The sequence below is a fragment of the Ostrea edulis genome, chromosome 7 (genome assembly GCF_947568905.1).
Source record: "Ostrea edulis chromosome 7, xbOstEdul1.1, whole genome shotgun sequence".
NCBI lineage: Eukaryota > Metazoa > Mollusca > Bivalvia > Ostreida > Ostreidae > Ostrea > Ostrea edulis.
Window position 1 is genome coordinate 79666049 of NC_079170.1, and position 72089 is coordinate 79738137.

Sequence of the window (72089 nt, forward strand, 5' to 3'; positions counted from 1 at the left end):
ACCTTTCGGTTTTTCCAAGTTAATTTTTGTCAAATAATTAATTTTCTACAATATCAATATATCCCTAATATTGTCAGATATTGACCACAAAATATTTTACATTGCATTCTCTTGTGAGCATTGAATGTTATGTATGACGTAGGCTGCTGAATTGTAAATCGCGGGTTCAAATCCAGCAGCGGTTTTTAATTTTTTTCTTCAGATTGCGTTCTACTAAAACCGCATTTTTTAACTACATAAAGTCAGTATGAAAGTTTTCAATTTCAAACTATTGTTGTACATATCCTCCACTTTTCATCCATATCAAATTTCTCTGGTGTAGTATGCCTTCTTCAGAAATACATTTCATTTTAGACAATACATGAGGTATAAAGTGCGCCGCTACACGCCGACATACTTTTCACGAAGTTAAAGTGAACGCGTCACAGTATAGTTCATACACTCATGTATTTATCCAAACTGAACTGTATTTCTTATATTTGCATTTTACTTTCATTTCTGCGGAAAGAGTCAATCGTTAAGACAGACATACTATTTTTATCAAGATTCATCAAAATAGTTGTATTCAAAGCACAATCATTTTATGGTTGACGTATTATGTTTAAACTGCAAGATGCACTGAAAAACCTCTGCAATATCACAAATAATATGTTTTTATCAAAATCAGAAACAAAATATAATAAGGAATATTATAATACTATATGTCGCATAAATATACATGCAATTTACTCTCTCTCTCTCTCTCTCTCTCTCTCTCTCTCTCATGGTACTAGATGGTATTCATGCGCTGTATTACATATACAAAAACATAAATAATCAAAACGTAAAGAATGTTCATATGCGCATTCTTTACAATTCCAACGCATCCATACGGTATGTCTATCATTACAATTTGGTAATGATGTAAAAGTTAAAAAAATAATAATGGAAAACTCAATGTATGTATATATATATATATATATATATATATATATATATATATATATATATCTCTCCAAATTGTGTTTTTAAAAAAAATCACAGTGTCCGGTATAAAATATTAAAAGAAATAGAATAAACAGTACACAAAGTTAAAAATTTAACGCAAGCGCTTTCATTTTATAATCCTCAGGCGTTACATTTTAAAATAGTTTTGAAATGGTTTGACGTCAAAACTATTTTAAAATGTAACGCCTGAGGATTATAAAATGAAAGCGCTTGCGTTAAATTTTTAACTTTGTGTACTGTTTATTCTATTTCTTTTAATATATATATATATATATATATATATATATATATATATATGTTGTATACCCATGATACTGTCAGCTCTACCTGTTATTTCCTAAGTCTTTCAAAGGTGTTATTCAAGGAATATTTGACATAACCGTTTTACCAGTGACCACATTTTACCAGTGTTTGATGATGAAAGGTTAGTGGGGATATTGCTGAAAAATTCAGTAAGAAGGGTCAGTTGATTGACCAGTCGAACTATACAAAAAAGGACCCTAGGTCAGTATACATTCTGGGGTCAGTATTACACAAGGGACGATTTACATCGTTACACGAGTCTAAGACTGGATTCTTTCACATCATGTGATACGTCTATAAATCATTGACAGAAAGGAAAAAAATAATGTACTGAAAATCGGTGTCGCGTGTAGATAATTGAAATGAAAAACTGAAGTTTTCGAAATTACTTTAATGTGAGTTTAGAATCTTTAAAAACAGATATACAGTGTGTAAAATTTGATCATGGGATCAAAAGTTTATTATCACAAATACCAAATAGAATTTCTGTTTTTCATCGATTTTGACAATTTGCGAACGACTTTAATCAGAAAGCTACCATTATGTTTTAATTAATTACGTTACCGAATGATATGAATAAGGGATTTTCTGAATTGTTTTTAATAAAACTGAAATCTGGCATTGGGAGTCAAAGAAATGTATTTCAAAATCGATTTGCAAAAGAATGAAGATTATTAATATGTGTGAGATAGTGCGTGTTATGGATGTAAGAATTTTTCGTTTCAACGAGTTTCTCATTTTAAGGAGGAATAATTTGATATTGATGAAAAACGAAGGATGTGTACAACAATAATTTCAAATCAAAAACTTTAAAATTTACTTTAGTTAGACAAACAAGCAGTGTTAGTGGGAAGTAATCTGAAACAAGTTTCAATAATCCTGCTGGACTTGAACCACGAAATACGATTACCGACTGAGCTACCTAGCTAGGCTGTTATATTTTAAAGAAATATAGAATTATTGCTGATATTTATATTTTCATTCATATTTTGATATGAAAGGAACTCAGCCTAAAACTAGAGTCAAAACATGACATGTTATCAGATAATGAACTTAGCTCTTCAGTTTTGGAGCACAACAGCAAGATATGCTATAAATATGTATCTATGTACTTATACCAAATATACACTTTCTATACTTCAAATTTTAACTTTTATTCATTCACTCCGTTTTCCTCTAAAAATGAATGTTGTTTTACCGGTTGTGCATGTGACGTTAAATCTGTGGTCGGGGTTCAGAATATACGGTGTAGTTGGTTTTTGTTCAAACTATATTTTGTAGAATACCATACCGGTAACTAAAATTCTGAAAATATGACAGGTGAACACTGGGAGAAAAATGACAACATTCCCTCCGTTTTGAAACCTCTCATTTACGCTGAAGCATGTAAGTAAGGAAAAGTAATTTATTTTCATTGCCCTGAACTTCAAATTTCACACATGTTCTTTTCGGGGTAGATTTCAAAACAAAACTACTAACCTCAAATAATTCAAATACCCATGTCACATATATACACATTATTTAATGAATACATATGCATAAGTTGGGAGTTTTTATCAGGCTGGACTCAACTCCACTTATTCAGCCTAAGACCACTATCATATATTGCTAGTTGTATGAATCTGCAAAATCCTACACAACAGTTTTTGCATTTCATGAATGAATAAATAGATATAAAGTAATAAATGAAATAAATTGAATCCGAAACAAACGCAGTAGAAATTATTACATTTACTTTGTTGATGCTTTTGTTATTCTAGAGATTATACAACTCGGAGGTTGATATTACATTGTAACGATCCGCAAGTAAGTATGGATTACATTAAGGTAGTGATTGCATGGGTCATTGAAAATTAATGAATCTATGAATTTTTTTATTTTAACATATTTTGTAGTTAACAGTATCTGTAACTCATTATGAAAGTATCATATATGGTTTTCACGGAAATTGTGACGCTACGGTTGTCATAGTAACCCCTCTTGTCTACTTTACTTAATAAATGGTACAGGTATTTGAGGCGATGTTTAAAAATGATACAAAAGGGGTAAGGGATACAAATTTTATATCAAATTGAAGTTCAAGCCTTAAATGATATATAATTTGTATTAATAGGTCCATTTATTTTCATATGAAGTAGAAGCAGGGCTGCTGATGAGCAATTTCGCAATTTCTAGAAGGCAATTATTCACCAAAGCAGACATAATTTCACCCCCTGAGGAATAAATAACCAATTGATTTTTTTTATTTTTAAATATGTTTTAACATATGTTAGGAGGAATTTTTGCTGAAAATATCAATATTGGTTTTCAGGTTTACTATTGCGCTATGATCACTATAGTTACCCCTCCCCTCCTTACATAAATGCTGCAAGTGATAATTACAATGGATATGCATCTTACATGCATTTATTTCAACTCATATTAAAACTATGAAAATGTTTTGATGTTTATTATTGAATTTATTCTACATAGAATGATAGTACTGTTGCTTTGGAGATATTTTTATCACTTTCTATTTGAAATTACTTGTATATTCATGCTCTGTAAGCGTATGTTAAAAACGCGGAAAATATAACACGGCCGATGTAAGCTGTGCATTGTGACGTCGTATTACCTGCGACGTTTTTTTTTTTCTCTTTTCAAACCAAGCGATTATCAAAAACAACAAAACTTTCATTATTTTTTAAATTATAAGAAATAACTGAACTAATTGAGAAAAACATAATAACAGCAAGTGTTGTTTTCGAAATTCACACTTTTTGATTTCTGTTAACATCCACATTACATAGTAGATTTCTCGATTCCCGACTCGGAGGCTCTTAGCTGACGATCTCAAAGTGGAGGATGGGAATATTTGTAGCAAAATAAAGGTTTTAAATCTATGTATAATGTACTTAGGAAAGATATGATTAAAATTATTGATATTTTTTGCTCAAAATGACGCGTTTACATAACCCGTACGTGATTCCTTGGCCTAACAGTTTCCCTTGGATATTACATCCAGCATTTTAGATTTATGTGCATGTTATGAAATTTATAGCATTATATATCATAATTTTAATAGGCCTAGTGGTTTGTGAATTAAATTTACGTTTTGTAAGACTAAAAATTAACCGGGGAGCAGGGGGGGGGGGTATATAAATCATGGAGACGTAAACTATGACTATTATTTATAAGATAGGCCTTATTCAATAATTAAAACACAAGGGATTTGTCATTGGTATTTTATTTTACTTGTATATTTCTAAACATATTTTCACTTTATCTTGTGTCTGGTTATATCTGACAAGTCTTTGCTTCGATTGTCTCTCATTATTACTGATGCTTAGCGTTTGACGTATTCAGGAATCGGAAACGAAAATAATCTCTTTTTAGATAATACATGAATTAAACCACGTGATGCCATGCAATCACTACCTTAATTTTGGAAATATTTTTAAAAATGTATTCACATCTATCTCACCGAAACAAAGCCATTAAGTCCATAGAAAAGAATTTGTACTTTGATATTCGTATCTAAACAAACCGAGGTCTTGCGTGACCTGTGTTCATTAAGTCGGGGTTTAACCTCTCTAAAATCTTACAAGAACCTACGGTTTGGACACGCACTTCCTTTCATTAAGCCCCCTTTGTCTAATGTTCCAAACTAAGAATGAATATCTCGTCAAAGTTCGTGGATTCTACGTCTATTTTATCTAATTTTCATTTCACAATGCCAATTGCGTTTTAACTAAACCCTTGAATCATACAGTTTTGCTATACTTAATAGAGATGTAACAGAAGGAGAAATACATTCATATAAACAATAAAGGGATCCTCACGTTGAACTGGATTTTGATCGAAATGAACCGATTTACAGCTTTCTAATCAAGGCCAAAGGTGGTTCAGGTTCCTGTACACGATTATCAATCTGTATTTTTCAAATTGTATACATGTTGTCGTTGATATAATCTTATTTGCAAATACAGTTTTGTTTAGGTTGAATACTATCTGACGTGTTTCACGCCGAATGTTAGACCATTCTGTACTTACTAGTACAGATCTTGACTATAGAAAATTCAGTTTACGGTGGGTGTGATCGGTCAGCAAAGGATGCTTACTTCTCCTGGGAACCTGATCCTACCTGCTGTGTTTCAAATGGTCCGTATTTACGCTAATCCAATTCTGAATTCGTCATAGGATTTATGAGATGGATCACTTTCCGCCACCTTCACTTTTTATGTGACAATGTTGGAGATACAACCCTCCTAGTTCTGAGCAGTGGATTAACCTTCCATACATGTACCTCGATCATTAGAGCACTGCACTGATGAGTGAGAGGTTCCAGGTCCGATCCTCCACAGAGACAACACAGTATGTGTCTTAGATTAAGGACAGCAATTGTAATATCACGGAGTTGAGCAACAGATCGCACACATGTATATATCTATCATAAAAGCACACTTTGAATGAAAAGTAGTAGTTGAGATAAAAGACAGGGCATTCTTGTATTTTAATGAAATACATTTAAATTTAGTACATATAGAATTTCTACTAAAGAAATGATACAGTATTGCGTCAGAGCGATTTATCTTTACATTTATGTAGCAATATTCCATCATCACCTGCATATGGTGTTTTTATATCTCAACGTATTCGATACGCCAGAGCTTGTTCTGCGTATAGTCAATTCTTAAATGGAGGCAAACTACTGACAAACAAGATGATGCCACAGGGGTTTCAACAGTCTCGATTGAAGTCAGCATTTCGCAAATTCTATGGTCGTTATAATGATCTAGTTCGTCAACCTATCATTGGGTCAAATGCTATCTGACGCTTTTCATACCGAGTGTTAGGCCGTTCTTCGCACACTGAATTTCAATACGGATAACTCCGTTTACCTGATCAGATTATAGGGCTCACGGCGGGTGTGACCGGTCAACAGGGGATGCTTACTCCTCTTAAGCACCTCATCCCACCTCTGGTGTGTCCATAGGTTCGTGTTTGCCCAACTATCTACTTTGTATTACTTATAGGAGTTATGAGATTGATCACTGTTCGTCTTCACCTTTCATCTATTGATTTATTACTGATACGTATACATGACACCGATATCTATACCTGTTATCACTTTTCCCTGATCTAGAATGTCTCCCACTCGCTTTGCTCCTATGTGATTCCAATATAGAATGTTTTGCTACAAAGAATTGGATTCAAAATTCTTAATGCAATTTGATTAACAACAAACATGTAAAATAATCTGATTTTTGTTGTTGTTGGAAATTTGGTTTTGATCCTCAGGTCCAAAGTTTGGAAATGCAACTCCAGTAAATAATCAATGTTCCTTCATTCTCTGTGTACGTCTGATTGAATATTGTTGCCGTCCCATTTTAAGAGAACTGTTCATTCATATAGAGACCTCACAAGTTCTAAGTGAGGTGTCACATATTCACTGAATTACTGCAACATATATACCTGTTCAGTATTAGCTTTATCATTTGTTTTGGATACAACATATTTTATTGAAATACAATTCGACATTGAACACAATAGAACGTTCTCAAAACGTTAGATTGTCCCCTGTTCATGTTAAAACCGTTACATTAGTATTGGAAAATATTATCTATCATAGCTATATGAGATTAATGAACTTTAATTAAATATCGATCTCAGATTGTTTCATCGCCAGATCTAAAGACGTACGACTGTTATTGGGACAACGTTCAGTTTCATGAACAGTTGTGTATCTCTACCAGCAAACCGATCTCCATGGAACGTGTGAGTTACGGTCTTGTAATGCTTCTGTTGTCTCAATACGTACACTGTCAAATGACAGGTAACTACTTGTTGTCCTCCTTAAGCGGGGGCATCAGTAATCACTCTAAGATGTTTGAGGACTCGGTATTCGGATTCTCGTACATAGAGACGCTGAGTAAATGTTTATTTGTGTACTTCCGCTATCAGAATGTGTATGTTTTGCTGGGAGCCGAGATATGCAAAACTGGCTCTCCATCGGGTTATCAATGTCGGCTTCTAATGAACTACAAGAAACAGGGCTATGTGGCTACTGATCCCAGCAACCAAGACTGTCAGTTTCTGGAAATGGTAAGTAAGAGACTAGTCACGTGATACTAGTGCTAGAGTATACAAGTGCTCGGAACCCTTTGGTGTTTATATCGTCTTTGTTTTATCTTGAAAGGTTTATATTCACCTCCTAGTTTTGATGTATGCATTTCCATTTTGGGCGGAAAGTGTTCTAGCTTGAATAACCATGTCCCCTTTGAAAACTTTCTGGATCTATCATTAGGTTTATGAAGTGCTACAGAAAAATAATATTACCGGCAGTCAACATAGATACACTATTAGTTTGTAAAGTCATCAAAGATATTCCAACCATATGCTCTAAGAGATATGTCGCTGAAATCGGAAACCATTTCATAAGTATACTTCTTGATCTATTAGAGATTCCAGTGTTGTGACTAGGTTTTAAATATTTGTAAGCAGGGGTCTGGGGCGGCAGTCCCTCCCCCCACCGAAGCTGAGGACATTTTTCGTAATATGTAATAAAAATTTAACGAAAATATTTGTAAGCACGTGCTTACAGTGCTACAATGCTGCTACACCACTGGATCATTCCATATGATGACAGCCAATCTCTTCATTTTGCATTTTCGCTATATTTTCTAACATCATGAATCTAACGTTGTGCAAGACCGTAAATAGTAATAAAGTTTGAGTGAGGTAAGGAGTGGGAGGGGTTCACGGGAAACAGTCGGTCACTGTGTTGTGTACCATGAGAAGATGCAACGCACATCCTTTAACTACAAACGAATTGTGGGTGACGCGTTTTAATTAAAGATGAACTTAAGGTAGACACAGGAACATGGAGATTATGTAATATCTTATACAATGACTTGTGTGATGATTCGTGTGTTAGTGATTTTAAATTTCCCCCGTTCTAACGAATCCTTTATCCATATAGAGGAATATAATGTAATAATAATGCGAAGTACACCTAAAAACAATACATTGAAGTTACTAGTATATGAATTGATAATGAAGCATCAAACTTTGATATTCTCTATTTCGTTCGTCAGTTTAAGAATAGTTGCCCTACTCACCGTCATTGCTCCCAATGGATGTCCTAATCTCCTCAACCGTCATCACTTGTCAATTGTCGCTACGTAGAACTTTGTCGCGCACACTCTCATTTGCCTCGATTGTCGCTACACTGTACGAAGTTGTTGAGCTCAGACACGGTCTTACTTGCATCAATAGTTGTTATCGTGTTAATGCACTCGAATGAAGCCTTGCTCGCCTCAAAGAGCGTTTCGGCGCTATTGTACATGTAGCATATTTTATTGGTGATCATTGAAACTAGACTACATGGCAAAACACAAATTTTATAAAATGTTCAAATGAATTACACTTTGGAAGTTTCTTCATCTACATTATCAGGATTTCAACTCATGCATGACGTAGAAAACATATAGACTGCCAGGTTGTCGAATTGTCGTTTTGAAATATCCAAATAGCAAGAAATGAAGGAGAAATTTGAAATTTACACTTTTGTATTTGTAGGAGGAGAAGGATGTCATCAATGGTATGTAGTAGAATGTTTCATTGTGTGTCGTTATTAGACAAAATACATGTGATAGACAGTTTTTAAAATGATCATTGAATAATCCAACCCATATTCTTTATTCACTCAAATAAACATATACAGTTCTTTTAGTACCTAACAATCAATAAGAGCATGCAATACATATAGCGAAAGAACGCTTGATTCTGGACGCTGCATAAGACATTTCACTTGTTATAATGTAGTTGCTGCCAAAAGACCTACAAGTGTTAGTTCTATCCGTCTTGGGCAGTCGCAGTTTGGGCCATCTAACGTAGTGGATGGGGTTACGGATTGCCCTTTGCTTGGCGGGTACCTTGCCATGACCAGGTTTCAAATAAGCCCATGGATCCAGGTTGATTTCGAGAGTCCAGTGGATGTGTTGAAAGTTTTGATTTTCGGAAGACAGGACTGCTGTTGTAAGTATCAATCATCTAGTGTCTGCCCGAATTCAGTGTCGCGTTTTCCGGTCGCTTTAATGTACAGTCAACCATGCCAAGATTGAATTTGACAAGTTCACCGGTATCCTGAAATGAAGCTAACTGGTAGTTGCTACAATAACAATTTCAATCATTTAATGCTAAGGTTAAAAGCTAAGATCAGGAAAAATAACACTGACTCCAGACAAATAATCTGCTCAGTGAGGCAACACTCAAACTCACGGATAAGTCTAATGGCAAAAGAGATGGCGGACAGATTTCCAATTTTTACACACAAGACGAAATTTCATAGCATTATTACATATGTATAATCATTTGAAATATGATTGGTAAAAAAGAAGCTGAAATATTTAAAAGAAAAACAAATACAGACTGCGTCCGAAACAGCGATATGTACATTGAGATTAATATGAAAAGACACTCCTACTTAACATACTGTAATACCAACACAACTCCTAATCAACGATATACTCCCAGCAAGGTGTCAGAAAAATGAAAAATTCCATATTTCTTGATCAAGGATTTTAAATTCGGATTTCAGGTGCCTGCTAACGCTTATTCGAGTTTTTTGTTGGGATGACAAATCGATAAGCAATATGCGTTCCTAAAGATTTGAGTGATGTAAAAAAAAAAACCTGACAAACAAGTTGATGGTGCAAAGGTTCCAACAGTCTCGTTTAAAATCAGCATTGCGCAAATTATATGGTCGTTATAACGATATACTTTGTCAATATAACCTATCATTGGGTTAAATGCTGTCTGAGGTTTCATGCCGATTGTAAGGCCGTTCTTGCACACTGGTTTTGACTAGGATTAACTTTGTTTACCTGATCAAGATATAGGACTCACGGCGGATGTGACCGGTCGACCGGGGATGCCTACTCCTCCTAGGCACCTGATCACACCTCTAGTGTATCTAAGGGTCCGTGTTTGCCCAAGTCTCCATTTTGTATTGGTTATAGGAGTTATGAGATTGATCACTGTTCGTTATCTTCGCCTTTCATTGAAGATAATTTCATTCATAGAAACATAATGTAAAACATTTAAACGTTAACATTAGTGAAAAAATGAAATAAATAGTTTTATCATTGTTCTTACAGACGAGAGACTTCACAACTTACACGTTTCTGTGCATGATGGTGTAACTTACCATGTTTGTGGCTATTACGATGGACCCCCTACGCAAAGGACCCACATCATGGTCTACTGTAAAAATATAATCCAAAGTCCACTGGTTGTCATCACATTAAATGGCGGTGGTCTGCAAAGTTTGGAACTTTGTGAAATGGCAGTTTTCGGACGATAAACAAGATTAATAGATTATTGGTATAAAAACCAGTATCATTTCGAGAGTTCCTAAAGACTGTATTTCAATACTAGCACCTACCAATGTACAGTAAGGTACTGTGTCTCCTCAACAAGGAACGGTAATTCTTTTAAGTCTCTTTGCAATATGTGATTTTTGTAATTTGATACATTTTACAAATTCAACTGGAAATTAATTTTTCTGTACAAAAACGTGAATTACACGTCTTTGAAACAATTGATTTATTTTAACTGTCGATGAGATTGATTTGCTAGTAGTAAAAACATTCTTGTTATTTAACATTTGTATCAGTAATGAATATTAAGAACAAATTAGACAGATACTGCGTACAGATTATATACCATGTTATCACATATCGTCTTTGTTGTAACACTCTGTATAAATACCACAATTTTCAATAAAATGTTAATACACGTTGTAAAAATGTTGAACATACATGAGGATGGGAAGTGCAACACTTGTCGTCGACATGTACCTTTAATGAGACGTATAACTAACGTGCTTTATGAAGTTTCGAGAATTCCACCCCATATGCGACTGATCAATATTAACGGTTCAAAGGAGAAATACTAACATGTTGTTGAGTGTTTCAGAATGTAAACACCGTGCCGTGATTTGTCAATATGAGGTAAGAACGACAACTCTTGGTGTATAATGGTTAATCGCCAGTACAGATTTTATGATATAAGGTTTTCAGTTTTGTTTGTTGTTCTATATCCATTCGAGATTTGTTTTCACTCATCCAGAGACATCACATCTTAACATAGGTGAAGTACCACAAATTTAGACCTATGCAAGCGCTCGGGGCCGTACAAATAAAATAGTTTTATAGTTCCAACGCCTAACATTACACAAGACCTCCATTAAGATCAAATCCAAAATCCCCGCGTTTACCACTTCTAACACCGGGTGCACAGTGAACAAAGTTGCTATACGTACTTATATGTTAAACGTTTTATATTTGACACGGCGCCGGGGATCGAAAAATTGAACCCAGACCTCTCTGAATGTGTCATAATCCTAGAGTTATGTTCCACATTTACCAACTTCATCAGCTGTATTTAATCTTAAAAAATATTTCAATCAAATTCGGGAACCGTGGATTAGTGAGATTCAGTCGTTTACAAATTCAGTCATGTGCCTCTGCCTCACTCAGAAATGGCGACATAGTTCATAAGCAGTTACAAGACCTTCAACAACAACTGTCTCTCAGCTGTTAAATATACCACATAGTGAATCAAATTTCAACCTTGCTTGTACAGTGACTTAAATTTATACATGTATTATCTACAATTATATCAGATTCATTTCGATGACGACAGAACACAATTCATCATCATTATTATTATTGTTATTTCGGATTTCAAACATTTCGGTTGAGCATCACTGAAGAGACATTATTTGTCGAAATGCGCATCTGGTGCATCAAAATTGGTACCGAATAAGTTTTACATTATGACCCCTGGGTCGAGGCCTCTGCTGGTGAACTGTTAGTCCCCGAGGGTATCTACAGCCGAGTAGCTAAGTACTTCGTTACTGGCTTGAAAATACGGATGTATATTTAATTGCTGTTATAAAATTTAGAAATTCATTTCAAAATTAAGGATTATCTCCCTCATTCCCTCATGCATAGCTCTTATCCTTGGACGAATTTGGCACGCTGTTTTTGTTTTTTTTGTTGCTATATTTAGCTCTAAAACTTCATAGTTATTTCGGATTTCAAACATTTCGGTTGAGCATCACTGAAGAGACATTATTTGTCGGAATGTGCATTTGGTGCATCAAAATTGGTACCGTATAAGTTTTACATCATTTAAACAATTTTTTTCCAGATTATTGATTAAACAATTTTATCCAGTTAACAAAACTTTGTCAAACATTTCCTTTCATTCAAAGGAATTCTAAAGGCCAGGGCCCAATTGCACGACAATAAGGTAAATTTAAGTGGCAGTTAACGTCTACTTAATGCTATATAAGCGTAAGAATAAATGGGAAGTTAATTGTATGTTAAAGTTAACTAACCGTAATGCAAATGGGTTCAGATGATAAGAGTCAGTTCTTCTCATGCTTCATAACCCTAGTACGTATTATTAACTGTCAGAGAAAACGTAGAACTGCATTTCAGATGTTCATAGTTCTTACAACGTTGGCGCATATCACATCTTCTCTGTCTCATTAAAATGCTTCAAACATTTCCTTTCATTCAAAGGAATTCTAAAGGCCAGGGCCCAATTGCACGACAATAAGGTAAATTTAAGTGGCAGTTAACGTCTACTTAATGCTATATAAGCGTAAGAATAAATGGGAAGTTAATTGTATGTTAAAGTTAACTAACCGTAATGCAAATGGGTTCAGATGATAATAGTCAGTTCTTCTCATGCTTCATAACCCTAGTACGTATTATTAACTGTCAGAGAAAACGTAGAACTGCATTTCAGATGTTCATAGTTCTTACAACGTTGGCGCATATCACATCTTCTCTGTCTCATTAAAATGCTATTTGATTGCGCCCCTTCTAGAGGTGTACAAGTGTACATTCGCCTTCCCTTGTCAGAGATAACACATTGGCCAAATTTGTTTGAGATGTGTTTTTCGTCGAAAAGTAAGATTGATGCGCAGTGGTTCGCTAAAGGAATTCGTCATCTTGCGTGGAACCACTGAGGGGAAGACTCCAGTATTGTTCAACGCCACATCTTTTGAACTGGTCATGAGCAAAGACCTCCATGGGACACACTTTAAATTTAATGTCTTTGAAAGCTCTCTGTTGTTAGGTTTCCTACACCATAACATTCACTGAACCCAGACAATTCTACAATCATTTAAAATCTAACAGAATACTTTCACAAAGTTTTCATTGATGTGTGTGTGTGTGGGGGGGGGGGGGGGGGGGTTCCGAAATAACAATAATCTTGTAAGAATAATATGAATAAATTTGAATATTGCATTTCTCTGGATATTTCATTATGTTTCATTGAATTTTGTATTTCAACATTGTGATGAATAATTCTTATGTAATTAATGTCAGCAAAAATTACTAAATGTCTTACTGAAAAGGAATGACGATGGAAACAAAATCTCTGAAAATATATTGTAGTGTTAAATTTCGACAACAAATTCTTACAAAATATATGAATTCCTAATACTGTGGAAATGACGGACAATCGCTTTCCAATATCCAGTAGAATATAGGTTTTTCACATTACTTTCGTTGTTTTAATTTGGACGATCTACTGCAGAACCCAATATCGCCTGTACAATAATTTATCGTTATATCAATTTTCTTGAAAAACAAGTGACCATTTCATGATAGTAAAGGCGGTATTGAGTATACGTTATTTGCAAATCTATAATTATTATATAATAACATTGAGACTATTTCTTCGTTCAAAAGTTCAACTTCATCGGAAAATTTCACTATCTACTCGCACGTCAAAAGAAATCCAAGCGTCAAAACGAGTGACCAGAGTGTTTTGGTTACTTTAAAATAACAGATATTAAATTGTGCACAGCATTACATTCTTTGGTGTGTGTTTTTTTTTTCGTTTTTAGGCCCAATTCAATTTGTACGGGTCAACTAACGTCCCCATGCAACAGAACCTAGGGGGTCTAGTGCACAACCGGATGTCGATCATGCGAATTTTCTTTCATAACATTTCGTTGTGCAGTAGATTTGTGCCCGTGTATATGTGCAAAGAAATTCATATGTAAAGATAAATAAAGCAGTTATTTGTTGTTGTTTTTTCTTCATTCTATTAATGATAAAAATAAAGCTAAAAAGCCTTAAAATCCTGGCGCCTGCTGCATCCCCTTTTTGAAAATTATGGATCCACCACTGTGAAAGCGCCAAACAGATCGAACCATATCAATCAGGAAGTTAGATATCAAAGTATAATCCAGCCAGGTGAATATCGGGGTGGTCGTGTGACGATGATCGTCCTAGATTTCTTCAAACAGGTATATACGGGAAGCCAAAGTTTACCGAAACGTAAGTCAATAAACTTTAAGGTTGACCATGCATGGAAATATCAGAACTTACTAATAGATCAAAACAAACTGACAGTTGATAAACTTGATTGCAGGTATAACAAAGGGTAAACAGTGACGGATTTAGAGAGAAGGGGATCCCTTTTTCGTCATAAATTTACAAGGCATTACTGGCATATATAAATGAAAAGTCCAGATGACTGAGTATTTTTGCTGATCCCTGACATACGCAAATGTTCCCTTTTTGGAAACCTGGATCCACAACTGATAAATGTACCAGTTCAGTTCCATGAACCTAACATTGTGTACGTTTTATCACAAGAGATGAGATCGGTTGAAAGGGTTAAGAAGAGAGAGAGAAGGGGGCAAGCGCTCATCCAATTTAATTCATAATTTTCAAATTTACATTTTACTCATTCAAAACTAATATAAAAAAGAGTGGGGGATCGCCCAATATATCTGTATTCGCTTATGAAAATAACAGATATTGATCATTGACTAAATAAAGTGTGATTTTAAGTGCCTGGAAAAAGCATTTAAATATGCCACATTGTCTATATACGTATTCAAACAACTTCCCAGGGTCCATTTGAAGAATAACTGATACATGTCATACATATTTGATGTGTTTACATCAGTAAAACTAAGCAATGCTAGATTTAGACAAAATGTCGGTGCATGCAATGACATGAACTCCAACTTATGTAATTTTCATTTATCAAAGAGGGGGCCTCCGTGGCCGAGTGGTTAGAGCATTGCGCTCAAAATACGTTCGGAAGGTCGGTGGTCTCTTCCCAGGTACATTTTAACTGGGTTCTCTCTTCCACCAATAAAAACTGGGCACCACCATATAACTGAAAAATTGTTGAGTGTGGCAGAAAACATCGAAACAAACAAAATTTTTATCAAAGATGAACACTATTTGGAGAGAGAGAGAGGGGGGGGGGTGACGATTGGGAGAACAAAAGTGGGTGAGGGTGGAGTATGGTAATTGTGAGGCGGAGACTCCCTTAACCATCCACCCTTTACATAACAATCTGTTACATGTATTCACGTTCATTCTAAACATAAACTACATTGTATTTAATCTTCATGAACTAACATTATTATCATTGATTTCGTACAGTGTCAGCTTCTGAAGATGGAGGGGATCACGTCCCAGGCACAGGAGGTCATTACCTGTGACCTTTCTGTCAAATCTACCCAGCAGTTCTGTAACAACTGTCAAATCAACTTGTATGGGGACTGTGTTCATCAACACGTGGGGAAACTAAAATAACAACCACATGACATCGTTCATTTCAAAGACAGAAAGATACAACTTGTTTTTCCCGATTGCGAATTTCACCCCAGTCAGAGATGTGAGGTTCATTGCCAAAAATGCCTGAAATGCATGCTTGGTTTTCATAATGGACACAAAATCAAGCATATGCCAGATATTTTTAGTGATAGGAAAAGGAAATTTGAAAAGGAAACCAAAGAAATTAAATTCACCATAAGTCCACAGTAGTGGAAGAAAAGTGAAGAAGCAGAAAGCAAAATATTCATTACAATGCCGCATTTGATGAACTTGAAAAAGAAAAGCATAGACAATTCTGGCATCAGGAAGTTAACAAAATTTTCAATAAGATCGGTTCTTTAATCAAGTCCATAAAGGAGAATCACCTTACTGCTCTAAAATCTCACCAAATCAAAATAAAAAATTGAATTCCAGACGTGACCAAACTGTTCAAGAAAACAAAGAAATTCTGAAGTCAAACAATGTGTATGCAGTCACTAACTATCAATCCAAACTCGAGGAGTGCAGGAGCATCTTTGTTAGATTTTTTTATATCATGAAGCTACTATTGTGCACGGCCGTAAGCAGTAGGGGAAACGCGCTATCGTCATATTGGCGGCAATTCCGGTGAAACTCTATTGTCTTCCGGTAAAAACTGATGAACTTGTGTAACAAATAGCTAAGGAACCCGCAAATCTTCGTTTCATGAAGGTAAATTTAATTGAATTTTTAATGCTCTATTGAAAGGGGATATTTGACGGAGATATGAGTGCTAAAATAACTCATTCATGAACAAATCGATACGTTTGAAGCGATGGGGAAATGTGGAGTACCATAAAGTACTAAGTTTCTTTATTGTGCCAACGTCTGCTGCGACACGGGACCTCTGCTTTTAATGTAATATCCTAAAGACCCGTGACTCTCGCGTCTAGATGCCGGGTATTTGTTGAAGGAGTAATAGATCTAACTACCAAAAGTTTACATGTTATGTTTGACTAGACCATAGCATCAACATGGCTCGAACTAACAACCTCTAAGTTACGAAACGAGCGCGTTAAGAAACGAAGGTAAGTTCACATAATTTCTATCTTCGTTGGCCAAAGATTTACAATCCGCCCTGACTCTAGAGAAGCGGAGCGGATTGTTAACCATTGGCTAGCGAAGATGCAAAATTTTACAATGTTAAGTATTTCAACCAAACCTTTATTATATATAGAATAAACGAATATATGGTTATCACCAATTCATCAATATCTACAGAATTAACTGTATTAAAAAAATATTTTAGTTTGAGATTCACAGGTTTTCTTTTAAAGATATGTTGCCTGCATATATTTGTCTATTTCCTCGAATTCTTTTCAAAATATTCATCCTACTGTTGTAACTGTTATGTTGACAACATTATGCTCCATGACATCACATGCATTTTATTTTACTGCTTTGCTTGAAATACATGTATGAAAATTAATCCAGATTTACACTAAAAGTCAGACTTAGTACAAAAAGTATATTCTTACCTTAGCAATGTATAGTTTTTGTTCCTGTAACGTTTCTCACTTATCAGAGGAATAGGTTATGACTTTTGAACGAAAACATATGCCAGTTGCATAATTTTCTTACAAAAAGAACTATGTTATTTGGATCTTGCTATTTTAGGAAAGATAACTTTTCCATCCGGATTTTCTAAAGCAACATCTTTTATAAAGTTTTATTTTTATATATGGCTGTATGGACATTTTTTTCAATTTGACCTTTTCATATCATTAATATACACTGTATATGTGTATTTTGTATTTACAGAAGTTAGTACAGGTTCAAAAAATTGAAGTTTGATGTTAAAAAACCTTTTCCAGATATAATTTTAAAACATATGATTACTAAAAATAATATTTACGATGTACCTTTATATTAATTTAGACATCGTCAACGGGAATATCTCAGAAGACAACATGAGGAGTTGTTGAGTATGTAATTGAAAATTGATGAAATTTAATTTTCTTTAATAAATCAATGAAAATTGATGACAAATGAACGATAAAAACTTGTGATCTAGGGTTATTACAGATGTCTCTAGAACAATGACCAGGAGTATCATTCAACTTTAACTTTGTGTGAAGTAAGTAGTGGGAGGGGTTTACGGGAAGCAACCGGTTTTTCTGCTGTGTACCAATGGACGATCCAAATCGAAACCCCTAACTATAAACGAATTGTGGGTGATGCGTTTTAATTAAAGGCGATTGTACAGTGGAAACTTGAACATTGAGACTATGTAAAATATATTACGATGATTTGTGCGATGATTCATTTACTTATTTTAATTTGTGCCTGTTCTGACGAGTCCTTTACCCAAATGGAGGAGTATGCATGAAATGATAATGCAAAATAAAGAACAAAAAAGCCAGTGCATCCATTCTTCTTTGAATACACTAAGTATTGTTATGGAATTATTAAACTTTAGTGTGCTTTCAAAAGGCAGACTCACTGTCTCATTTGCCACAAAGGTCGATACGCTTTCCTTGCGCTTGGATGTTCTCTGAGCTCAAACACTATGTATCTTGCTCACCACAATGGCCGTTATGGCGTTAATGCATTCGAATGAAGCCTGGCTCGCCCCAATGTGTGTTACATTGTTCTCGCGCTCGAAAGTCTTCTTCCTCTCCCACATGTGTTATACATTGATGGGAGACTGTCGCACTTGTTCCAATTGTCGTTACGTTGTCACACTGGGACAGTCTAATTCTCCTCAATACTTGCTACATTGTTATCGCGCTAGGAGATTTTCACACACACCCTCCCCCGGTCGTTATATTTAGCTGCCCTTCGAGGCTGTCTAATTCGTTTTAATTGCCATTATGTTGCTGTTGAGGTAATATACCATCTTGGTCACCTCAATCGCCGTTATGACGTTAATGCATTTGTACGAAGCTTCGCTCGCCCCAATGTGCGTTACAGCCTTATTGCAGGAATGGTTTACCAGTGCAAAAATAAATTATTGAATTACAATGTATAAATGAATGGCAGTTTATTTTGACTACGGATCACTCCGTTTATTTGATCAACACATATGGCTCGCAGCAGGTGTGACCGATCGACAGGGAAAGCTTACTCCTGCCAGGCATCTGATCCCACCTCTGGTGTATTCAGGGGTCAGTGTTTGCCCAATTCTTTATTTTCTATTTCTTATAAGTTATGATATTGATCACTCCCGTACGACAAAGTAAAAATTATAGCTCGTCAGTCTGTGCAATTGTCGTTTTACAATGTCCAAATAACAAGAAATGAAGGAGAAATTCAACTTTGTGAAATTCTCACTTTTGTATTTGTCTCAAATGGTATGTAGTAGAATGTTTTATTATGTGTCGTTATTACACTAAATACATATGATAAAAAGATCCATATTTGAATTAACCAAATCAACATGTAATAATGAACTAGGGTATGCAATACCTATATAGATGATTGTGGACGCTACATAACACACTGGTGGTCACCTTCTGCACTTTACTATCTCTACATTACTAGTGAGTGTCGTTGTACCGGCATCTTTCTTTTCTTTATAATGTAGTTGCTGCTAAAAGATCTACAAGTTTGAGTTATGTCCTTCTTGGGCAGTCGCAGTTTGGACCATGTAAAACTTATACGGTACCAATTTTGATGCAGCAGATCCGCATTTCGACAAATAATGTCTCTTCAGTGATACTCAACCGAAATGTTTGAAATCCGAAATAACTATGAAGTTTTAGAGCTAAATATAGCCAAAAACAGCGTGCCAAAGAAGTGGAGCCAAATTCGTCCAAGGATAAGAGCTATGCGTGAGGGAGATAATCCTTAATTTTGAAATGAATTTCTAAATTTTATAACAGCAATTAAATATACATCCGTATCTAACGCAGTGAATGGGGTTACGGATTGTCCCTTGGCTAGCGGGTACCTCGCCATGACCCAGCCTCAAACAAGCCCATGGTTTCAGGTTGATTTCGAGAGTCCAGTGGATGTGTTGAAAGTTTTAATTATCGGAAGACAGGACTGCTGCTGTAAGTATCGAGCATCTAGTGTCTGTCCGAATTCAGTGTTACGTTTTCTATTCACTTCTATGTACAGAGTCAACCATGCCATGATTGATTTTGACAGGTTCACTGGTATCCTGAAATGAAGTTTGCTTGTAGTCACTACAAATACCAATTTCGATAATATTTTCCTAACTTTGAACGCTGAAAACAACAAAAGTAGCATTTACTCCGGGCAGACAATCAGCTCAGTGATTGGTATGGGGATGGGGGTCAGATTTACAATTTAGATAATAATTATGTGTGTAATTATGTTTGTCTATTAACAATGATAACTTTCATTCATGAAAGGTGAAGACAACTAACAGTGATATGTCGATTCGATATATCCCTGTGAGCTCGAAATAAAAGACACCACAGAGTCGTCCAGTTCTGCTTCATACTTAGATATTTTATAGAAAGTAGAAATTTACGCCAAACTGACAACTCAACTGTATGACAAACGGGATGATTTCAGCTTCCCCATCGTCAACTTCCCATATTTGTGTAGGAATATTCCATTATCACCTGCACATGATGTTTATATTTCTCAACTGATTCGATACGCAAGAGCTCGTTCTGCGTATAGTCAGTTTTTAAATCGAGGCCAACTAACAAACAAGTTGATGGCACAGGGATTTCAACAGTCTCGATTGAAGTCAGCATTTCGCAAATTCTATTGTCGTTATAACGATATAGTTCGTCAATACAATCTATCACTGTGTCAAATGCTGTCTGACATGTTTCATACCGATTGTTAGGACGTTCTTGGCACACTGATTTTGACTACGGATAACTCCACCTCATCAGGATATAGGGCTCACGGCGGGTGTGACCGGTCGACAGGGATGCTTACTCCTCCTAGGTACCTGATCCCACATCTGATGTGTCCAGGGGTTCTTGTTTGTCCAACTATCTATTTTGTTTTGTAGGAGATTGATCACTGTTCGTTATCTTCACCTTTCATATAATATAATCTGTGTTAAATATGATGACATAAAATTTAACCTCCTAGCAGAAAAAAATCTTAATCAAATCCTTAAACGGGATCATACATTGATGATGGTACGTGTATGCATGGGCACATCTTCCCTCTAGTGAACGGTATGCTACCACAAAAAGATTTGTAAAAGAGATATGTCAGAATGTAAACGTAACATTAAAAATTTTGGATTTCCAATGTTCCTCAAATTTTTAGATATGTTGATCCGTAATCTTTGGGACTCAAGGTGGGCTGAAAACATTTATTCCAGTCCCATGTTGAGATGGCACATCGGCAAGCAAAATGCTTTCCTAAACATTGAGTTACTATCTTCTGTAAGAAAAGACATTGCAGAGATTTCATCTATACAAGCATATTGTAAAACAATTAAAGGTTTGTGAATTATGTTTCAACATTGTTCTTATAGACGAGATACTTCACTAGTTACAAGTTTCTGTGTACGATGAGTCAAGTTACTGTCTCTGTGGCTACTACAATGGACCCTCTACACAAAGGAACCAGCTCATAATCTACTGTAACAAAATAATCCCAACTCCACTCGTTACCATCATGTTAAATGGCGATGGTTCGCAATATTTGGAACTTTGCGAAGTAGCAGTTTTCGGACGATAGACAAGATTAATAAATTATTGATATTTAAAAAAAATAATGAAATCATTTCTGAAACTGCTAAATACTGTCAGATTAGAAATGATATATGTCATTCCTCACAGATGTTAATACTAGTAACTAGTTCCCAACTCCACTCGTTATCATCACTTTAAATGTCAACGGTCCGCAATATTTGGAACTTTGCGAAGTAGCAGTTTTCGGACGATAAACAACATTAACAAATCATTGATATTAATAAAAATCAATATCATTTCGAAAGCTGCAAAATACTCTCAGATTAGAAATGATATATGTCATTCTTAACAGATGTTTATACTAGTAACTAGTTCTCAACAACACAGTCCAATCTAACAATCTCCTCAATAAGGAACGGTAACTCTATGCGATACCATGTGCGATTTTTGTCATTAATTTTACACATTGAATTGGAAATCAATTTATATGTGCGAAAGTATTAATTTCATGACTTTTGATTCCAATCAATGTATTTTTACTGTCTATTGGAATGATTTTTTTTTTGTTATGAAAAATATCTTGACACATGATTTTTGAGGAAATCTAAATATTAGACCAATATAGCGTACAGTTTATATGGTATATATATATCTAAATCTTTTCCACAAGCAATAATACTGTTGTCTTGTTGGCTGCTCCAGAATTATCATTGTCAGTACAGATTACATTCTAAAAGTGGGATCCGCATAATAAAAGCGTTCAAATAAAATAAATAGTTGGCGATGTTCGAAATAATTAATGCGCTGGAAAGATTATATTTCTTAAGATAAAATGTCACTTTAAATCTGTTCAGTTTATAATTGTTGCGGCAGGATAATTATGATAATGTCAGCTAAATGAAAGATATTTCTCCTTTGGGGATGAAAATATCATTTGGTGTCTGAAAAACGGGTCAGATTATTATTATCGCTGCGATATGAAAGGCGAAGACAACTAACAGTGATCAATCGCACAAATCCCATAAGAAATACAAAATAGATAGTTGGACACATACGGACCCTAGCTGGACACACCAGAGGTGGGATCAGGTACTTGAAGGAGTAAGATTCCCTATCGACCGGTCACACCCGCCATGCGCCCTATATCCTGATCAGGTAAACGGATGTATGATAAAATAATAATATCAGCAACTAGGGGTTATTTTCAAATTTTGGTAGATATCATAATTTCGGTATTTCATACAGACAAAAATAATAAGAAAGTGGGGGTATATTGCCGCCTTCCATACATTGTGTCACTTTTGCTGTGAATATATTTCTATATAAGGAGACGTTTACTAACGAGCTTTATAAAGTATGCCAACGTGAAGTGTCACAGTTTGGGAACTCCGTCCTCCTGCGACTGGTTCAAAGTAGTAAAACTGTATTGATTTCCACTTACATGCAATGAAGTTTAACTGAATAACAAAAGAAATATATATGTTGCTATCTTTTTAAAATGTGACCAACGTACCTAAACTGGAGTATATGTCAACATCACATTTTCATTAAACAGAATAGTAAAAATACAGGTAAAGTCGTCATAATGATATAATTTTAATGTCAACATTTTCAAAACACTGCTACTTTACAAATACAAAAATCAACTAATTGTGGATATCAGGGAGTTATTGCCATTAACAACATGTTATAAATATAGAAATAATTTATATATTTTTGAAGAAAATAAAAAGTTTGCTAGATTTTGTTCCTTACCTAGTAAATAAAATTCCTCCAAAAGGTATATTTCTATCATGAACAAAGTTTAATCAGTTAAAGATTTTACAGAAACCTACATTATGTGCTTCCTTTCTCTTGCACACAAATAATTTTGAACTTGAAAACCGATAGGACTGCATGACCTAAGGATTTTATACTTGAAGGTTTCAGAAAAATTGAATTGGAAATGGTTGATTGGTTAGTTGTATATTGTTTAACAATATCTTTGATAATTTTTCACTCATAAGGAGACGTCAAAATGTGCCGGTGAACGCTGCTAAGCAAAGAGGGGCCTTAAATATCGTACCACGCCTGCTGTGACACGGGGTCTCGGTTTTTGTGGTCTCATCCGAACGATCACCCCATTTAGTCCCCTCTAAGACAATCAAGGGATACTGAAGGCTTATTGTAACCCGGTTCCCCAAGGAATTTGAAATAAAACTTCAAATCTATTCCCTGCTCGTGACATTGATGCTTTACATTTAACCTTAAAAACCGATATTTACCAAGATCATGATGCAATGTACCAGTCATACTAGTCTGATAAAAAATTTATTTTCCCCTGTAACACTAAAAATCAATAAGAACCAAGATATGCAAGGTGACGTTGCTACAAATTATATAAACCATAAAAGATGTGGCATCCAGCCAGGCCCAGAAATTCTTCCCAAAATCTCCGGTGTGGGAAAACCGTTCTAAATCAGTGACCGCAATTAAGACGAAAGCGACCGCAACTACATTATGTATATTCATCAGCATGTAATAAAGTTCTATTGAAGTCAAAGAGTTCAGATTGGACGGGATTTCTTGGCATGGTCATGAGTTTTGTGTATTAAGCTAAAACACTCAAACTAAAATATTTTGACTCCATACCGGCTTATTTGGTCATTTCTAAAAATTAGTTTTGCACACCAAATCTTTCCATAGTCTTTGCGTAAAAATGCGTAATGGCAAAAATTACAATTGTGACCCCCCCCCCCCCCCCCCTCTTGCGCTTTACTCCTAAGGAAGGATGTCAAGGCATATTTTGAAATAATTCGTAAGAGAGAGTTTTATTCTATCGTTTGTTAAGATCTCAAAGTGCTGTCTCTATTGTGTCAAATTGTACTGATTTTATAATAAGCGACAAGTACGACGGCGTGTTAGTGCCATTTTAACCTAGCAGCAAAATAAAAATAAATCGTTTATACGATTTATTAAATCGTAGACACTCTTTTAAAAGTTGTTTGAACGATTTAGGAAACCGTTTGTACGATTTAGAAAACCGTTTGTACGATTTACGAAGTCGTTTGCACGATTCGGGAAACCGTTTGTACGATTTAGAAAATATTGTGTACAATTGAAAAAGTTGTTTGTACGATTTAGAAAGTCGTTTGTACAATTTAAAAAGTATTTTGTACGATTTGAAAAGTAAATTGTACAAACAATTTTGAAACATCGTACAGACGGTTTTAAAATAGTACAAATTAACGATTTTTTTAAAGAGCACTAAATTAAATTGCTTTAGATAATGTTACAGTAAAAGGTGAAGATAACGAACAGTGATCAATCTCATAACTCCTAAAATCAATACAAAATAGATAATTGGGCAAACACGGACCCCTGGACACACCAGAAGTGGGATCAGGTGGCTAGGAAGAGTAAACATCCCCTGTCAACCGGTCACACTCGCCGTGAGCCCTTTATCCTGGTCAGGTAAACGGAGTTGTCCGTAGTCAAAATTAGTGTGCCAAGAACGGTCTAACAATCAATATGAAACACGTCAGACAGTATATAGTAAAAATCTATTCTTAACAAGAGTCCTTATCCAGGGAAGAGAATACGTATATTAGTACCAATGTTATACAATATCTATGCCCCTTTTTGAAAAAAAAATGACCTTTTCTGGGTCAACGTTCGAAGTCAAACTGCTAAAAGTCAAGAAAATGTTATTGGGGGAGAGATGTCTTTTCTAGAATTTCTTGCTTTGATTGATTTATAATCTGTTCTCAGATTTTAGTATGAATTAACGAAGAGGCATAATGTTGATTTAGATTTGTTTATATGTGTTGATATGTACATACGAGTTATGATACATTGAACACATTCACAAACACGATGAAGACGAGGATTAGAGAGAAGAAGCGGAGAAACATCATAGTGAGAGTTGTGATCTTCTCGGGGAATCTCGTCAAACTGACAATAGCTGTATATATAACAGTATAAACATATGTTATCTTTCTCTAATTACATTTAATTCCGTGTGTTGAATTTCTGTATACACATGACTTACGTTCTGATGAGCTGACAATTAGCTATGAGACTTTAATTTTAGAAATAAATTCACGAATTGGAAAATATTTGTTTTTATATATTTATATATTAAGACATTTATTAATCCTAATTCATTTTTCTTCACTTCAAAGTTACTGTTGTTGGACAAGTGTTACATTTATAATATTTTCATTTATCGTTACTAATTACCTATAATTACAATTATACATGAACGTTTGTTTTGTTTTTTCAAAAGTTTGATTTCCCTTGTCAATGATACTGGGATAAGTGTTGACTTGGGTAATTTGTCTACTTTGAGAAATAACACTACTCTTTTTAAACTCTTCATCTTTTGATATGCTAGAACTGTAAAATTCAAAATGCGTCGTGGCATTATTTATGAAGGGACAAAACAACAAATGGGTTTTTCGCTTTTAATATCAAACACGGCTATATGAAATTCAATACTAAACAAATTCCAATAATTATTTAAGTTCTTATTTTGTCGAAGTTCTTTAACATTTTGGATATCTCCGGTATACGATTGATATCTTAGTCAGACTTTGCAGTGCAACATATATGTTGTAATTGGGTTTGCCTTGCATGTGTGTGTTTGTGTACCTTGTTTAACACCTAATCAGACACGGCATAAATTCTAAGGACGTGTTTCAGAAAACTTTTTGACGGGGGGGGGGGGGGGTTAAAAAGGTTAGAATGGCACAAAATCACATATTCTCTAACAAAAACAACCCAACAAAAACCCAAATTAAAACCCAAACAAACACAAACAAATCAAAACAATAAACACCAAAAACAAAACAACCACAAACAAAAAAACAAAAAAAAAAACAAAAAGAAAAAAACAACAACAACGTGAAGTTACATATACAATTCCAGATTATCCCGCTAAATATTAGCCATTGACGTGATCTCACAATTCTGATGGGATATAAGAATTTCTTGTGGTGGCTGATGCTATCAATAACCATATTCTGAGACGCCCTCGATGAATAAAAATGGAGAGCTGCATGATGTCCGTATATTACATTTTTCATACACGCACTAATTAATGAGACCATGGTTATTATCTAATGCACATTGATGCAACATTATAAAGAATACATGGCCATACATTTTATCAATGTTATTCGCGTTTACTTTAACCCCCACCCACCTAGAAGAAAATCCTTAATATTAAACGCACAGGGGAGAGCCATGTTAAAAGAACAAGTGCAAATTAAAGATTGTTCTTCATATTTTTGTTCACATAAATAAATGCATCAATGATCCCTGAGAAAATTAATGAAAGCGAAAAAAAAAAGTTCTTTTTTTATTTCACAAGTATGTATAAGGTCACGACCAAGAAACCTCAACATGCATCAAACTTCTCAATTCTTTTCTATCTTGGCGCTGATAGGCATTGCACACTGATAAAACAGTGGCGGATTTTAAAAGGGTCTATAAACACAACAACAACAACAGCCCGTTTTGTAACAACAACAACCCCCCTCTTGTGATAAAAAATAGACCAACATGCACGATTCATACATACACTGTATATACAAACAGGTTCATGTATAAAGATAAAAAATATTGATTTCATTAAAATATAAAATAAAGCTAGAACCCCCATAAGTAATCTGAAAATAAACAACTCAAATCCTGGAGCCTACGGGATCCCCTTTTAACAAATCCTGGATCCACCACTTTAAAAGCGCCAACAGGTCGAACCATATCAACCCGGAAGTTAGAAATCAAACCGAAAGTACTTTCCAGCCAGGTGAATAACGGGATGGTCGTGTGGCCATGATCGTCCTGGATTTCTTCAAACAGGTTATATACGGTAAGCCAAAGTTTACTACAAGTTGTAAGTCATCAATTTTTAAGATTGACCGTGTACGAAAATATCAGTACTTAAAAATAGATCAAGAGAAACCGACAGTGGATAAACTTGATTACAGTTGTAACAAAGGTTTTCCCCCCTTTCGCCACACTTTACAAGGCATTACTAGCACACATAAATGAAAATTCCACATGTCCGAGTATTTTTTTAATACTTGACTTTCACATGTAATCCACTTTTCGGAAATCCGCCATTATCGGGGGCATTTGTGTTTCACAAACACATCTTATTTTAATACTTGACTTTCACATGTCCCCCCCTTTTCGGAAATCGGCCATTGGTAGTGGTAAGTGTAGGTCAGTTCAGTTCCATTGACCAAACATGAGTCAACTTTATATGAGAGGGGGCTATTGTGCTGAAAGGGGTGGGTAGCAAAGGAAGGAGCTATGAGAGAGAGAGAGAGAGTGAGACGATTGGGGAGAACAAAGGGACGGAGGTGGAGTACGAAAACTGTAAGGACATTTAATTACATGTTGACACCCCTTTGACCACAACCCACCCCCTACATAATAATCTGTTTTTCACGTTTATTGTAGACATAAACTATATCATCTTCATGAATTCATATAATTATCTGAGATGTCTTACAGTTTCAGCTTCTGATGATGGCCGAGCCAACATCCCGGGCACAGGAGATCATCTCCTGTGACCTTTGTGTCAAGCCTACCCAGCAGTTCTGTAACAACTGTCAACTCAGTTTGTGTGTGGACTGTGTTAGTAAACATGTGGACAAGCTCAAGTACCAACAACATGACATCGTTCATTTCAAAGATAGAAAGGTAGATTTTCCTGAGTGTGAATTTCACACCAACCAGAGATGTGAGGTTCACTGCCAGCAATGTGATGTTCCAGTTTGCCTGAAATGCATGCGTGGTCCCCATAATGGACACAAAATTGAAGATATTCCGGAAATTTTTAGTGACAAGAAAAAGGAACTTGAAAAGGAAATCAGAGAAATTGAATCCACCATTATTCCGCAGTACAAGAAGAAAAATGAAGAAACAGAACACACATTATCCTATATAATGGCCGAATTTGATGAACTCCAAAGAGAAGAAGAAAAACATAGAAAATTCTGGCACCAAGAAGTGGACAACATTTTCAATAAGTTCGGTTCATTGATGAAGTCCAGAAAAGCGAATCTCCTGGCTGCTCTAAACTCTCACCAATCCAAATTAACAAATCAAATTCCAAACATGACCGAAACAGTTCAACAAAACAAAGAAATTCTGAGGTCAAACAATGTGTCTGCAGTCACTAACTACAAATCCAAACTCGAGGAATACAGAAACATGCCTACTGATATTGATGTCAAACTGCCATCACTCAAAACCAACACAGTTCAAGGGAGAGAACTCAGCCTGGAATTAGGAGAATACAAGGCTAGCCTGACACAGACAACACTGCCCAGTCTGACAGAGGAAGTCTCCCATTTATCTTTACCTAAGATGTTAGAGCAAGCCAAATCAGTTACAACCATTCCTGCTAGAGTTAATCCTCTACTCCATGTTGCCTGTGTGAGAGTGAATGAGGCCTGGGTTAGTGATAAAGATAAAACAATAAGACGTGTTGGCATACACGGGTCTGTACGAGACACTGTCACCACCACATGTTTATACTGGCCTGATGACATCACAGTGACTAGACAGGGAGAACTGGTATACAGTGATAGTCGCAATAGAACTGTGAACATTGTCAAACACGGGAGAACAGAGACACTGATAACCACACCACAGGGCTGGCATCCAGACAAACTATGCTGTACTAAGTCAGGGGACATCCTGGTCAGTATGGGTACTACTGATGATAGCCAAAATAAAATTGTCGGTTATCAGAAACACACAGTGAAACAGGAAATAGATAGAGATGAAGATGGAGAACCAATCTATAAAGGAGGAGATTACTCACTGTATGTGGTGGAGAACAACAATGGAGACATCTGTGCCTCTGATAATAATGCTGACACCGTGATCGTGGTGGACAGGTCAGGAAGAGTCCGATTCCGATACGACGGTACACCAGCCAGGAGGAAGAAGTCATTTAATCCTAAACATATAGTGACAGACTCCATGAGTCAGATCATTGTGGCAGATTACAATAATGCCTGTCTACATATCCTGGATCAGAACGGACAGTTCCTGAGATGTGTGGATAATTATGGACTAGATAATCCTAACGGACTGAGTGTGGACAGTGAGGGGAGGCTGTGGGTAGGGTTACGTGATTCAGGAGAAGTGAAAGTGATTCAGTACATGAAATAAACACGTGATATCACATACAGGCATCAGAAAATGACAGAGATCACACGGTGCTCTTGATACATACATGTCTTGGTGATATCATTATATAAAACACTTAATACTAACCCAATGGGGGCACTGGCAATATGCAAAGTCCACTTTGCCTGTGCTACCGGTATTTGTCATGCAAAGATAAACCTGATATCTCTGCTTTTTCATGGAAGCCAAGCAAAAGGACTTTACATAAAACTGTAGTGTCATCAATTTAAAACAACAATGCACCCGTGTAAGAGTCTAAAACATTTCTTTCTTAATAATGACACAATTATCAGTATTAGTTGCACATGAATTTAATCAATAATGTACACATGCTATAGGTAGTATTTTATGTCGAAAGTATAATTATAATGACAAATTACATCAAATAATATCTCGTTAAAAATCATATGGAGGAGTTCTACTTAAGTTTGAAATACTTAATTCTTGGATGTACCCTGCATCAAAATGTTTCAGAGACTTGTCCAGCCCTTTAAAGTTTTGAACACTCTGACTTTGTCCTCTAAATCATGAACTCATACAAAGATGAAAATGAAAGTGCAGGTGGTTTCACATTATTTGATGGACCTAACAGCTGATAACGATCTTGTTGAATGGTGGCAATTTTTCTTTAAACTGCGTAAGTGCAGGGTCAGAGGAAGAAAAGACCTCAACAATGGGAAAGAGAGCATCTGTAGAAGTACTGTTTGCAAGAATATCGCAAATTAGATCATCTTTTTCCTTCTTCTTAAAATCGATGTCGCTATTGATTTTAAAATGTTAATATTTGTTTTCTTTATGTTCTCCCGCGTCGCCATACTTGTTACACGCATGATAACTGACGTAAACTTGGCAACCTATCTAATTTTATGTAAAGCTACCTTTAATACAGGAATTATCAAGAAAATATTTTCTATTTATTTTTATATGATTACTAGTTTTTTAAGCGAAAATAATAGTTAAAATGTGAAATATAATTCATTCATTTTCAACGCGGTTCGCTTCACGTTCGTATCCACTCGGAAGTACTTCTGCGCATGTCTGCATATATTATTAAAGGGGTCTCTAGGGTGCATCTACTCCTTAGAATGTACCAGTGTACCAAGTTTCACGTCTGTCAGGCAAAGGGTGCTTAAGATATTGAGTGGAGAGTGTATTCCTATGTCCAGAGTGGATTGACCATTGACCTTTTGACCTGAAAATCGATCGGGGTCCTCTTCTACTCATAATCAACCCACATATTAAATATAATTACGATCAAGTGAATGGTTCTCAAGATATTGAGCTGACAACATGTGATCTACCGACCGACCGACAGGTGCAAAGCAATATGCCCTTTTTCTTTGAAGGGGAGCATAAAAATGCGAAAATAGGGTAGGGTCATTTTATGATCTTCTCAAGAACCACTGAGCCAGTAGAGCTGAGATATACATGATAGCATCCTGGCATAGTGCAGATTTAAGTTTATTAAGATAACGACCCCGGGGGTAGGATGGGGCCACGATTCGGGGTCAAAGTTTTACATAAAATTAGATAGGGACAATCTTTAAAAATGTTCTTCTCAAGAACCACTGGGCTAGGAAAGTACAAATTTACATGAAAGCTTCCTGAAATAATGCACATTCACGTTTGTCAAAATCATGGCCCCTTGGGGTCCGCTGTGGTCACAAAAGGGGATCAAAGTTTCACATCTGAACGTTTAAGTAAAATCTTCTCCCCAAGAACTACTGGACTAGGAAAGTACAGATTTCCATGAAAGCTTTCTGACATAGTGCAGATTCAAGTTTCTTAAAATCATGACCCCCGGGGTGGGGTGGGGCCACAATAGGGAATCAAACTTTAACATACACACATATAGTGAAAATCTTTAAAAATCGTCTTCTCAAGAACTATTGGACTTAAGATTACATTTACATGAAAGCTTCCTGACATAGTTTGTAAGAAGCATGTCCCAAGAGGGTAGGTTGTGGTCACAATCGGGATAAAAGTTTTACATACGAATATATAGGGAAAATTTTTAAATATTGCCCAAAGTGACTCAGATGAAGGATGTGGCCCATGGGCCTCTTGTTTTGTAATTTTGCTTTCCATCTCTCTGTCTGGCTGTCCAAAGTAATGTTTTCCAGACTTCTTTCTATAATGGACGCATGTACAACTTTTAAATTTGGTCACAGTTTCTTCCTAAAGAAGCTTAAGAGTGGATTTGCTTTTCAGCTGGATTGGTACACGGTGACCTACTTTATGGCTAATAGTCAAACAGTTTTACGGACGTTTTACAAATATAAATATTGAAATTGTCCGTCGGTGACCTACTTTAGGATTAAAGATACATATATGGATATTGCTTTGAAATTTAGTCACAAGTTTCCTTTTAGAGGATAACAACTTCACTTTTTATCATAGCTGGATTGGTCTGTCTGTCTGTGACTTACTTTAAGACTGAAAGTAGGTCAAACAGTTTTCAAAACTGTTTTCATTACGGATACAGATATTAACCGTGAAATTTAGTCGCAGGCATTCTGTTGGAGGAATACAAGTTCAGTATGAAATTTCAGTTGGATTGGTCTGTCCGTGCGCAAGTCCAAGGTAATGTTTTTCCGAGGGTTTTTTCCGTAACGGATATATGTACGGTGTCGACATTTAGTCACAATGTCTTCCTCAAAAGCATACGAGTGAGTTTGCATTTCAACTGGATTGGTGAACCATGACCTACTTTAGGTCTAAAAGTACGGCAAACCGTTTTCCCGACGATTTTTCATCACAAATAGATATCGCACTGACATTTAGTCGCAAGCTTTCTATCGGAGGAATACAAGTTAAGCTTGCATTTCATCTGGATTCGGGCATCATTACCTACATGTACTGTAGGGGTAAAACTAGGTCAGAGAGTTTTCCGTTTTTGTTCATTATGGATACATGTATTGACCTGAAATTTTTCACAACCTACCTCTCTGCGAAATACATAATCAGTTACAGTTCAACTCGACTGATGCATCGTGACTTATTTTAGGACTAAAAGTAGGTCAAATAATTTCCTAAACTTTCTCTCATCATGGATACAGATATTACAACCTCCCTCTCAGATTGATTGAATATTGTTTAACGTCCCTCTCGAGAATCTTTCACTCATATGGAGATGTCACCATTGCCGGTGAACGACTGCAAAATTTAGGCCTATGCTCGGCACTTACGGCCTTTGAACAGGGAGGGATCTTTATCGTGCCACACTTGCTGTGACACGGGGCCTCAATTTTTGGGTCTCATCCGAAGGACCGCCCCATTTAGTCGCCTCGTACGACAAGCAAGGGGTACTGAGGACCTATTCAAACCCGGATCCCCACGGGAATCTCCCTCTCAGAGAAATACATAATAAGTCCACATGTCAGATAGATTGGCGCACCATGACCTACTTCTATTCATAATGTGTGTGATGTCAATTCTGAGTGCATGATATGTCTACAGGTTGAATTTCACTGTCCGACGGGCATATGTTATACCGTTTGCGATACTCTTCTTAAAAATAAAATTATGTTCTTAAGTAAAAGTATCAATTGCTGCAAATTATTTCCATACTTTCATGTGTAAAATGTCACAACACTAAAACGTTGCAATCTCTCGACTTTTCCAAGTTATTTTTTGTCAAATAATCAATGTTTACAATATGAATATATCCCTTATATTGTCAGATATTGACCGCAAAATATTTTGCATTGCATTATGTCTTAATTAATTACGATATCTAATAATGAATGGCGAAGATAACTAACAGTGATCAATCTCATAACTCCTATAAGCAATATAATACTATGAATAAGGGATTTTGTTTAATGTTTTTGATAATATAAAACTGAAATCTGGCATTGCGTGTCAAAGAAATGAATTTTAAAATCGATTTGCGAAAGAATAAAGTGAGATAGTGACTGTTATTGATTTTTTCGGAATTTTTCGTTCCAACGATGTTGTAATTTCAAGGAGGAATAATTTGATATTGATGAAAAACGGAGGATGCATGTATGTACAATAATATTTTCAAATTGATTTTTTTTTTTTAAATTTACTTTATTTAGTCAAACATGCAGTTTTAGTAGAAAGTAGTTTAAGAAAATTATTTTTAAAAACTCCTGCTGCACTTGAACCACAATATACGATTACCGACTGAGCTACCCAGCTAGACGGTCATATTTTAAAGAAATATACAATTATTGTTAATATTTATATTTTCATTCATGTTTTGAAAGTAAGTCAGCCATTATGACGATGTAGTATAACCCCCCTAAAACTATAATCAAAACCCGATAATTTATCCGATATGGAATTTAGCTCCTCAGTTTTGTAGCACAACTGCCAGAGATGCTATAAGTATGTATGTACTTATATCCAAATATATACTTTCTATACTTGCAATTTTATCATGTATTCATTCACTCCGTTTTTCCCTTAACATTATACTACATAACATCAATGTCGTTTTACCGGTTGTGCACGTGACTTTAATCTGTGGTCGGGGTTCAGAATATAGTTGGTTTTTGTTCAATCTATATTTTGTAGAATACCATAATTAGAATTATGGAAATATGAAAGGTAAACACGGGGAGAGAAATCACAACATTCCCTCTGTTTTAAAACCTCTCATTTACGCTGAAGTATGTAGGCAAGGAAAGGTAATTCATTTTCATTGCCCTGAACTTCAAATTTCACATATGTTCTTTGCGGGGTAGATTTCAAAACAAACAATTATATACTAACCTGAAATAATTCAAATACCCGTGTCACATAGTATATATTGTATACAAATGTACATATTATTTAATTAATCCATATGTATAAGTTTGGAGTTTTTATTAGGCTGGACTCAACTCCACTTATTTAGCCTAAGACCACTTTCATATATTGCTAGTTGTATGAATCTGCAAAAAATGTTTTGAATCCACAAAATCCCACACAACGGTCTTTGCATTTCATGAATGAATAAATAGATATAAAGTAATAAATGAAATAAATTGAACCCGAAACAAACGCAGTAGAAATTATTATATGTATTATGTTGATGGGTTTGTTATTCTAGATATTATACAACTCGGAGGTTGATATTACATTGTAACGATAACTTCAATCCCTCAAGTAACTATGGATTACATTAATTTTGGAAATATTTTTTAAAAATGTATTCACATATATCTCACCGAAACAAAGCCATTAATTCCATAGAAAAGAATTTGTACTTTGATATTCGTATCTGAACAGACCGAGGTCTTGCGTGAACTATGTTCATTAAGTCGGGTTTCAACCTCTTTAAAATCTTACAGGAACCTACGGTTTGGACACGCACTTCTTTTCATTAAGCCCCTGTGTCTAATGTTTCAGAAATAATAATGAATATCTCCTGAAATTTCCCAATGCCATTTGTGCTTTAACTAAACCCTTGAATCATACATTTTTACTATACTTAATAGAGATGTTACGGAAGGAGAAATACATTCATATCAACAATAAAGGGGTCCTCACGTTGAACTGGATTTTGATAGAAACGAACTGATTTACAGCTTACCAGTCAAGGCCAACGGCAGGTCAGGTTCCTGTACACGATTATCAATCTGTATTTCTCAAATTTTATACATGTTGTCGTTGATATAATCTTATTTGCAAATACAATTGTGTTTAGGTTGAATACTGTCTGAACTGTTTCACGCCGAATGTTAGACAATTCTGTACTTACTAGTACTGATTTTGACTGTAGCAAAATTCAGTTTACGGTGGGTGTGATCGGTTGACAAAGGATGCTTACCCTTCTGGGAACCTGATCCAACCTGTTGTGTTTCAAGTGGTCCGTATTTAGCCTAATCTAATTCTGAATTCTTCATAGGATTTATGAGATTGATCACTTTCCGTCACCTTCACTTTTGATGTGACAATGTTGGAGATACAACCCTCCTAGTTCTAAATAGTGGATTAACCTTTCATGCATGTGCCTCGATCAGTAGATCACTGGACTGACGAGTGAGAGGTTCCAGGTCCGATCCTCCACAGAGACAACACAGTGTGTCTTTTAGATTAAGGACAGCAATTCTAGCATCACGGAGTTAAGCAACAGATCACACATATGTATTTTAATCAGATCAGACTACCTACAATACCTATATAAGCATTGACAAGTTTTGAATAACACGGAATGTTAATATTCATTTTCAATATATATTTATCATAAAAGCAAACTTTGAATGAAAAGTAGTAGTTGAGATAAAAGACAGGACATTCTTACATTTTAATGAAATACATTTAAATTTAGAACTTATAGAATTTCTACTAATGAAATGGTACAGTATTTCGTCAGTGCGATTTATCTTTACATTTATGTAGCAATATCCCATTATCACCTGCATATGGTGTTTATATATCTCAACTGATTCGATACGCAAGAGCTTGTTCTGCGTATAGTCAGTTTTTAAATCGAGGCAAACTACTGACAAACAAGTTGATGGCACAGGGGTTTCAACAGTCTCAATTGAAGTCAGCATTTCGCAAATTCTATGGTCGTTATAACGATCTAGTTCGTCAATACAACCTATCATTGGGTCATATGTTGTCTGACGTGTTTCATACCGATTGTTAGGCCGTTCTTTGCACACTGATTTTGACTACGGATAACTCCGTTTACCTGATCAGGATATAGGGCTCACGGCGGGTACGACCGGTCGACAGGGATACTTACTCCTCCTAAGCACCTGTGAGGACACCTGGTGTGTCCATAGGTCCGTGTTTGCCCAACTATCTATTTTGTATTGCTTATAGGAGTTATGAGATTGATCACTGTTCGTTACCTTCACCTTTCATCTATTCATTTATTACTGATACGTGTACATAAAACCGATATCTATACTTGTTATCACTTTTCACCTGATCTAGAATGTCTCCCACTCGCTTTGCTCCTATGTGATTCTAATATAGAATGTTTTGCTACAAAGAATTGGATTCAAAATTCTTATTGCAATTTGATTAACAAGAAAACATGTAAAATAATTTGATTTTTTTTTTGGTTGGAAATTTGGTTTTGATCCTCGGCTCCAAAGTTAGAAAATGTAACTCCTGTAAATAATCAATGTTCTTTCATCATATGTACGTGTTCGTCTGATTAAATAATGTTTACGTCCCATTTTAAAAGAACTATTCCTTCATACAGAGACGGACGAGTTCTAGGTGAGGGGTCGCATATTTCATGTTTGGTGTTTAAGGTCGTAGCTGGAAGGGTTCTTTATCGTGCCAACGCCTTCTGCGATACGAGACCTCCGTTTCTCAGGTTATATCCGAATGACCCGTAATTCACACTTCTAAATGACCTTCCGATTACGAAGCGAACGCTACTGCAATATGTATACCTGTTCAGTGATAGCTTTATCATTTGTTTTGGATACAACATATTTTATTGCCATACAATTCGGGATTGAACAAAATAGAACGTCCTCAAAACGTTAGATTGTCCCCTGTTCATGTTAAAACCGTTACATTAGTATTGGAAAATTTTATCTCTCATAGCTATGAGGTCAATGAACTTTAAATATTGATTTTAGATTGTTTCATTGCCAGATTTAAAGACGTACGGCTGTTATCGGGACATCATTCAGTTTCAGGAACAGTTGTGTATCTCTATCAGCAAACAGATCTCCATGGAACGTGTGAGTTACTGTATCATAACACTTTTGTTGTCTCAATACGTACACGGTCAAATGACAGGTAACTACTTCGTGTCCTCCTTAAGTGGGAAAATCATCGACAGAGATCACACTCAGATATTTGAGGACTCGGTATTCGGATTCTCGTACATAGAGACGCTGAGTAAATGTTTATTTATGTACTTCCGCTATCAGAATGTGTATGTTTTGGTGGGAGCCGAGATCTGTAAAAGTGGCTCTCCATCGGGGTATCAATGTCGGCTTCTAATGAACTACAAGAAACAGGGCTATGTGGCTACTGATCCCAGCAACCAAGACTGTCAGTTTATGGAAATGGTAAGCAGGAAATAGTCACGTGATACTAGTGCTAGAGTATGCAAGTGCGCGGAATCCCGTTGGTGTCAATGACGGATCTAGAAGAAATACCGGGGTTATATCCCCTTTGCTTTATCTTGAAAGATTTATACTCACCTCCTAGTTTGACGTATTTAATTTCCATTTTGGGTGTAAAGTGTACCATCTTGAATAACCATGTCCCCTTTGAAAACTTTCTGGATCTATCATTAGGTTTATGAAGTGCTACGGGAAAATAATCTTACCGGCAGTCAATATAGATACACTATTAGTTTGTAAGGTGGCACCAAAGATATTCCCAACACATGCTCTAAGAGATATGTCGCTGAAATTGAGAACCATTTCATGGGTACAATATTTGATTTATTAGGGATTCCATATCATGACAGCCAATTTCTTCAATTTACATCTTCGGTATATTTTCTAACATTATGAAATTAGCGTTGTGCAAGAACGTAAATATTAATAAAGTTTGAGTGAGGTAAGGAGTAGGAGGGGTTCACAGGAAACAGTCAGCCATTGTGTTGTGTACCATGGGACACATAAACTATAAACTATAACTATAAATCAATTGTCAGAGACGCGTTCTAATTAAATATGAAGGTGCAGTAGACACTGGAATATGGAGATTATGTAATATGTTATACAATGATTTATGTGATGATTCGTCCAATACTGGTTCTAAATTTCAAATTTCCGACGAGTCCTTCACCCATTTGGAGGAATACACATGTAATTATAATGAAAGGTGAAGATAACGAACAGTGATCAATCTCATAACTCCTATAGGCAAAACAAAATAGATAGTTTGGCAAACACGGATCCCTGGATATACCAGAAGTGGGATAAGGTGCCTAGGAGGAAAGCACCCCCTATAAACCAATGCATCAAAGTAACTAGTGTGTGGATTGATATTGAACTTATTGAAGCATCAAACTTTGGTATTCTCTATTTCGTTGGTCAGTTTAAGAATATTCTCCTTACTAACTTTCAATCCTCCCAATGACTGTCCCAATCTCCTCAACCGTCGTTACGTAGTTGTCGCACTGTGAGACTCTCTCATTCGCGTCGATTGTCGTCACGTGGTTGTCACGCACTCTCTCATTCACCTCTGCTGTCGTCACGTAGTTGTCGCGCACTCTCTCATTTGCCTCCGTTGTCGTCATGTAGTTGTCGTGCACTCTCTCATTCACCTCTGTTGTCATCACGTAGTTGTCGCGCACTCTCTCATTTGCCTCCGTTGTCGTCATGTAGTTGTCGTGCACTCTCTCATTCACCTCTGTTGTCATCACGTAGTTGTCGTGCACTCTCTCATTCACCTCTGTTGTCATCACGTAGTTGTCGTGCACTCTCTCATTCGCGTCGATTGTCGCCACGTAGTTGTCGGCACTCTCCTGTTCGCCTCGATTGTCGTTACATAGTTGTTGAGCTCAAACACTGTCTTGCTTGCCTCCGTGGTTGTTATCGTGTTAATGAACTCAAATGAATACTTACTCACCTCAAACAGCGTCAAACAACATCAAAACGTATGATTTTTCAACACCTCACACGACCATTCTTCACGATAAATTAAAGATTAGACTTTTTGACAGTTGCTTCTTCAACAAAAATGGAAAACGAAAAATTTCATATCTAGTGATTAGTCATCCAAAATATTACTTTGTTAAACACAACTCTGATTCCACGTTTAAGTACTCTGGAGTTGAAATAAAAAAATATGCTGGAGTTCCTCATTGACAAAATCTTCGTAGTCTTCGTAGTCTTTGGTAATCTGGTCTTCCAACAGTCTGTTTGAATACCCATGGGCACAAACTGTGCTTCTTTGTTAGCTGACCTGTTTGTATATTCCTATGAAGCAGAATGTATTCGAAAACTTACACGCGAGAAGACAAAATATCTTGCTGTGGCCTCCAATTCAATATTTAGATATATCGACGACGTTTTATCTATTAACAATGCTAAATTCCATTCATTCATATGTCGATTCGATTTATCTCTGTGAACTCGAAATAAAAGACACCACAGTCGTCCACGTCTGCTTCATACTTAGATATTTTATTGAAATAGATTTTAACGACAAACTAGCGACTCTGCCACGACTTAAAATACTGATCATACGCAGAACAAGCCCTTGTACATCGAATCAAAACTTTGAGAGATATAAACACCATATGCAGGTGATAATGGAATATTGTTACATATATATGGAAAGCTGACGATGGAGAAGCTGGAATCATAGCGTTTATCATAAAGTTGGCTACTGACAAACAGGTTGATGGTGCAGTGCTTTCAACAGTCTCGTTTAAAGTCAGCATTTCGCATATTCTATTATTGGTATAACAATTTAGTTTGCCAATACAACCTATCGTTGGGTCAAATGCTGTCTGACTTGTTTCATACCGATTGTTAGGCCGTTCTTGGCACACTAATTTTGACTACGTATAACTCCGTTTACCTGATCAAGATATAGGGCACGGCGGGTGTGACCGGTCGACAGGGGATGCTGACTCCTCCTACGCACCTGATCCCACCTCTGGTGTGTCCAAGGGTCCGTGTTTGCCCAACTATCTATATTGTATTGCTTATAGGAGTTATGAGATTGATCACCGTTCGCTATCTTCACCTTTCATGTAGCATATTGTTTAGGTGCTCATTGAAACCAGGCTACAAGGCAAAACACAAATTATATATAACGTGAATAACACTTTGGAAGTTTCTTCCTGTACATTATCAGGATTTCAGCTCATGGAGGACATAGATAAAATTATAGACTACCTGGCTGTCGAATTGTCGTTTCAGAATGTCAAAATAACAAGAAATGAAAGAGAAATTCAAATTTATACTTTTGTATTTGTAGGAGGAGAAGGAAGTCATCAATGGTATGTTATCAATGGTATGTTATAGAATGTTTCATTGTGTGTCGTTATTACGCAAAATACATGTGATAAAAAAATCCATATTTGAATAATGCAACTCACATTCTTTATTCACTCAAAAAATCATATACACCTATTTTCAGTTCCCAACGATCAATCAGAGCATGCAATACGTATAGAGAAAGAAAGCTTATTCTACATAGCACACTATAGGTGGCCTATATATCTATATATTCTGTGTCGCTGTATCGGCATATGTCTTCCTTTTGTAATGTAGTTGCTGCCAAAAGACCTACAACTGTTAGCTCTGTTCTCCTTGCGCAGTCGCAGTTTGGACCATCTAACGCAGTGGATGCGGTTACGAATTCTCCATTGGCTAGCGGGCACCTTGCCATGACGCGGCTTCAAAAAAAGCCCATGGTTCCAGGTTGATTTCGAGAGTCCAGTGGATGTGTTGAAAGTTTTGATTATCGGAAGACAGGACTGTTGTTGTAAGCATCTAGTGTCTGTCCGAATTCAGTGTCACGTTTTCTGATCACTTCTCTGTACAGAGTCAACTATGCTACGATTAAGTTTGACAAGTTTACCGTTATCCTGAAATGATTTTCACTAGTAGTTGCTACAAATAACAATGTCTATCTTCTTACGCTAACTTTAAAAGCTAAGAACAGGAAAAATATCACTGACTCTGGACGGACAATCTGCTCAGTAAGGCAACACTCAAACTCACGGATACGTCTACTGGGGAAGGGGATAGTGGACGGATTTCCAATCTTTACCCTTTTTTAAAAAGTTGAAATAGTAGAACAAAAAATACAGGATGCGTCCTAAACAGCGATAAATGCATTGCTATTAATATGCATAGACACACCTACTCAAAATAATCTAATACCAACACCACTCCTAGTCAACGATATACCCTCAAAAAGGTGTCAGAATTTTTGTTTTTTGAAAAAATCAAAAAATGCTCTACCTCTTGATCAAGGATTTTACATTCGGATTTAAGGTGGGCTGGAAATGCTTATTCGAGTTTCCTGTTGGGATGAAAATTCGACAAGCAATATACGTTCCTAAAGATTTGAGTAATGCAAGAAAAACATTGCAGATAATTTCATTCTTAGAAGCATATTGTAAAACATTTAAACGCTAACGCTAGTGAAAAACTAAAATGAATTATGCTTTAACATTGTTCTTGCAGACGAGATACTTCATCACGTATACGCTTCTGTGCATGATGGTGTAACTTACCGTCTTTGTGGCTATTATGATAGACCCCCTACACAAAGGACCCACACCATGGTCTACTGTAAAAATATAATCCAAAGTCCACTCGTTGTCATTACATTAAATGACGATGGTCAGCAATATTTGGAACTTTGCGAAGTAGCAGTTTTCGGACGATAAACATGAATAATAGATTATTGATATGAAAACAAAACCAGTATGATTTCGATAGCTCCTAAAGACTGGCTGGATAAAATTGATGTATGCGCTTCCTGACAGATTTCTATACTAGCACCTAACAATATACAGTAAGGTACTGTGTCTCCTCAACAAGGAACGGTAACTCTTTCAAATCTCTTTGCAATATATAATTTTTGTAATTTAATACATTTAACAAATTCCATTGGAAATTAATTTTTCTGTGCAAAACATGCTTTTTGATTCCATTGATTTATTTTAACTGTCGATTGCATTGATTTGTTAGTAGTAAAAATATCTTGTTATTTTATCAGTGAAAAGAAATTAAAAACAAATTAGATCAATACTGCGTACATATTATATACCATGTTATCACACACTGTCTTTGCTGTATCACTCTGTATATATACCACAATTTTCATTCCAGTGACTTAATTAAATCTTTTATATCCAAGTTTGAACTATCTGAAAGGGGTGTTAAATTAGCAATTTCTTTGCTAAAATTAGATGTTCACAATGCGTGTAGCGGTTGGAATTTCCGACAGAAATGAAAGTAAAATGTGAATACACGTTGTAAAAAGTAGGTTTTGATATGTTGAAAATGCATGAGTTTAGTGCCTAGATATAGACCATCTTATATGTAATCCACCAACGTGTTCTTGTTCTTCATCTTCTTTCAACTATAGTCCAGCTGGACATATCATTGCTTTTGATGTTGATATAGTTGAAAATGAGGACCTCAAATCACTTATTCTAAAAGGTCCTAAATACAAGGAACCTCGGTCTTTTAATTGGCGATTTAACTTCATCTCTATGAATTCTGTCGAAGATTATGCCAGACAATGGGCTAAATATGAAACAGAAAAACTTGATACGTTTTCAGAATGGGTTAAAAGCATAAGTGGAATATTAAAGTCCCACATTAGACATATTAAAACAAAATTACGTACTACCTATCCTTCTGTGTTTAGTAAACAAGAAGTGATAAAAGAAGTAGGTGAAGATAACGAACATTGATCAATCTCGTAACGCCTACAAGCAATACAAAGAAGATAGTTAGGCAAACACGGACCTCTGAATATACCAGAGGTGGGATCAGGTGCTTAGGAGGAGTAAGCATCCCCTGTCGACCGGTCACACCGGCCGTGAGCCCTATATCCTTATCAGGTAAACGGAGTTATCCGTACTAGTCAAAATCAGTGTGCCAAGGACGGCTTAACAATCGATATGAAACACGTCAGACAGCATTTGACCCAATGATAGGTTGTATTGACGAACTAGATCGTTATAACGACCATAGAATTTGCGATATGCTGCCTTCAATCGAGACTGCTGAAACCCCTATACCATCAACTTGTTTGTCAGTAGTTTGCCTCGATTCAAATACGTACTATACGCAGAACAAGCTCTTGCATATCGAATCAGTAGAGATAGGTTACATAAGGAATATGTTTTGGTTCCAGCTGACAAAGCTAGTAACATCATTGTCTTTGTTTGTGATGCTCATTATTACAACTGTATTTTAAACGAACTTAGCATTAATTCCGCTTTTGGTAATCGTATTTATACTCCAACTGCCCTTTCAAAAGATGAATTTCTTCAAAACCATATGCTTCAGTTTTAGACACATTTAATACCCGAGTCAATGGGTCGAATGAATATGAGTTACCGTACCTATACTGGATTCCTAAAATACATTTTAAAAAAACTTACAAACAAAGATACCTTGCTGGATTAAGTAAGTGCTCTACCAAGTCCTATCTTTGCTTCTCACGAAAATATCAACAGCTGTGGAGGAGAAACTTCAAACTTACTGTGCAACTACATATATCAGAAGTGGTGTTAATCAAATGTGAACTCTAACAATTCTAAAGTACTTTTAAATAACTTGAAATGACAAATTTTTTTTCCAAATCAATAACATTAAACTATGACTTCTCAACACTACACAGGACCATTCCTCACGATAAATTAAAGACTAGACTTTTGGACATCATAGACAGTTGCATCTTTAAAAAAAAGGAAAAAAGGAAAGATTCATATATAGTGATCAGTCATCCAAAAACTTACTTTGTTAAACATTACTCTGATTCCACGCACAAGTACTCTGAAGTTGAAATTAAAAAAAAATATGCTAGAGTTCCTCAATGACAATATCTTCGTGGTCTTCCAACAGTCTGTTAGAATTCCCATGGGCACGAATTCAGCTCCTTTGTTAGCTGACCTGTTTCTATATTCATATGAAGCAGAATTTATTCAAAATCTTTCACGCGAAAAGAGGAAATCTCTTGCTGTGGCCTTCCATTCGACATTTAGATATATCGACGACGTTTTTTCTATTAACAATGATAACTTTCATTCATATATCTATTCGATATATCCCTGTGATCTCGAAATAAAAGACACCACAGTGTCGTCCACTTCTGCTTCATACATACCCTGAAGCGTACTACTACACCTCCAAAGCGTTTCGTTTCGTTCCGTGCAAACCGTTCATCATTCCCAGCAGACCGTTCAGCGTTCCGTGTAAAACGTTCAGCATTCGGTGCAAACCGTTCACCGTTCCGTGCAAACCGTTCACCGTTCCGTGCAAACCGTTCACCGTTCCGTGCAGACCGTTCAGCGTTTTTTGCACACTGTTCAGCGTTCCGTGCAAATCGTTTCGTGCAAGAATCTTACCGTGCATGATTAAGCCACGCCCATGGAAACATGCAGATCGTTCAAACCACGCCCTTAGAAACGTACATACCGTGCAAGTCATTTCGATATGGGGTTGGGAATTTGAGCAATTATTTCAAAATGTTTCTAAGATGGGCTTTCAACAGTAAACATCTGCAAATAATTGGAAGAAAACAGTTTCTTATAAAACCACCAGGCAGAGCAAAATACGATACCATTTTATCACCCTTGGTAGTTTCTAGCAAGTGCAGAGACATGTATATATCTGCCCTCGGGAGGTTTTCTTGATTATAGGAAATTTATCTGTCTTGTTACATTTGTATGTTTAAGTTTCTCTCAACTTGTTACATAAAAAAGTCATCAAAATTGTTTATCGGAACTGTCTGCATAATGCAAAGACCGATCTGTGTATAACTTGTATATTCTACGCAAATTCCAAGGTGCCTTTTTTATAACCACAATAGAGGTCAACTAATCCGGGTATTTGAAATTAACATTCGTACAGAAGGAGTGAAAATCGGCGGGGGCAAATGAAATATGACAAAAGAGGTGTTTATATCTTTTGTTTCTCAAAAATGAATGCAGTTTTCTATAGATTTAAAATTAAGGCAAATGCAACAATCTAATCACAATTGGATGTTAGATCCGCTCGCATATCTGTTGATCATTACTGTAGTTAGGCATTTTTTGTATTATCTATTCATTTCTATGTTTGATTTATTTCTCAATCATATTTTGATTGTTTCTTTTTGTTTTGTATTTCCCTTCTTATCCAATGTGAGAGGTTCGTATCGACTGGCTAAAATGATGTATAGATGCAACTCCCCTCCCATCCCGGCACACGAATATCTTCCAGTCTTACCTGACGAGAAGCTTTTAATAATTTTACTTGTTCTCATAAACGTATATAAAATGTATGGGTTTATTCAACATCTTTTTTTAGAAGAGGCTTGGAATATACAAATTACACACATGTTTTAACGGCACTCAGATTGAATGTACAAAAATAGCGAAACAGACGCGACTTTTTTCAATGAATTTGATATAGCAATGAATAAAGTTGAATAATCAATATTCCATGACCATACAATTTATGCATCTTTTTCCTTTATTTCCGGAGGAATGGTTCTTGAGAAGATATTAAAATATTTTTCTCTATATTCGTATGCAAAATTTCGATTCCCTATTGTGGCCCCATCCTACGACCGGGGGGGGGGGGGTATGATTTTAACAAACATAAATCTGCCATTATGTCAGGAAGCTTTCATGTTAATTTGTAATTTCTTAGCCCAGTGGCCTAGAGAAGAATATTGTTTTTAAAGATTTCCCCTATTATGTATTGATAAGTAAAAGTTTAATCCCCTAGTGTGGTCCCATACAACCCCCGGGGCCATGATTTAAACAAACTTAAATCTGCAATATGCCAGAAAGCATTCATGTAAATCCTTCTGCACAACTTGACGACTTTGCAGAGGAATTAATGAGGCAAACGGTTCAGATTCAGAGATGTGCAGCAAAGGACACCTTGAAATCTGTTGGAAAATTAAAACGAAAAAGAAATGTAACAACAATAACAGAGAACTGGAATAAGCGACAGAAGTCGGAAGATTTCGTCGATAATGTAGGTAGGTTTCAAAAGGCCCCGATACACTCCCTGTCTTCCCTCGAATCCAAGGGTGCGACGTTACAGAGCACTTCTTACAAAACATTTTGTCCTATTGACAATCTCGGTGCAACTTGTTGGTTCAATGCCACGATACAATCCATCAGTGTTACAAACATGGCAAAATCATTTCTTAATTATTCTGAGAATGCACCCATTGCTATCAGCAAGGAGAAAATAGATGATATGAAGGAGGCTTTTTACGACGTGTTCAGACACATTTTAAGCAGAGCGTCAGCTGGTGAAAAGGTTCCTAAACCACTTGTACAAACAGCTTTGAACAATCTTGGTTTAGCAGTAGGTGATCTAGGAATAAATTACAGGGAACAACAAGATGCAAATGAATTTTATATGAAAGCGATATCTCCAATGGCTATCGACATTGGTGAAAGACTTAACATCATAAAGTTCTTCACGTGTTTAGACTGCGGGAACAAAACTGAAAAAATTGATTCATATGTTCAAAACTTGGCGCTAACAATACCAAACAAACCAGGTATCAAAATGTCTGTTAAAGAATTATTAAAAGATTATTTTCAACACGGTATTACTGAAAATTGCCGATGTGGAGGATTATTAGATTTGAATCAAAAATTGAGAGAAGCCCCTAGTACTTAAGTTTTAACGGTGAAAAGGTTTGAGTATGATATTGGAAGGTGTCAATATCGAAAGAATGTATCGGAGATCAAACCTGATAGAATAATAGATTTGACCGACTACACGGACAATCTTCAGAACGTACAGTATACTTTAAAAAGTGCAGTATGCCATCATGGTCGCTCTACCCAATCGGGACACTATACAGCCTTTGTCTTTGAGGACAATTCATTGAAGAAAATTAGTGACACAAAGCTATCTGTTGGTACAGAGTCAGAGGTAGGAAGCTCCTGCTACTTTCTTTTGTATGACAGAAAAGAACCTAGTCTACCAGAGTATACGACTTCTCTTCTTCAGTGTGTAGGTAAAACAAAAGCATGCATAGCAGCTATTTCGTCCTTACCAACCAACAAGAACACTAAAAGATATACTGTAGATTTACTACAAAGTATAAAATTAGACAGAAGCGTGAACCAATCCTCACTGAAGAAGTTGCAAAGTCTTGTAGCAAAAAGAAGCAATTTCAAAAAGTCGAATGAAGTTTCCATATTTGTTGAACGGCTTTTGGGGACTCTCTTTGAAAATAATTCGTCGCAGACACAATTGGGATGTCATTTTAAGTATGCAGCAGAGGTGGTTGTCAGCTGCATGTCTTGCCAAAGAGAGAACATTTTGTGTAAAATACGTTACGCAGTGCTGAAGCCTGCTTCATTTGATGTAAGTGACATTGCTAAATCGTTTCAAATTCAGTTGAGTTGTCCGTCCTGTTCTGCAAAAGATGCAAAATGCACATCATACGTATCTTGGCTACCCACTACGATGATGATTACATCAGATGAAATGAATATTAAAGGTGATGTTTGTTATGACTTTGATCTGGAGGGCTTAGTAACAACAACTATGCCCCTTGTCAGTCTGCAGTAAAAGATATCTACGATGCTTGTATCTGAAAATGGTGCAGTTAGATTAGTATTCAACGACAACAATAAACTGTTGATTTATGGTGAGAGTGATGTACCTGAAGAAGTAAAGGAGGAAAGAATGAAAAATATGCAGATATTACTCTCTTGTTATGATAGAATGCAAAAGGGGGTCTCTGTGAAGATAATCGACAGAAAATGTGACAATTTGTCTGAAATTCAGACGATGGTCATTCCAGAGCAAAACGTTTCAGCTGCTCAAGTTAATCAATTTTGAGGACGCTTTCAAAAACGGTATCCAGTAGAGGTGTCTGCTTTAAAATCGATGTGTAATGACACGTACTGGCTATCTAGTGACGGTATAAATTGTTATATGGATATGCTATCAAATAATACAAATTCAGACGTGCATATGGTTGATGCTGGTTGGTTCAGTCACAAAGTTATTGTTGACGGTAGTTCCAAGGTGTTAAAATGTGACATGTTTGAAGTCCAAAGCAAAACTGTGAACTGGTTCGAAAAATCGCAAATATTCATTCCGGTTAATATACGTAATATTCACTGGATTTTGCTGGCAATAAGCGTCCCTAAGAAAAATATATACTATTGCGATTCCAAAGGCGACACTACAAGTGTAATTCTATTTCAGATTTGTAGGTACCTTGCTTATGAATACATGGTAAGGTATGGAAAGAAGTCTGAAATGAGCGAATGGAAATATGTCGACTATTGCAGTGATTCAACATTCCCATTGCAAGAAGACGGTGTCAGTTGTGGCGTGTATGTATGTGAGATGGTCAAAGCTATTTTGATTGAGAGAAGGTTTCCAATTCTGAAGCATCTTGCGCATTACATGCGTATGCAGATAGTTAGAGAACTTCTGAGTGGAACAATTGAGTATTAAAACTATTTATGCTTCGCAGATTTACATTTCTTTCGTTCTGATTTACCATGCCAACACCTACCGTGACAGAGATATCCTGGTTAAATGTCATGTCCGAATACCCATAACCTTCGGTTTTCATCCCGGGCGCTTGGTGGAAAAACACGCACTACCTATGTTAAAAGTCTTAGGTTGGACGTGGTGTCGGCATCGATAATCGAACCCGAGACCTCTTGGTAGCGAAGCGAAACACCAGTCCAACATCTATCGGTAGGTGTTTATCGTGCGGGAACTTTATTCACTTGCAAAGAGAATGTCCGCTCGTCAAGGACAGTCGGAGAATAACCAGAGTGCAGTTAATTGTCAAAGAGGAGTATTCAATTGTGTATGACAATCGTTAATTTCAAAATCATTGTAATAAAATGTGAAGGGGGGTCAAAATCGCATGTACATTTTTGGAACAAAAACCGGCTCATAGGTAGACATTTAAGCATGGATATTTTGAATGCTCATTCTTAGAATTCTTACATTCGTTTTTTTCTATATCTGTATAGACAAACTCAGTTTAGGATGGAGAACATTCAAAGTATTAATGTTAAAATTTAATCTTTCAGCCATCTTGCAATAAGATTGCTTATCCCGACACCGGCAGATTTGCTTGTGGGGTTTATTAGTATTGTAGACAGTAAGCATGCTATATTTCTCGGTATGCGGAGTTCAAATGAAGTTTTGACAAGTTCCACTTTGGGAAAAAGAATTGTGTTCATCATGATTTATTTTCGTTGAATCATGAATTGGAAGAAAGAAGTATACAGTGTATATACTTGTGTATCATTTTACATGTATTTTTTAGACCTGTAATAAAAATGTAATCCTCCCTGAAATAGTTAAAATACTTTTGGGAATGCACCAGTATTATAAGGCGAGTGTCGGGGCATGACCATAGTTTCGAGAAATGTAACGATTGCTTGAAGAAAGTTGTTTTGAAAATGATATTAAAAATATACCAGTGTTACAGCTTATTGTTAGTATTTATCTTGCTGGGTCAACTAAGGAAGGAGTTCCTGTCATTGTGTTAACGACATCAATGTGGTATTAGATATGCTTGTCTATTTATTGGGATTCCATTTCCAAGGATCTGGGTCTAAAAATGTGTTTAAAGCAGGAACTAGTGAAAATGCATAATATTAGTAAAACTAACTTATCATAAAAGCTTATCTTTTGAGAAAGATTTGAATACTAGCGCCACATTTATCATTTACTAAGCAAGTAGATGTTACAAGAAATGTTTATTCAATTCTAAAATTTCTAGCATAACAATTCAAACTAGTAATCCTAATTGTTCGCGAACAATTAGAGGGATTTCCACCTACGATGATTTAAAAAGAGATATTTAAGATGATGTTAGAAACTCAAAACGACCTTGAAAATAAAAATAATAGTTTTCACGATGACCTTGACCTTTGACATTGACCTCATTTTGAAGGTCAAAGGTCAAGGGTCTTTATGCAAATGATCCCACGTCTCTATCTATATTAACCCTTTCTCTACCGGTACATTTTAGAGGTTTTTAAAGACTAAATGACAATATTTTTAAATCGAGTTACATCTGCATGTATCACGATTTTAGGTAGGCATGTGATATATAATATTGTTACGAATTGGACAGGGAACATTTTTTTCATAAAGTTTGTCATGTTATCCCATGACCCCAAAGAGTTCTACGGGGTCAAAGGTCATTTAAGTGCACATTTTTGCAATCTTTTTTCTCTGGAATATATATATTACGACCCCTCTCACTGGATTCGAGTCAAAAATAGGAAATTCTAAATGTATGAGCTGATATGTCTTTTAAAATACTACAAAAACACCACAATCAAATTAATCAATTTTATTGACAAACAAATATTTTTGGTTGCTAAGTAACAACACTCATGGTGTAATTTTGACCATAATTTGCCTTTCTACATCCATTCGACACAATTTAAACATAGTTACATTGCATGATGATTAGTAAATGTCACACTATTTTAAAAATATAATCTTTGACTAGATCTCAATCATTTTAAAAGGTTTTTAACAAAAAATGTAATGAAGAGAATTAAGGTCAAAGGTCATAAAATGAAAATTTCGTACTTCATATACATATTCATCATTTTCTAATAATATGCACATTGTATCCCACTAAATAGTATAAATATTGCAACATTAAAACAAAGATCTTTCCTGTTAAAATCTAAAAAAAAATCAATTTTTTTATATTCAAATATATTTGGTTGCTAAGCAACAACACCATTATGATATCAAATGCTATGCGAAAATAATGCCCGTTTTTCCTCCCCAAGTTCATTGTACATGTATACAAATGTTCAAGTACTTACTTTCAATCACTAAATTTAAATGTACTTGCATTATATTTAATAAAAATTGTTCTTCTTATATTCAACCTCTTAAAACATATTTCTAGACATAATTCTTGATACTAGGTTGTTCCGATAGGGGCATGCGTTGACCAATATCTGTCTATCGACTGGAACTTCTCCGCAGACATGTATAAGATAATGCCCAAAAATCTGAAGAAGAAAAAAGAAAGATTGTTTATACTTAGCCCCAATATACTGATGTATTCTCAGAGCTTTTGAATACTCAATTGGCTCTGTAAATGTTTTCTATAATCAAGGCCCTCTGAAAATTATGCGTTTTTAAAATTACTTGTAAAATTTTATCTTTAATAAATGTGTTAGATGCACAGCCAGATTAATTTTGGTAAAGGTAATCTTATAAAATGCATTTTATTATTCGTTTTAAACTGGAAATCACTGTCACAATATCGGTACTTTAAAACTAGTAATACCTATACAGTTCCTCTTCAGTGAGAGGCTTCGAACTTCCTTGGGAAGCATATGACAACCCTTCCCCCTAGATATGACCATCACAGCATAATGGTTGGTGGCAACACAGATGGAGAAAACCAAATCTTCTGTCAAAAACAGCTTCATAAAATCTGCAATTCTCTGAATAATCAGGTCCCATATCTGAAAATAAAAATGCAAATAAAATCAGTATTGGCCATCAAACCTTATTTGTCAGCATTTAAAACACTTAGCATACCTTATAATTAGAAACAGAATAATGATTTTCCGTGTTTTGTCTCTTTTTGTATGCATGTTATATCTAGTAATGCAACGATAAACAGTAAAATGGTACACGCATATCAGTGTACCATAATGCCATGAATCCATTTGTGAATGTATTATCAGGATTCATTTGAATGTTAACTAAATGTATACGGATTTAACCCTATATTCAACCTCAAAGAGTCATACCAACTGCATGCCAGGTTGTCACTCCGAATGAAATGCCACAGTTCTTGGATCAGGTGTCCCTGTGTCCTCCACATCAACATACTTCCAATGCATGTCTGGATTTGCCAGTAGACTGTCTCTAGTGGAAGATACCTGGAAGCTTCCCACTAAATATTGGGATGTCAATAACCTTTTTAAAGATGAAAAAATACAATTAAGAATTATTGGTTTGTGTTTTAAAGCAGAATATAAGCTTCATGATAGTAAGGGACAGTTTCGCACGAAAGTACTGATTATATTTATTTAAAGATAGAGATGTCCTATATTTGAAGTGCTATTTGGTAAGGGATTACATAGATAGTTATTTCGGATTTCAAAGATTTCGGTTGAGCATCACTGAAGAGACATTATTTGTCGAAATGCGCATCTGGTGCATCAAAATTGGTACCGTATAAGTTTTACATACATATGTTAGAAATCAAATGAATGGAATATTTCATTATACTTTGCGAGTGTAGCAGAGTGCGTATTGAAAAAAAACCCACTATACATCATGGAGGTGTTAGCATTATGCCCAACATATACATGGGAGCAAATACTGAAGAAATTCAGGTTAAAATATACAGTGTCCAGCGAAAATATTGTGCCTCTGAGGGAAATTGAATGGCCCCAGATTTAAAGTAGAATTGAATTGGTTCTTCATTGTACACAGTGTCTAAATTCTCTGGCATGGTACTCTGATGGGGTGTGGATTTAGTCGATATTAGAGAAAATCTAAGCAACAAGTGGGCAGATGCCCATCAGATCAAAGCACACCAGCATGTATGGATCATATAATTAAATGCTTTTTCAATAGCCTGTCATAACCAGATTTTGATTGATGTTAAACCCCCCCCCCCCGCACACACCTTTTGTCCCAAACAAACATTTTGTTTTTATTTCTGTTGCAATATGAAGAAAAACCTCAAATTACGGTAATAAATTATATTATTACGATAATACAATAATGCAATATATGCTTTCCTAACAGATTGTGTTTTCTTTTCATAGAAAGATTTTTTTTTATAAACATAGAAAATCTTGGAAAATACCCTCCGCACCAATGGTCATGAATGCCCAGTCTGATTAAAACCACCCCACCCTTTTCTCATCGTACACTAAATCCACCCTCTTCTTACACTCGCGCGTCAGGTGAGGAGATACCAAAAGGGGGGGGGGGGGGGGGAGTCAGACTGATTAATGCCGGACCAGGACAGATTAATTGATGTCAGATATGTTCAGCTCTTAATAAACAATTGGGTGTTATACACTTGGTTTAGATATCATAAAATATAAATATTTTCTTTCATGAAACGACAAATTATGGCATCAAATCGCGGTTAATATATTAATCGTGCATTTTTCATAACATGACATAACCGCGAACGTTTTGTTTTTTTTTGTAGTCGGCCTATGTGGCTACATCAACTTACATGTTTATACTGAATGCATGATCGTTTGGGTCATCCTGCAACAGGATATCCAAGGTATCTTCAGACTTCTTCATCTGACATCAGGGGCCAGTTTCATAAAACTAACTTACGACTAAGATCTAACTTAAGACATAAATTTTTCCTAAGTTCATTCCTTATCCGTTTCACAAAAAGTGTCGTATCTTAGGATTTTCATAAGTTCTTTCGTAACTTTACGACAGGTAAGTAGGTGTCTTAAGTCCAAACTAATATGGCGGCGGTCTTTATTTTGCTGTGTCGTCGTCAACTTAGACGAGAAAGGCAGTTCAGAGGTGGAAGCAATCCTTTAGATTATATGAACGACATGGAGATTGTTTCAAAATTTAAACTACCACTTCATTTGATCATCGACTTATGCCAAATGATGGAAAACGATTTGAAAAGGCCCACTCGTAGGTCCCAATCATTGCCAACATCGTTACAAGTCATGGCTGCCCTCAGGTTTTATGCCACGGGGAATTTCCAATTGGTGACTGCTGATCTCCACGGCATCAGTAAGTCCAACGTTTCCGGGATAGTTAGAGACGTTTCTTCTTTACTTTCAAACATGAGCCCTAACTACATCAAGATGCCTGAAGGAGATGCAGAGGGCTTAGTGGAACTTGAAGGTTCCTTGTTGAGAGTATCAACCCCATTCGAAATCCCAGAAACGCACGTGTTTCCAATTATAGCTTGGATTTTGTCCTCTATTGGAGTGATTTCTACTTCTCTGGGCAGGGGGTCACCGCCAGTTTTTCGTGGTTCTCGTCTATTTAACGCTATCTTCCTTTTCGTATCACTCGTTAAGCAGCTCCATTTCTTTTTTAGCTTATCAACTGTCCTTTCATGGGAGGTATTAACTGCATTTACCTTTCCTGTAATTTCTTGACATTGTCTTTTTTTAGCTGAATTTGTAACGCTGGAGTTCTGTTTGGAAATAACACTTTTCTTTTTTCTAATAAGGTTTTCTATCAATTATCTTTTTCAATGATTAATTTACACAAGCCATTCATTCACTACCGGTATTTAAACTGTAAATGCAAAATTTGAAAACACTGATTACCTGTTTTGATATACACATATTTAAGATATATCTTAGGAAAAGGAAATTTCTTATGAACGTTTCGTGAAACAGTTGTGGATATTCTTAGGAAATTCGTAAGTTAGAACTTAAGAATATCTTACGATATATCTGAAGATATATCTTAGGAAAGTTTTATGAAACTGGGCCCTGGTCCTTTTCAAGATGTAAAATACAATACAAGCGTTTGTTGTGTTGTTGTTTTCGTTGAAACGGAAACACGTGTGTTGCCCGTGGACACTTTCAGAAAACCCCGCGGTCGCGATCCGGATCACGGGGGGAAAAGTATTATATAATACAATATGCAGACTGGTCTTTTTGTTTTCTTTGTTTGGCAGAAAAAATTATTTCTATACCGAATAAATATTACATAACGTTTATATCTGAATTTGAAGTATTTTTTTTTATTCACTCTACCGATGTAACATTCTCGTTAGGTGTTTTATGAAGGTTATGACTAGATGGTATCCCTCAAAAGCAGGTGACCCACGAGTTACTTGCCCCTGATCATAGATAGAAAGATAAGTCGTACGTCGAATAATATTTCGTAAAGAGAAGAAGGCAAAGAAAATTGTTGGGATTTTTTTACTAATTAAGATTACTAATTAAACCCTAATTAGCTGAACTAATAAAAATGTAAGAAATAAATAAAGCAATGAACGCAATATGGAGAGAAATACGATTTGATAGAAAGTGTACAGAGTATTATTTAATTAACATAATTAATCAAACCCTAATTCTCTCAGATGTTAAAAACAGTAAGAAATTTGATATAAAAAACTGTAAGGGGCGAGATCAAAAGATTGATTTCGGATAAAAATCTAAATTCAAATAGTTAGGGGGAGGAGGGGGGGATGTTAAAACTTCTGTAAGTTTCTCTCATCCGACATCGATTACACATTAGTCGAAAAAGGAGAAAGACAAGTGACTGTTAAAACTACATGACGATATTACATTTTAATGAACATTTGATAGTTTTAATCTACACTTTCATTTGTGAATAAACAGAAGATAGGGTATACAGAATTATTTATACTCGTTTGTTCTTACTTGTTAATCGATTATAGTTTAAACACTAATCATATCTAGTTTAGGGGGTCGTTGTGGGGGCGGAGGGGGGGGGGGCGTAAAAACTGTGTGAATCTAGTTTTTTTGTCAGACATTGAACTTTCGATCTCGCCCCTAGGAAGTAGATAAAACAGCGAATGCAACATGGAAAAAATAATATTTAATAAGAAGTCTTATTAAAAGCAAAACTGATGATATCTAGCGGTGGTCAAAGTAACATATCTTTAGAAATTATTTTTGAAAGTACAGAAGGGCATTTTTGATCAAAAGTTAATCATAGAAATTATTTTAATTACCCCCCCCCCCTCTCATTCAGTACACAAAATAAACTCAAAACTTTCATTCAACATTATAACTCACTAAAAAGACCATTCCTCAAAACCTGCTTTTGGATATCGAGTTAATTATTAAGACCAAACTAACTCAAGATCCAGGGCGATATAAACACCTACTTTTGAGGGATACCAGATAAGCTTTGCCACCCAGCAAGACCTATGCTAGCCCTGACTTTCAGGGATACCAAGTTACTTAATAAGGCTCAACTAGCCCAGGTTTCCGGGCGATCTAAACACCTACTTTTGAGGGATACCAGATAAGCTTTGCCACCCAGCTAGGCCTATGCTAGACCTGCCTTTCAGGGATACCAAGTTACTTAACAAGTCTCAACTAGCCCAGGTTCCCGGGCGATTTAAACACCTACTTTTGAGGGATACCAGATAAGCTTTACCACCCAGCGAGCCCTATGCTAGACCTGCCTTTCAGGAATACCGAGTTAATTATCAAGGCTCAACTAGCCCGGGTAACAGGGCGATCTAAACACCTACTTTTGAGGGATACCAGATAAGCTTTACCACCCAGCGAGCCCTATGCCAGACCTGCCTTTCAGGGATACCAAGTTCATTAATAGGGCTCAACTAGCCCGGGTTCCCGGGCGATCTAAACACCTACTTTTGAGGGATACCAGATAAGCTTTGCTACCCAGCAAGGCCTATGCTAGCCCTGCCTTTCAGGGATACCAAGTTACTTAATAAGGCTCAATTAGCCCAGGTTCCGGGCGATCTAAATACCTACTTTTGAGGGATACCAGATAAGCTTTACCACCCAGCGAGCCCTATGCTAGACCTGCCTTTCAGGAATACCGAGTTAATTATCAAGGCTCAACTAGCCCGGGTAACCGTGCGATCTAAACACCTACTTTTGAGGGATGCCAGATAAGCTTTAGCACCCAGCGAGACCTATGCCAGACCTGCCTTTCAGGGATACCAAGTTCATTAATAGGGCTCAACTAGCCCGGGTTCCTGGGCGATCTAAACACCTACTTTTGAGGGATACCAGATAAGATTTACCACCCAGCGAGCCCTATGCTAGACCTGCCTTTCAGGGATACCGGGTTAATTATCAAGGCTCAACTAGCCCGGGTTCCCGGGCCCTAAAGTCACCTACTTTTGAGGGATACCAGATAAGCTTTACCACCCAACGAGACCTATGCTAGACCTGCCTTTCAGGGATACCGGGTTAATTATCAAGGCTCAACTAGCCCGGGTAACAGGGCCCTAAAGTCACCTACCTTTGAGGGATACCAGATAAGCTTTGGCACCCAACGAGCCCTATATCAGACCTGCCTTTCAGGGGTACCGATTTAATTATCGACGCTCAACTTGCCCATGCAAGGTCCCGGGCGCTAAAGTCACCTACTTTGAGGGATACCAGATAAGCTTTGCCACTCAGTGAGCCCTATATCTGACCTGCCTTTCAGGGATACCGAGTTAATTATGAAGGCTCAACTAGCCCCGGTTCCCGGGCCCTAAAGTCACCTACTTTTGAGGGATACCAGATAAGCTTTACCACCCAGCGAGACCTATGCCAGACCTGCCTTTCAGGGTTACCAACTTCATTAATAGGGCTCAACTAGCCCTGGTTCCTGGGCGATCTAAACACCTACTTTTGAGGGATACCAGATAAGCTTTACCACCCAGCGAGCCCTATGCTAGACCTGCCTTTCAGGGATATCGGGTTAATTATCAAGGCTCAACTAGCCCGGGTAACCGGGCGATCTAAACACCTACTTTTGAGGGATACCAGATAAGCTTTACCACCCAGCGAGACCTATTCTAGACCTGCCTTTCAGGGATTCCAAGTTAATTATTAAGGCTCAACTAGCCCGGGTAACCGGTCGATCTAAACACCTACTTTTGAGGGATACCAGATAGGCTTTACCACACAGCGAGACCTATGGTAGACCTGCCTTTCAGGGATACCGAGTTAATTATCAAGGCTCAACTAGCCCCGGTTCCCGGGCCCTAAAGTCACCTACTTTTGAGGGATACCAGATAAGCTTTACCACCCAGCGAGCCCTATGGTAGACCTGCCTTTCAGGAATACCGATTTAATTATCAAGGCTCAACTAGCCCGGGTAACAGGGCGATCTAAACACCTACTTTTGAGGGATACCAGATAAACTTTACCAACCAGCGAGCCCTATGCCAGACCTGCCTTTCAGGGATACCAAGTTCATTAATAGGGCTCAACTAGCCCGGGTTCCCGGGCGATCTAAACACCTACTTTTGAGGGATAATAGATAAGCTTTACCACACAGCGAGACCTATACTAGACCTGCCTTTCAGGGATACCGAGTTAATTATCAAGGCTCAACTAGCCCGGGTTCCCGAGCCCTAAAGTCACCTACTTTTGAGGGATACCAGATAAGCTTTACCACCCAACGAGCCCTATGCTAGACCTGCCTTTCAGGGATACCAAGTTAATTATCAAGGCTCAACTAGCCCGGGTAACGGTGCGATCTAAACACCTACTTTTGAGGGATACCAGATAAGCTTTACCACCCAGCGAGCCCTATGCTAGACCTGCCTTTCAGGGATACCGGGTTAATTATCAAGGCTCAACTAGCCCGGGTTCCTGGGCCCTAAAGTCACCTACTTTTGAGGGATACCAGAGAAGCTTTGCCACCGAGCGAGCCCTATATCAGACCTGCCTTTCAGGGACACCGATTTAATTATCGACGCTCAACTAGTCCAAGTTCCCAGGCGCTAAAGTCACCTACTTTTGAGGGATACCAGATAAACTTTACCACCCAGCGAGCCCTATGCCAGACCTGCCTTTCAGGGATACCAAGTTCATTAATAGGGCTCAACTAGCCCGGGTTCCCGGGCGATCTAAACACCTACTTTTGAGGGATACCAGATAAGCTTTACCACACAGCGAGACATATACTAGACCTACCTTTCAGGGATACCGAGTTAATTATCAAGGCTCAACTAGCCCGGGTTCCCGAGCCCTAAAGTCACCTACTTTTGAGGGATACCAGATAAGCTTTACCACCCAACGAGCCCTATGCTAGACCTGCCTTTCAGGGATACCAAGTTAATTATCAAGGCTCAACTAGCCCGGGTAACCGTGCGATCTAAACACCTACTTTTGAGGGATACCAGATAAGCTTTACCACCCAGCGAGCCCTATGCTAGACCTGCCTTTCAGGGATACCGGGTTAATTATCGACGCTCAACTAGCCCAAGTTCCCAGGCGCTAAAGTTACCTACCTTTGAGGGATGCCAGATAAGCTTTGCCACCGAGCGAGCCCTATATCAGACCTGCCTTTCAGGGACACCGTGTTAATTATCGACGCTCAACTAGCCCAAGCTCCCAGGCGCTAAAGTCACTTACCTTTGAGGGATACCAGATAAGCTTTGCCACCCAACGAGCCCTATAACAGACCTGCCTTTCAGGGATACCGATTTAATTATCGACGCTCAACTAGCCCAAGGTCCCGGGCGCTAAAGTCACCTTCTTTTGAGGGATACCAAATAAGCTTTGCCACCCAGCGAGCCCTATATCTGACCTACCTTTCAGGAATATCAAGTAAATTTATAGGGCTCTACTAGCCCGGGTTCCTGGGTATCTAAGCACCTACTTTTGAGGGATACCAAATAAGCTTTGCCACCCTGCGAGCCCTATGGTAAACCTGCTTTCAGGGATACTGAGTTAATCAGCAACGCATAACGACGAGTGTAGTACGATTTTTAGGCTACGGTACTAATCTGCCTTTTAAGGATAGTATTTTTGATTTCCTATACAAAGATCGATTCATAAGATCTGCCTTTTAGAGATACGGAGTTAGTAATCCTTGGACAGCTAAGCCAATTCCTATGCTGTTTTACTAAGCTGCCTTTGACGACTATTGTGCACAAATGAAGCTATTACAATAACGTATTTCGCGCCTAGCATAGTTATTACTATGGAACTAAGGTGTATAATACTAGTAAATGAGAAACACTTTGTACTGTAATGGAAAAGACGCTACACTGTAATGATAAAAAAATCTCCATGGACATCCTTAAACGTTATGAAATAATCACCATGTTGCATTGACTAGATCAAATGAAAACAACATTTAGTACGGGATTTTAATTTTTGATAGACTGATTAAGCTCATCAGCTATGATAATTTGTAAATGAATGTGTGCACATATGATATTGGCTGTTAGTTGTTACTGTCTTTCTTTCTCTCGCTCTCTTGTCTCTCTACCTCCTCCCACCTTTCCTCTCACTCTCTCTCGGTCTAATCTATCTCTCCCTACTCAATGCCTCCATGCCTGTCTTACCCTTTCTCTCTTGCCCCTCTCTCTCCCCACCCTTCCTCATCCTCTGTCTCCATGTTTTCTCTCTCACTCCTTCTTTTCCTCTCTTTCTCTCCTCTCATTACCCTTTCCCTCCCGCTCTCTCTATCTCTCTCCCTATCCTACTCTTCCCTCTCTCTCTCCCTTTCTCCTCTTCTCCCTCTCCCCAACCATTTCTCTCACTCATTCCCTTTCCCACCATTCCTATCTCTCTTCCCTCTCCCCCTTTCTATCTCCTCTATCTTCTCCCCCCTCCATCTCTTTCTCCCTATCCTATCCTTCCCCTCTCCATCTCTCCCCATGTCTTTCTTCTCTTCTTTTCTCTCCCATCTCTCTACCTCTTCCACTTTCCCCCCCTCTCTCTTCCATCTCTCTCTCTCTCATCTTTCTTTTCTCTCTCCTCCACCCTTTCTCTCACTCATTTTATACCCTTCCTCTTTCTCTTTCGTCCCTCTCCCCATTTCTATCTCCTCTCTCCCCTTATCTCTCTCTCCCATCCCTCCTCTCTATCTCTCCCCATCTCTCTCCTCCCTCTGTCGCATTCCCTCTTCCATTTTCCGTCTATCTCTCCCTCCTCTCTTTCTCTTTTTTCTCTCCCACCATTTCTCCATTTTCCACCCATCTTATCTCTCTCCCCTCTTCCCTTTCTATCTTCTCTCATCTTTTCCTTTTATCTCTTTCCAATCCTTCCTCTCTCTCTATCTCTCTTATCTCTTTCTTTCTTCTCTCTCTTCTCTTTTCCCTCCCTATTCTCGCCCTCTTTCCCTCTCTCCCACATCCCCTCTTCCATAATTATATTCCCCCCTCTTTCTCTTCTTTCCCCTATCCTTTCTCTCTCATTTCCTTTCCCATCCTTCCTATCTCTCTTCCCTCTCCCCTGTTTATCTCCTATCTCTTCTCTCCCCTTATCCCTCTCCCTCCATTTCTCTCATCCTTCCTCTATTTCTCCCCATCTCTCCCTTCTCTCGCTCGGCTCCCTCTCCCACCCTTCCTCTTCCATCTCTCTCCCTCCTCTCTTTCTAATCTCTCTCCTCTTTCTCTCTATCCTTCCCTCTCCCACCCTTTAACTTCTCTCTGTCCCCTCTTTATCTCTTTCCTCTTTCCCCTTCTCTCTCTCTTAACCTCTCTCCATATATATTTCCCTCTGTTGTTCTTTCTATCTCCATCTTTCTAACCTCTTTCCCTCTCCCTCCTCTGATTATCCTCTTTCTCTCCTGTCTAATTCCACAGCTCTCTCTCTATCTACCCTCTCTCTCCCCACTCCATGTCTCTCCCATCCTTTCTCTATCTCCTGTCTTCTTCCTCGTCTCTCTCTGTACCACCCTTCCCCTCTCTCCCTTCACTCTCTACCCTCTCCTCTTTATATCTCTCTCTCATTCTCACCTCTTTATCTCTCTATCCATCCCTCTCTCTCCCCTTCTTTTTCTACCCCTCTCTCTCCGACTGCAGTATAAAAGAAAGGCTCCTCATTTATTTTGATTTTGCAGTTTAATCAATAAGTCCATTGAGTGAAGATAAGATAATAATAATATTTTTATCTGTATACAAATATATACTCAAGATAAATCATCATATTTTGGGCAAAAGCATGTATCATTGCATTGAGAGAGCTTGAGACATTGCAACTATATATAATCAGAATTGTTACTGATATACCAACATTACCATAAAAAGAAATGATTTATTATAAATCTTGGGTGAAAAATCTAATTGAGAGTTACGCGTATAATTGATCCTTCTTTTCTGCAATATCACATTCCTTGTAAGTATAAACAGCATTGATAGGTGGGTCAAAGGTCAAGTGACGATGTAACAATATAAGCCATTAGCACTATAACGTAAAATGTCAATGACGTAGGATTAGGATGGACTCAATCGGATCACGCGCTCGCCTTTTTCCGTAACCGGTAAAAAGATTCGGACGTGGATCGGCGCAAGAATTGCATCAAATTGATGCATTTCTTCGCCGGAAACGCGCCTGTGGATTAGATTAAAAGGCCAAAACCGAATCCTTGTATAATGTATTATTTATATTTTCACCAGAGATTTAGTTTTGGTATCATTAACGTCTTATTCACTCCAATACATAAACATAAAAGTAAAAAATAATAGTGGTAGAATACCTTAGACATGTATGATATCTTAAATGCATTTGAAAGCTCGCGTTTCATATTGTAACATACGCCTGTGACGTCATAGTTGCATTTCTGTACACATGGTAACAGACTCTGATGGCGTCGATCCACATATGAGGTTCATTTACGGTTGCGAAAATAGCCGAGTAGTTACGATTGGGATGAACTAGGTCGGGTATGATATGAAATGGTACCCTGTTGACCTCGCTTCTCTTGCAAATCAGCGGGGAACCAGTTTAGGGTATGATATAAAAATACAAGAGACCTGTGACGTCAAGTCGGATATGACGTAACAATAGAAGTTGGGAGCGCTATGTTGTAATGATAACGCAGAAAAAATTGATAAAGCCAAGAGCGCTATGACGTACCAATGACAAGGGAAAAATCGATAAAGTCGGTGTAGTGTTTAAATGTGTTAATAATAAGTGTGCCAGTGGTACCACGTATGTATAGGAGGTGATATAGGTGATTGTATGGGTGGTGGTATGTGGTGTATGTGGTGTACACCACCCATACACTATCAACTACAACCTATACACCACATACTATTACACTGCCCATACTCCACATAACACCACCCATACTACAAAATACCATTACACCTATATCACATATCAATGCAATTGTTACGTCATTGTGTTCTCTGCTATTTCAATTTTTCTAACGTTATTATCCCGACGTAAAGCTAATAACTCCCATTGTTACGTCATGCTCGACTTAACGTCATATCGCTCTTCAAACTTCCGCCAGAGTTCGTTTGCTCACAAACCAAATTCTTCCAGTTAGGCATTATGGGATAGCGATTGTATACTGTGTGACGTCACTGTAGAATGACGAAAAAAGAACCACAACGTCAAACGTAAATAGTTCAAATCAAGAACGTAAACAAGTTTATTACTTTACACTATAATTTGAACAGAGTCTCCCTTTTCTTTAATGATCTTTCGATCATTTTATATTTAAAATAAAATCCATACTTTTATATATATTCTCTTGATGTCAATATTTTCAAGCTTTAACTACGAACTATTTCTTTAGTGTTATTTGCCCGCGTGATAATCGCGGACTCACAATATACAAATCTGTATATTGTACTGCGTCACATAGGAGAGGTCTATACATAGGTGACGCAGTGAGGCCTCGACGGGGAGTTTGTACGCTCTTGCATTCCTACGTCATACCGCTCCCGGCTTCCATTGTTACGTCATACCCGACCTAGGTCTAGTCTCGTTCAACCAGACACTCGGCTGTCTCGGCAAATCTGCAACGAAAATCTCTGCTCGTCGGAGATTTCTGGAGACAGCCGAGCGTCTGGTTGCAAGAGACTACCTTAGGTCCTAAACTGGTTCCCTACTGATTGGTGCTACACACGAGAGAAGCGAGATCAACAGGGTACCAATTTACCTAGGTCCCAACCCAATCGGAACGCCTCGAATGTCTCGTGCACTCGACATAGTGCGCCATTCTCTACCCAGTGTTCTGTGCACTACTTTTAAAGGGAAAGGAAACGAGAATAATTGTTTATATCATGTGATTATATTATCACGTGATTCCAAAAGTTGACAGAGGTATAAGCGACGCTTTTAGACTGCCGACTGAGCCCCACTTGATGGGGTCAGCCCCCAATTTTTTGAGGGGCTAATATTATGGGCCCCACTGTATGGCCCCATGAGGTCGATTTGGGGCAAAAGGTTTAAAACCCTACACCGGCATGACCCTTTTAAGAGGGTGACTCCAAACTTTTGCCGGCCCCTCTAAGGATCTGTTCTTCAGGATGTCGACGGAAAACCCTTCGAGGGGTCCAGGGCCAAAACATGCGGTCCCTAGGTACTTCCTGTCCCGTGATATGAACCCTCCAACAGAGCCCCCCTTTGCCGATTTCGACCATTTTTGCAAATTATGGGGCTCGAGAGAGGGTGGGGCTAGGGGAACTAAATTTGGGCAAGGGCCTTCGAGGAGAGCGGCTTGGAGCCCCATGGGGCTCATTTGACCCTTGGGGCCCAAGTGTTTCAGGATGACACCCTTTACTCGAGGACTTGTAGCTCTGGGGTTGATGGGGCTAGAGGACCCCAATTGGGGCTGGGGCATAAGAGGGGTCCATTCTCTGCCCCGTGGGGCAAATTTGCTCCCTTGGGGTAAGGGGTCCCCAAAGGGTGGTTAAGAATTTTTAGACTGCTGACTGAGCCCCACTTGATGGGGTCAGCCCCATATTTTTAAGGGGCTAATATTATTGGACCCCACTGTATGGCCCCATGCGGTCGATTTTGGGCAAAGGGCTAAAAACCTTATCCCGGCATGACCCTTTGAAGAGGGTGATCCCAAACTATTGTCGGCCCCTTTACGGATCTGTTCTTCCGGGGATAAACCAAAGGCCCTTCGAGGGATCCAGGGCCAAAAAATGAGGTCCCTAGATACTTTCGGTCCCGAGATATGAGCAATCGAAAGTTGGGGATTTTTAACGTTTTTTAAGGGCCGTTTTGGCTACCGGAAAATCCGCAATCTGAAAGAAATAGCTCACTCTCAAACTTCTGGGATTGTTTACGTTTTTGTTTAAGTGCCATTTTGGCTACCTTTTAGGGTCATTTTGGCTACCTGAATAACAGCCTTTTTAAAAGATGGGTCACTGCCAAACTTGTGGGGCCAGAAGACTCAAAGTTCGGGAGGGACCTTGAGAGGGGCCGCCTTCGAGGGTTCTGGGGCCAGTTTGCCCCCTTGAGGCCGGAGTTGAAAAATGGGTCACCCTTCACTGGTAGATGTGTAGCGCTGGGGTCGATGAGGCTAGCGGGCCCCAATTTGGAATGGGGCCTAAAAGGGGTCCGTTCTCGGCCCCTGTGGGGCAAATGGGTCCCCTTGGGGTCAGCAGTCCCATGGGGTGGGGTTAGAATTTTTTAACCACTGGTCGAACCCCTCATGATGGGGTCAGACCTAACCCTATTTGTTTGGAAGATTAGTGGGGCCCAACTCTGTGCCCACTTGGGGCTAAGGGCCAAAAATGTTACCTGACATGACCCTTTTTAGAGGGTGACCCCAAACTATTGTGGTCCCCTTTAGGGACCTGCCTTTCCAGAGATCGTAAGAGAACCCCTCGATGGGTCGGCGGACAAAAAATGGGATCCCCAAGTACTTCGGGTCCCGAGATATGAACCCTCCAAAAGAGCCCCTTTTGCCCTTTTGGACCTTTTTTGCAATTTTTTTAGCTCCGGAGTGGAAGGGGCTATGGAACTGAAATTGGGGCAAGGACCTTGGATCGGGCCCCCCTGATGCCCCATGGGTCCAGTTTGCCCCCCTGGGACAGGATTTTCCAGAGTGATTACCCTCTAGTGGAAGACCTGTAGGTCCGGGGTCGATGAGGCTAGGATACCCCAATTTGGGAGAGGGTCCTTGGAAGGGGACGATCTCGATCCCTGTTGGGTCCCAGAGCCCCAGTAGGGTCAGGGGCCATCAGGGACGGGGCCAACATTTTCTAGTCAGGACTGAGACCTACTTGATGGGGCCAGACCAGACCCCTTTCTGTGCTAGAAATGTTGGGGCCCCACTCTGTGGCCCCATGGGGCCGTGTTGGGGCTAGGGGGCTAAATACCCACCTTGACCACACCCTTCTAAAGGGGTGACCCCAATCCACTTTCGACCCTTGTTGGGAGTTTTTTTTTCTAGGGGTCAACAGAGCTCCTCTCTGGGAGTTCCTGTGCGGAAAATGGGGTCCCTAGGTCTCGAGGTATGGTCACCGTGCTTGCTGAAAAGAGGGATGATTTTTATATGGCTACTTGGCTACTTTGAGGGCAGAAAAGGTAACTGGGTCCTGGAAAATTGTCTAAGTGTTTTACGGCCAAAATGACTACCTTACAGAAGTGGGGCAAAGGGTCCCCAATTTGAAAGAGGGGCCCTCGGAAAGGGGCGATCCGAAATCCCCATGGGGTGACATGGCCCCTCCGGTCATCGGGAATCCCATGGGGAGTACTCCTTTTCTTTTAAGGTTTGGTGCTCTGGAACGGATGGGGCAAGGGGCCCCCAATCGGTTCGAGGCCCGTTCCATGGGATGCCCCTCGGACCCCTTGGGGCCAATTTCCCCATGCAAGCATTGTTCACACAATTGATCTTTTTTGAATAACTTTTGGGGGGGGTGTTGGGGCTACCGGGTCTAGTATGAGCTGAAGGGCCCTTCGGGGACGCGACCCCAACCGGTTCGGGGCCAGTGAGCCCCTTTTTCTTTGAAAAGTCGGAATTTTGGCCCTTCCCGGTCATCACCTCAAAATCATTTTTTCGAGGGTCCGGAACTGATGGGGCTAAAGAGCTCAAATTACCGGAGGACCCATATGGTGACCTTCGAATTTTGGGTCATTTTTTAGGGGGCGTAACTCTGAAACCGAGCGGGCAAGGAGACTGCAAGGAGACTGAGTTTTGGCCCCTTTTGAGCCCATCTATGCTTTACCCAATCCTAGAAAGGCATTGTCTATCCTCAAAAGGTTTGGTGACAACAACTCCCCAATGGACCCCATGTTTTCCATTTTTGAACTTTTTTCTAAGAGTCGTTGCCCTAAGGTCGAGGGGGTTGGAGGGTTTCAATTTTTGCGAGGGACCTCTTAAGGGACAGCCCTCGACTCCCATGGGGAAAATTTGGCCCCTTGAAATCAGGGGTCAAGTGGGGCCCAAGTCGATTTTTTCACTTTTTTCCACTTTTTTGAAGGGTCGGAAGTCCTAGAAGCCTTAGTGCTAGGGAATCGACATTCACGTGCAATGCGACCCCAAACCTCCCCTCTGAGATCCTAAAAGAACAACTTCGAGTTGTACAGGGTAGCGAAGATATGGGGTCAGGACTGAAGTCCCCCAATGGCCAAAATGGCGAAAATGGGCCATTTTTGAAAGACACTATCTCCAAGATCCTTTGAGGGATCTTGTTGACCTTTACAGGGCCAACCTAAAAAGGATTGTGCAATTCGGGCCCCAAAAATCAGGGGCTTGGGTCAAGGGTAAAGGGTCCGTCTGACCCCCACCCTAGCCCCACCCTTTTGGGGCGAGTCGGCGACTTTGATTCTTCACTGAGCCCAAGTCTTTGGGGCTGCCGAAGACCCCTTTGCACCCAAACATGACCTGGTCCCACTCTATTGCCCCATGGTTGAAAATAGGGGCTAGGGGCCAAGACCACCCCAAGGCCTCCGGGAAATAACTGGAGTGTCACCCGTCGCCTTTGACTTCTTCTGTAATATCCTTTTAGGAGCCGACCTGAAATATTGGGGGTCCTTTCGGGTCAAAAGAAGGGGTCTAACCCTTTTTTCTAAAGGGGCACAACCCTGAACTTTAAGGGCAAGTGGCTACCTTAGTAAAACATCATCCTATCCCCTTTCCAGGCTGATTTCAGGTGCAAAACTTGCCAGATCCGTAGGGCAGGGTCCACTCTTTATTACCCCACCCAGAAAAAATCTCTGAGGGGGCACTTAGCACCCGGGGTGGGGGTTGAAAAAAAGGCTCGAACTGGCCACCGATATGAGATTTTAGGGCCAGTCTTGGCTTTAAAAAAACTTCAAAAAAATTCAAAGTCCATCCCCACCCCCCAAGTTGGGGGGTCAGGCTGCAATTTTGGGAGGGTAGGTTTTCAACCATTGCCCCTCGGACCAGGGTAAAAATCCCAGTAAAAATCCAAGGATAAAGAAAAACATACTATTAACCCCCAAAAATGAAGTACTTTTATACTTAGACATTATTATAGGGTAAGTTGGGTATACCCCTCAGACCATCCTCGTTCCTGGGTCCCTTTGAGCCATATTTCTAGGGGTGCTGGGCTATTCCTTCCCAGAGGGTTAGCTCTTAATTTTGACCCCCTATTCAACCCCTAATTAGTTTTATCTGATCCTTTATGGGAAATCAGAGTTTAAGGGCATTTTTCGCCTTTTTAGGGATTTTGCCATAACTTTGTTAAAAAAAACCTCTAGCGTCCCGGGGGTTGGGGCACGTTAAAACTTGGCGATTTCCGGAGGATCTAACACCCACGCTGTGCCCACACCTTAAATACTCTACCCACGGGACTTGATTCTTTAATTAGGCGGGCAATTAGGGTTAGGATTAAGAAATCATAATTAGGGTAAAGCTTATCTGGTATCCCTCAAAAGTAGGTGTTTCGATCGCCCGGTTACCCGGTCTAGTTGAGCCTTGATAATTAACTTGGTATCCCAGAAAGGCAGGTCTAGCATAGGGCTCGCTGGGTGGTAAAGCTTATCTGGTATCCTCAAAAGTAGGTGATTTTAGGGCCCGGGAACCCGGGCTAGTTGAGCCTTGATAATTAACTCGGTATCCCTGAAAGGCAGGTCTAGCATAGGTCTCGCTGGGTGGTAAAGCTTATCTGGTATCCCTCAAAAGTAGGTGACTTTAGGGCCCGGGAACCCGGGCTAGTTGAGCCTTGATAATTAACTCGGTATCCCTGAAAGACAGGTCTAGCATAGAGCTCCCTGGGTTGTAAAGCTTATCTGGTATCCCTCAAAAGTAGGTTACTTTAGGGCCCGGGAACCCGGGCTAGTTGAGCCTTGATAATTAACTCGGTATCCCTGAAAGGCAGGTCTAGCATAGGGCTCGCTGGGTGGTAAAGCTTGTCTGGTATCCCTCAAAAGTAGGTGTTTAGATCGCCCGGGAACCCGGGCTAGTTGAGCCCTAATAATGAACTTGGTATCCCTGAAAGGCAGGTCTGGCATAGGGCTCGCTGGGTGGTAAAGCTTATCTGGTATCCCTCAAAAGTAGGTGACTTTAGGGCCCGGGAACCCGGGCTAGTTGAGCCCTATTAATTAACTCGGTATCCCTGAAAGGCAGGTCTACCATAGGGCTCGCTGGGTGGTAAAGCTTATCTGGTATCCCTCAAAAGTAGGTGACTTTAGGGCCCGGGAACCCGGGCTAGTTGAGCCTTGATAATTAACTCGGTATCCCTGAAAGGCAGGTCTAGCATAGGGCTCGCTGGGTGGTAAAGCTTATCTGGTATCCCTCAAAAGTAGGTGTTTAGATCGCCCGGGAACCCGGGCTAGTTGAGCCCTAATAATGAACTTGGTATCCCAGAAAGGCAGGTCTGGCATAGGGCTCGCTGGGTGGTAAAGCTTATCTGGTATCCCTCAAAAGTAGGTGACTTTAGGGCCCGGGAACCCGGGCTAGTTCAGCCTTGATAATTAACTCGGTATCCCTGAAAGGCAGGTCTTGCATAGGTCTCGCTTGGTGGTAAAGCTTATCTGGTATCCCTCAAAAGTAGGTGACTTTAGGGCCCGGGAACCCGGGCTAGTTGAGCCTTGATAATTAACCCTGTATCCCTGAAAGGCAGGTCTAACATAGGGCTCGCTGGGTGGTAAAGCTTATCTGGTATCCCTCAAAAGTAGGTGTTTAGATCGCCCGGGAACCCGGGCTAGTTGAGCCCTATTAATTAACTCGGTATCCCTGAAAGGCAGGTCTACCATAGGGCTCGCTGGGTGGTAAAGCTTATCTGGTATCCCTCAAAAGTAGGTGACTTTAGGGCCCGGGAACCCGGGCTAGTTGAGCCTTGATAATTAACTCGGTATCCCTGAAAGGCAGGTCTAGCATAGGGCTCGCTGGGTGGTAAAGCTTATCTGGTATCCCTCAAAAGTAGGTGTTTAGATCGCCCGGGAACCCGGGCTAGTTGAGCCCTAATAATGAACTTGGTATCCCAGAAAGGCAGGTCTGGCATAGGGCTCGCTGGGTGGTAAAGCTTATCTGGTATCCCTCAAAAGTAGGTGACTTTAGGGCCCGGGAACCCGGGCTAGTTCAGCCTTGATAATTAACTCGGTATCCCTGAAAGGCAGGTCTTGCATAGGTCTCGCTTGGTGGTAAAGCTTATCTGGTATCCCTCAAAAGTAGGTGACTTTAGGGCCCGGGAACCCGGGCTAGTTGAGCCTTGATAATTAACTCTGTATCCCTGAAAGGCAGGTCTAGCATAGGGCTCGCTGGGTGGTAAAGCTTATCTGGTATCCCTCAAAAGTAGGTGTTTAGATCGCCCGGGAACCCGGGCTAGTTGAGCCCTATTAATTAACTCGGTATCCCTGAAAGGCAGGTCTACCATAGGGCTCGCTGGGTGGTAAAGCTTATCTGGTATCCCTCAAAAGTAGGTGACTTTAGGGCCCGGGAACCCGGGCTAGTTGAGCCTTGATAATTAACCCGGTATCCCTGAAAGGCAGGTCTAGCATAGGTCTCGCTGGGTGGCAAAGCTTGTCTGGTATCCCTCAAAAGTAGGTGTTTAGATCGCCCGGTTACCTGGGCTAGTTGATCCTTGATAATTAACTCGGTATCCCTGAAAGGCAGGTCTAGCATAGGTCTCGCTGGGTGGTAAAGCTTATCTGGTATCCCTCAAAAGTAGGTGTTTAGATCGCCCGGGAACCCGGGCTAGTTGAGCCCTATTAATTAACTCGGTATCCCTGAAAGGCAGGTCTACCATAGGGCTCGCTGGGTGGTAAAGCTTATCTGGTATCCCTCAAAAGTAGGTGACTTTAGGGCCCGGGAACCCGGGCTAGTTGAGCCTTGATAATTAACCCGGTATCCCTGAAAGGCAGGTCTAGCATAGGTCTCGCTGGGTGGCAAAGCTTGTCTGGTATCCCTCAAAAGTAGGTGTTTAGATCGCCCGGTTACCTGGGCTAGTTGATCCTTGATAATTAACTCGGTATCCCTGAAAGGCAGGTCTAGCATAGGGCTCGCTGGGTGGTAAAGCTTATCTGGTATCCCTCAAAAGTAGGTGTTTAGATCGCCCGGGAACCCGGGCTAGTTGAGCCCTATTAATGAACTTGGTATCCCTGAAAGGCAGGTCTGGCATAGGGCTCGCTGAGTGGTAATCTTATCTGGTATCCCTCAAAAGTAGGTGTTTAGATCGCCCTGTTACCCGGGCTAGTTGAGCCTTGATAATTAACTCGGTATCCCTGAAAGGCAGGTCTAGCATAGGTCTCGCTGGGTGGTAAAGCTTATCTGGTATCCCTCAAAAGTAGGTGACTTTAGGGCCCGGGAACCCGGGCTAGTTGAGCCTTGATAATTAACTCGGTATCCCTGAAAGGCAGGTCTAGCATAGGGCTCGCTGGGTGGTAAAGCTTATCTGGTATCCCTCAAAAGTAGGTGACTTTAGGGCCCGGGAACCCGGGCTAGTTGAGCCTTGATAATTAACTCGGTATCCCTGAAAGGCAGGTCTAGCATAGGGCTCGCTGGGTGGTAAAGCTTATCTGGTATCCCTCAAAAGTAGGTGTTTAGATCGCCCTGTTACCCGGGCTAGTTGAGCCCTATTAATGAACTTGGTATCCCTGAAAGGCAGGTCTGGCATAGGTCTCGCTGGGTGGTAAAGCTTATCTGGTATCCCTCAAAAGTAGGTGACTTTAGGGCCCGGGAACCCGGGCTAGTTGAGCCTTGATAATTAACTCGGTATTCCTGAAAGGCAGGTCTGGCATAGGGTTCATTGGGTGGTAATCTTATCTGGTATCCCTGAAAAGTAGGTGTTTAGATCGCCCTGTTACCCGGGCTAGTTGAGCCTTGATAATTAACTCGGTATTCCTGAAAGGCAGGTCTAGCATAGGTCTCGCTGGGTGGTAAAGCTTATCTGGTATCCCTCAAAAGTAGGTGTTTAAATCGCCCGG

The 72089-nt window shown here is 38.5% G+C and overlaps 2 protein-coding genes and 1 long non-coding RNA gene across 5 annotated transcripts; 2 read left to right on the forward strand and 1 right to left on the reverse strand.

Moving 5' to 3' along the window:
- The first annotated feature begins 1363 nt into the window (after positions 1–1363).
- On the forward strand, positions 1364–11128 carry LOC125654405 (pentraxin fusion protein-like). Of its 3 annotated transcripts, XR_007362351.2 has the most exons (6): positions 1364–2676; positions 3051–3096; positions 5470–5643; positions 8851–8872; positions 9097–9309; positions 10431–11126. XR_007362351.2 is itself a non-coding variant. In XM_056145440.1 (5 exons), the coding sequence occupies exons 1-5, from the start codon at positions 7039–7041 to the stop codon at positions 10634–10636; spliced, it is 591 nt and encodes a 196-aa protein (XP_056001415.1). In that variant the 5' UTR covers positions 5683–7038; the 3' UTR covers positions 10637–11127. The 3 variants fall into 3 exon arrangements, 2 of the variants coding, with proteins under 2 accessions (XP_048740321.2, XP_056001415.1); XM_056145440.1 differs by lacking the exons at positions 1364–2676; positions 3051–3096; positions 5470–5643 and adding exons at positions 5683–7047; positions 7234–7374 and having other exon boundaries at positions 10431–11127; XM_048884364.2 differs by lacking the exons at positions 1364–2676; positions 3051–3096; positions 5470–5643 and adding an exon at positions 5682–7374 and having other exon boundaries at positions 10431–11128.
- A 16172-nt stretch (positions 11129–27300) lies between these two features.
- LOC125654760 (E3 ubiquitin-protein ligase TRIM9-like) lies at positions 27301–30628 on the forward strand. The gene is made up of 2 exons (XM_048884795.2): positions 27301–27389; positions 28040–30628. Exon 2 carries the CDS (start codon positions 28052–28054, stop codon positions 29708–29710), a length of 1659 nt encoding a protein of 552 aa, XP_048740752.2. The 5' UTR covers positions 27301–27389; positions 28040–28051; the 3' UTR covers positions 29711–30628.
- Positions 30629–50972: 20344 nt separating this feature from the next.
- LOC130048560 (uncharacterized) lies at positions 50973–53646 on the reverse strand. Its single transcript, XR_008797338.1, has 4 exons — positions 53564–53646; positions 52113–52281; positions 51641–51821; positions 50973–51359 (listed from the first exon to the last, which is right to left on the reverse strand). It is a non-coding gene; the product is annotated as an uncharacterized LOC130048560 (long non-coding RNA).
- Between the last annotated feature and the right edge of the window lie 18443 nt (positions 53647–72089).

What these genes read in the sequence shown, in the direction of transcription:
- LOC125654405 (XM_048884364.2), top strand. Translation starts at nt 7,039, where the DNA reads ATGGAACGTGTGAGTTACGGTCTTGTAATGCTTCTGTTGTCTCAATAC. An exon ending in ACTGTCAGTTTCTGGAAATG is followed by an intron (nt 7,375 to 8,850) that starts GTAAGTAAGAGA and finishes TTGTATTTGTAG; the next exon opens with GAGGAGAAGGATGTCATCAA. An exon ending in GGAGAAGGATGTCATCAATG is followed by an intron (nt 8,873 to 9,096) that starts GTATGTAGTAGA and finishes GTTATAATGTAG; the next exon opens with TTGCTGCCAAAAGACCTACA.
- LOC125654760 (XM_048884795.2), top strand. Translation starts at nt 28,052, where the DNA reads ATGATGGCCGAGCCAACATCCCGGGCACAGGAGATCATCTCCTGTGAC.